Source organism: Esox lucius, chromosome 13, assembly GCF_011004845.1.
Source record: "Esox lucius isolate fEsoLuc1 chromosome 13, fEsoLuc1.pri, whole genome shotgun sequence".
Classification (NCBI taxonomy): domain Eukaryota; kingdom Metazoa; phylum Chordata; class Actinopteri; order Esociformes; family Esocidae; genus Esox; species Esox lucius.
Genome location: NC_047581.1, coordinates 29023516 through 29094572, shown reverse-complemented (window position 1 = coordinate 29094572; position 71057 = coordinate 29023516). Strand labels below are relative to the sequence as shown.

Here is a 71057-nt window from a genome sequence, read left to right as displayed (position 1 = left end):
GCGTGGTGGGCTGATATGTCCCGGACAGGCAGCCAGGATTCTCATCTCTACAGCGTGGTGGGCTGATATGTCCCAGACAGGCAGCCAGGCTTCTCATCTCTACAGCGTGGTAGGCTGATATGTCCCGGAAAGGCAGCCAGGCTTTTCATCTCTACAGCGTGGTGGGCTGATATGTCCCGGACAGGCAGCCAGGCTTCTCATCTCTACAGCGTGGTGGGCTGATATGTCCTGGACAGGCAGCCACCACCTTTCAATATGTCAGACAAATCACTGAATCCCTGGATTGCTTTTCATACCTTTTGTTCTTGAAAAAGTTACAGTTGCCTCCATCCCACCCTATTTTTTAAGTACGATGCTGTCTTATTTTTTGTCAGTTTCCAGACACTCATTCAGAAGTGACTTACATCAACAATTGGGATTAGGGGACTTGCTCAAGGGCACATTGACCGCTTTTTGACCTGGAAGGATCTGAGATTTGAACCAGCTACCTTTTGGTTAACTGGGTCTCTATGGACTAGACAGCACTAACAGGAAATCAGTTATAGGGGGAAGAATAAATATGCAAACACATTGTAAAGAGCGAGAACCTAAACTGAGCAGATTATTCCTGTTTAGTTTTTAACTGAATTAAAATGGGTTTGTGCATGCTTCCTTTCCGTTTAAAAATGGTATTTTGGTGCAGTAGCAATGAGGCAGTAAATGATTTGCCCTAACATATTTCAAAAATATATATATTTTTTTTAAAGATTAATGCTGTCTTTCAGTTTAGTCCCCGGAGGGAGGAAGGGATGGATGGATAGGGTAAGGAGGGAGGCATGGGAGGGAGGGTGGGAGGAGGGAGCGGGAGGGAGGGAGGGAGCGGGAGGGAGGGAGGGGGGAGGGAGCGGGAGGGAGGGAGGGAGCGGGAGGGAGGGAGCAGAAGCGATGTGCAGTATTGGCTGTGGGAGCTGTCAAGGAACATGAAAGTAAAAATGGAGACACAGCAAAGAGGATTCCTCTTAAGAGGGTTCAGATAGCAACACAAAAGCATTATTTTACACACACATCAATACACATCATTACACACACACACACACACACACACACACACACCATTACACGCACACACCAATACACATCAATACACATCATTACACACACACTAATACACACACACCATTACACGCACACACAACAATACATATCATTACACATTCACACACACATACACACCAATACACATCATTACACGCACACAAATATCAATACATGTCAATACACTCACACACACACAAACATTAAAAAAGAGGGCTGGTGTCGACAGAGACAAGTGATGCCACAACATTTGCCGTTTGCCTTTAAAATAACCAGGTAAAAGTTGTAACCACCAGAACCTAGTGATTGTCTTCTGAACTTCAAGGTTGTTTTCTAGGCCTGTCTCTTTTAAGATCACGGTAGAGGAACAGTTTGGCTGTGGATAGCTTGACTTCCCAGGGCAGGCTGAGAAGGTGATCATAGTATATTGGGGTAATAAATTATGGAAAGGCCTGTAATGATGTCTGGGCTGGGTGGAGAGAAGACCGGATGGAGTTCTGGGATGTATTGTACACCTAATAGGCAGAATGGTTGTCTATCACACCACACACACACACCACACACACACACACACCACACACACACACACATCATACACACACATGTTGAAATGAAGAGAAAGGCTGTATTTGAGGAGCAGGAAACCAGGTCTGTAAAGAAAACTGGTAACTTATATGTTGGTGGAGACAGTGGTTATATCAGTGTGTGTGTGTTTAGTTAATGCTGTTTCTTCCTGCTGTGTTCTGCCAGATGTACAGACACATGACTTCCAGTGACTTCCAGTGACTTCCATTAGACGTCTGGGTCCAGTGATTATGTTTTTAGTTATTGAGCTGTGCTGAAGGCTGTTCTGAGCTTCCAAGCACTGCATTGTGAAATGTACATATTGCATCAGAGTCTTGATTGCATCAGAGTCAGCCACAGAGGTTTTGGAAACACCTCAAATCCAGAACAATGGCATGATAGCTTGGCTAGGCTACATGCCACAGGCTAGGTATAGCCATGTAGAGATGGATAGAGGAGACATGTTTAAGCTTTAATGTATTTGTGTTTTTTTTCCACGTCTTTGCTGGGACAGCTCCCAGAGAGCTGTCCCTGAATAATTTACAGAAGTGCAATGGGAACACTCCTTTGGGCCAGTCCCGGCTGGACCAGTGGTAACACAAAAATCTACGAAAACCATTTAAAAGCTTTTAACAATAGCTTTATAATTGCTGGATCCCTTAAGCGGAGCCGGCCAAGAAGAGCGAAAGTCTCTTGGTGAGTGAGTGACCCTTGGTAAATAGCATAGTGGTTAGAGATGCGGGCCTGCAACCAATAGGTCCCGGGTGTGAATCTCATCACAGTCAAAGCTAATTATACATTAGGATTTGTTCCGGGATAGACAAAACTTTGCTGGCTACAACCTTTAGTTGCTGCGTTATAGTAAGCCTAAAATAAAACTGTTTATATTGCGACTATTTCTCGTGGATTTTCAAAGTATACACTTGTGCATGCTTTTTGGGCTAATATAGGCTAGATGAAAACCCCTTGCGCAGTAGGGGTTTCCACTATTCTCTTGTCTTTTCACCTGACAAAAAGTCAGTTATCACACTATTTTCTGCCATGAAATAGCTTTGGCTGTGTAAAGTTCATATTCAGTCTCGCTCGAAATTGCTAAATTCTGACTATTCCAAGTAGTAAGTTAAATACTAGTAAGCCTATTACTGGCTAATAAGCTGTTAAAACTGCCAGTGGCAAAAGCCATACAGATTCTATTTGTGGTGGAGGTAAACTTAATGAGAAATGTTAGTCATTTTAACACAATGCTCAATGGTGTCTAGTGGTGTAGTGGTTAAAGACACAATTAAAATGTATCACTTTTAATTGCTGGCCGGCTGAACTAGGCTTGCCTGGTTCCTTTTCTGGTTTATCTTGATTTCCATGACATATTTTGTGCATCATTTTGACATTGGCCAACTCATCTAACATGAGAGGCATTGTGAAAAATAAAATACTTAAATTATTCTACAGTTTTGTCTGATCAGCTGAGAACAATTGAACCTTTCCAAACGGAAAGACGTCTGCAGGACTATGCAACATGGTAGCTTACACGATGGCAGCAGTAACAGTGGTAACGTTGTTTAAACATTAAATAACTATCTTCTTGCCTCTAGTTGACGTCACGCAAACAGTACTCTGAAACCGGAAGAGAGGAAATCACACCGTTATCTCGGGATATTTACATTTCCGAAAGCGAAGATGAATCCTCCAGTTATCAACTCTAATAATTCAGTGACAACTTCTACCAAAAGTAAGTTTCTGAGACGAAGCTTTGTGTTTTGATTTTCATTTCATGGTTTCATTGATCCATAACACGCTGAAGGTATCGAGTTAGTTTCGTTAGTTAGCTAGCGAAAGTCATGATAGCTAACTTAGCAACTGTCTGTATAGCAGTAGTTACAAATACTGGCAGTGCTTCAATATAATTGCATTATTAAACCCGCACATGTTATCTAGCTTTGCCTGTTATGACATTAGATAGTATGCTATGTCGCAAACCAGCAAGCGGAAACTTATATTGGTCTCTCTTGGTTAGCAGCTAATTAGCTAGGCTAGCCAGCCACCGCCGGTACTAGTTAGGCTACTCTCAAAACAACACCAACAGTGTACACACTTCCCCACTTTTGCAATACACATTTGGGCGGAAGAGGCTGGCAACAAGATTAACAGTGAAGTTATAGTACGGTGCGGTATCCAAACATTCTGCTGGTCTTGTGACAATTTATTAGGAGACATTATAAACATGTAGGGTACTGTCGGCATGCTTTAGACTTGTTATGCAGCCTTGAATTAACGGACACCTTCTTTGAACTTGCTTCCTGTAATTCAGTTAAACGTTTGTAGTTGTCAGGGAAACGATACTGAACATTCTATTCTAGAGCAGAATTCTAACGTCTTAAAGGTACAGATGCATACCATGCCTTTATTTCCAAATTGTCTGAAAGGTTATTAATTGTTGCTATTGACAAACGCTACTGTTATGATGTTATATGTATTAAAAGGTTATTATTAAGTTGCACAATGTTTGAACATTGAACTGTAACAGAACTCCACTCTTCTGCAGAAAAACGAGAGGCTGAGCGCTCTGTCAACTGGACGGTTGAGGAGACCCAGGTGTTGCTGTGTGCCTGGAGTGACGAGCGTGTTCAGAAGAGCCTGGCTGAGAATGTCCGTAACCGACACGTCTTCAAACACCTGTCAGCCCGCATGTGCGACCTGGGCTTCTCACGCAGCCCCCACCAATGCCGGCTCAGAGTCAAGACTCTCAAGGCCAACTATGTCCGAGCCAAACTGCTGAAGAGCGTGGATGACTCCCAGCCCTGCAGTTTCAGGTACTACGCTGAGATGGATGCCGTGCTGGGTAGAAACCGTGCTGTGGAGGGGACAGGAGGAGGACATTTTGGATCTACTGAAGGCATAGGAGGTCTAGGAGGGTGCCATTTTGGATCTCATGAAGGCATCGGAGGATTAGGAGGGTGTCATTTTGGATCTCCTGAAGGCATAGGAGGATTAGGAGGACACCATTTTGGGTCAGAAGGGATAGTCGGAACAGGGCATCATTTTGGATCTGAGGGGGCGGGAGGACTTGGAGGGGGGCGTCATTTTGGATCCCCTGGAGAAACAGGAGGACGGCAATCACGGTATCTGGTTTCTGAAGTGAAGGTGGAGGAGGAGGACAGAGAGGCAGAGGACACGGATGAGTACGAGTTCAACGGAGTAGGAATCCCTCCTCGGTCACTGACGGGCCCTGGTGGAACTCGGCAGGACACTTTCGTAGAACGCAGTGACGACTACCATGAACCTGTTGGTATGTAGTCCACCATGTCACTTCCTGCTGTCACTACCATAAACCTGTTGGTATGTAGTCCACCATGTCACTTCCTGCTGTCACTACCATAAACCTGTTGGTATGTAGTCCACCATGGCACTTCCTGCTGTCACTACCATAAACCTGTTGGTATGTAGTCTACCATGGCACTTCCTGCTGTCACTACCATAAACCTGTTGGTATGTAGTCCACCATGTCTCTTCCTGCTGTCACTACCATAAACCTGTTGGTATGTAGTCCACCATGTCACTTCCTGCTGTCACTACCATAAACCTGTTGGTATGTAGTCCACCATGTCACTTCCTGCTGTCACTACCATAAACCTGTTGGTATGTAGTCCACCATGTCACTTCCTGCTGTCACTACCATAAACCTGTTGGTATGTAGTCCACCATGTCACTTCCTGCTGTCACTACCATAAACCTGTTGGTATGTAGTCTACCATGTCACTTCCTGCTGTCACTACCATAAACCTGTTGGTATGTAGTCCACCATGTCACTTCCTGCTGTCACTACCATAAACCTGTTGGTATGTAGTCCACCATGTCACTTCCTGCTGTCACTACCATAAACCTGTTGGTATGTAGTCCACCATGTCACTTCCTGCTGTCACTACCATAAACCTGTTGGTATGTAGTCCACCATGTCACTTCCTGCTGTCACTAAATGCCATTGATTATCATTGTCACTTTAAGGTAGACTCAGCAAGATGGTTTAGCAAGCACAATGTAAGCAAACAGAGGGTCATTTTCTGCGACAACTCCGTGTTGAACGGCTGGGTCATCTTCTCTGACCCAGTGACTGACACTCTATTGCATTTTCATGTAAGCGTTCATGCTGAAGAGCAGATTCTGTGTGACAGTGTGAGAGCACGGTCTTGCATCATCCGTACTCCGTTGTCTGTGTTCGGGTGGTGTCCTCTAGTTGAGTCACCCCTTGTAAATTATTATTTCTAACATCTTAAATGTGTTTCCATGGAGCTCAAAACTTGCCAGACCATTTTCTGTCCTGCACATAGCCAGGGGAGCACCATGCTAGCTACTCTCTTAACACAGTTAACCTGGTCTTTATGCTGCTTCAAATTAAATCGGTGGACCAGTAAAATGTTAATGTTTTTGCATTGCAGTGGATCTATTGGAGGACGACCTCAGCTCCAGGTCCCCCTCCCCACCTGCCCCACCACCTCCACACCAGCCTGGCTCCCCTGTCCCTCTGCCCGTTGGGTCTAGCCCCAACACGGGCAGTGGCACCACCCTGCCTTCCACCCACCCCCAGGCCAACCCCCAGTCCCTGGAGCCTGCCCTGAAGCACCTGGCCGACTGCTTCCAGAGAATGGTGTCCGAGTCCCAGGGTCTACTGGTGCAGCTGGAGAGCCAAAGACAGGAGCAGGTCAGTCAGGTTCACGGCCTTCAATAAACTGTCTACTGACTGTATTTAGATTTAAAGAATCCTGTCTCTAATGTTTAAGAGTGAATTTAAACAATAAAACAACTTGGTCCTTCTTCCCTTACCAAATATGACTGGTATAGTTCTAGCTCGTCCAAGGTGGTTTAGGATGGGAGGGTAGTACTGTAAGTGTCTAAAGTGAGTGTGAGGAGATTATAAATCAATGCAAACTGATGGACGGACCGGCGAGAATGGGGAATATCTCAGGCACAGGAATAAAAAAACTGTTGAAACATTAACTTAACATTAACTGCAGATGTCTTCTGGTCATTTATGCTTGTGTTTACACTACTGTTCAAGAATTTGGGGTCACTTAGAAATAAAACAAAAATGTGTCCATTAAAATAACATCAAATTGATCAGAAATACAGTGTAGAAATTGTTAATGCTGTAAATGACCACTGTAGTTGGAAACGGCAGATGTTTCTTTTTTTTAATGGAATGTCAACATAGTCATACAGGGGCCCATTATCCGCAACCACTATGTTGCAATGACACGTTGCGTTTGCTAATCCAAGTTTACCATTTTAAAAGGCTAATTGATCATTAGAAAACCATTTTGAAGTTATGTTAGCACAGCTGAAAAGAAGCAATAGAACTGGCCTTCTTTAGACAAGTTGAGTATCTGGAGCATCAGCAATTTTGGGTTTGACAAAAAATGGCCAGAAATACAAAGAACTTTCTTCTGAAACTCATCAGTCTATTATTGTTCTAAGAAATTGAGGCTATTCCATGCGAGAAAATGCCAAGAAACTGATGGTCTTGTACAACGCTGTATACTACTCCCTTCACAGAACAGCTCTAATCTGAGTAAAAAGAGTGGGAGACCTCAGTGCACAACTGAACAAGAAAACAAATACATTAGTGTCTAGTTTGAGAAATGGACGACTTGCGTCCTCAACTGGCAGCTTCATTAAATAGTACCTGCAAAACACTAATCTCAATGTCAACAACGAAGAGGCAATTCCAGGATGCTGGCATTCTAGGCAGAGTTGCAATGAAAAAGCCATAACTCAGATTGGCCAATAAAAAGAAAAGGTTAAGATTGGCAAAAAACATAGACACAGGACAGAGGAAGATAGGGAAAAAGTGTTATCGACAGACAAATCTAAGGTGTTCGACTCACAAAGAACAACATTCATCAGATGTGCTTGACGCCATCTGTCAAGAATAGTGGAGGCAATGTGATGGTCTGGGGGTCGGAGCTTGATTGGAGCCAATTTCCTCCTACAACAGGACAATGACCCAAACCACAACTCCAAACTGTGCAAGAGCTATTTAGGAAAGAAGCAGTCAGCTGGTATTCTGTTTATAATGGAGTGGCCAGCACAGTCACCGGATCTCAACCCTCTTGAGCTGTTGTTTGAGCAGCTTGACCATATGATAGGTAAGAAATGCCCATCAAGCTAATCCAACTTGTGGGAGGTGCTTCATGAAGCATGGGGTGAAATCTCATCAGATTACCTCAACAAATTGACAACTATAATGCCAAAGGTCAGCAAGGCTGTCATTGATGCAAATAGAGGATTCCTTGATGAAAGCAAAGTTTGAAGGATGCAATTATTATTACAAATAAAAATCATTATTTCTAACCCTGTCCGAGACTATTTCCTATTCATTTTGATAGATTTCTTATTCAAACTCATTTCATGTATGTTTTCATGGAAAACAAGGACATTTCTAAAAAAAAAAAATCGTACATATGGCCCCTTGAAACAAGAAGGCTGAAGTAGTGTGTAACTAAGAGCTGTTTTTAGGCACAAGTCATTGCTGAGTGTCTGTCTACACCAGTGTTCAGGCAATCAGGATTAAAACTACCTACTTGGTAAATATATATACTTGTGGAGAATTGCACCCTATCACTCTCATAGCAAGCAGTTTCATGCTTAACTGAGTCTTATTTTAGATGCACGCATGCAATCCTGACAACTTTTGCAGGCGTGTTATTTTATGAGTGTCCGGTCATTCGTGAAGTCATAGATTCAAATCCAGAACATGGCTGCCGTGTAATTGCGCAGTGCGGAATGAATGCGTCGCCAGGCTTGTGGTGGATACCTCACTGTGTTAACTCTCCGTCCGTCCGCCAGGCTCGCTGGCAGCAGGACCTGTTGTCCCGGTGGCTGGAGAAGGAGGACCGGCGCCAGAGGGAGGCGGCGGACCGGGAGGACCGCCGGGAGCGGGCTCGTATGGAGCACGAGATACGGGTGCTGACGCTCCTCAGCGACCTGGCCCAGAACCAGCAGAGACAGAACCAGACGCCGCGCCAAAGCTGCTGCCACCGCTGTAGTGGGATGGCGGCGGCGGCCGGTGTCTGCGGGGCTGCAGAGGGGGGTGCTGAGGTCAACCCTGGGATGGCTGCCAGGCTAGATGACGGCGCTAAGGACAAAGACAGGACCGAATCAGATGCCTTATAGAAGAATAACACAACGAGCGAGAAGCCGACCCGGGTCCAGCGCATCCGCCTGTTTTGATGTTGCAGGGGTGTTTTTTTTGGGTATCTCTGAGAGATCTAACAATTCTCCACCTCTAAATCCCGGGCACGTGCGGTGCGCCCGCAACCAGGACAAGAACCTGGGTCGTCATGACACATTTGCACTGCGTTTCAGGCTGTTGTGTTGACCTGGGTCTGTGTTGGGGGGGAGACCTTTTCAAGACCTTTTGCTCCCAGAAAGGTCTTTGATGTTGTCACACGGTATGTTTATGTCTGTGCCTGTGTTGGTTGTGCTGGAGTGTGTGGCGCATATGAAATTTACGCGCATTGTTCATTTTTTATTTACCATGAAGTGGTGTAATCCACTGATGTTGGATAGACCCACGAAATATTCTGCAATTGTTCTATTCACCTTTTTACAATCGACTTGATCGTCAATTTCACCAATAAAATGTATTGGTATGTATATAATTTCCTCACAAGTTTGTTCCTTTCAATGCCTAATACACACATCCCAAACCCTCAGGAGGAGGTGTGAATATGACGCCGTTAGGAAAGGCTTGCTGTCATCCAGGACAACTGTTGACTAGCTGAATGGGCTGTTTAATGTGTGAGAAATGAAGCGTTGGGTGTAGAGGTGTGAGGGAGGGTCGGGGACAGTTCACTATCAAACCAGTAACTCCAGGAAGTGAATTGAAATTACTTGTCAAAAGATTTGACAAGTGGCTGAGATTATTTTCAGGGTATTTCAATTTGTCCTGAATTGATATTCAGTTCCCTGGAGAGGAGGACACACCTACTTTACACCAAGCTCTAAACCATCTGAAATTTAAATTCTTCAGTGTTGTCTTTTTTATCAGTAAGAACTACTTTGAATATGGATGTTTCTTGAAATTCAATTCCGGAACATACTGATTTGATACTAAATCCCTGATGGTGACCAAGAAATAAAAAAAATTGTAAAACCCTAATGGTAGTTGAGAGGACCAGATAGCTTGATTTGGGGAGGCCAAATGTGTATACAGTGTTTTGGTTTTAAAGAAGGTGAGGCACAGTGATATGAAAGTTCTCTGAGAAAGTCTGTAGTTTAGCCTGTGGGAGAAATTATGTGCATAGTAATTTAAAGAGTGATAGAGTCAATAATGGTGGAAAAATGCTGTTTGTTCTTAATTTCAAGTTTGAGGTTAAAGGTGTCTCCAAAGTCGGGGTTCGGTTCAAAATTCTAGTCTATCACATTACGTTTTTATAATGAATATTTGACATTTTCAATGTTTTTGTTGTAATAGGCCTAGAATATTTATCTGCCTACCATGATATTGTACCAATTCAGTTATATAAACATGGTGGTATTTAAGCAGCCTGTCTTATCATTTGTTAAACCTGTAGGGTTAGGGCAATGGTTCCCAACCAGGGGGTCTAGGACCAATGGGGGTACTTGGCCTATCAACAGGGGGCACTTGAGAACACTCATGACCCCATCGGCTTACCAGTAAAATCCACATTAACTTCTGGGGTATTCCGAGCTGAACAGAATTCAGTTGGTGGTACGGTAAATGAAAAGGTTTGGGAACTACTGATTTAGGACACAAAATTGCTTTAAGTGTCTAATACGGTGTTATCCCCTTATCTGTGATGCAAATTGATTAGGACCTCTCCAACCCGCAAGGACTGATGAGAGAATACGTTCACTTCACGGGCTCGTTTTAAATAGGAACTGGAGAGTGGAAAGGCCGATATGAATTGTGTTAAAAGTGTTTTTCTTGTCGTCAAACAATTCTTCAACTAAAATGTATTATGGATTATTGCTACACTACAGTTAGCTGATTTGCTTAATAACATTGACAGTGGTCAGACTAAAGCTGTAGTACTCTTATTCACAAATTATCCTTGATGATGTTTAGGTTTTGATTGAAGTAACTGAACTGAAATCATGCACTAGCAAAATAGGAGCTTCTGATGAAGTCTGAGACCACCAGAATGCGGCGTGTGCAGTTTAAGCTCGTTCTCATCTCTGATTGGCTGCCTGAACTGCCGTAGAGTCAAGCCATTAACAGGCTTCCCCAGTTTCTTGAGCTCATACAACTGAATGCGCTCCTGGAAAACGTATCTCCGCGGCGTAGACGCGGGCTATAGATGCATACGCGTTTGAATATCTTACCAAAACTCTGTTTTGCCTGGTGAAACAAGGAATTTGCTACACGCTCCTTTTACTCGTGATTTGCACGTCAGTTGGCTGAATTGAAGGGCAAAGGAAACCTGCGGCTAAATATCAGTTGAAACTCACGGGTTTCAGAGGAGAAAGTGCCCGCTTTAATTTAGTGCTCTCTATATTCTAAGTGGGAAATAGCGTCGGCTACGGATTCTACGTGCCGTTTCTTATTCTGAGGTGAGATAGTTTGCTTACATTTTTCAGTCTTTGAATGTACAAAAAATCTTTCAGTTTGAGTTTTTTTTAAATCGTAATTACTATCCATATACATGCGCATTTACCCTTTTTAAGTTGCTCATCAAAGTACACATTTAACCCTTATAATAATATTTTTTACGGATATTATTGTAATTGACACTTTTATAGAGATGTTAATATAACTGGAGGAAGCTTGAGTTCACAGGGCAACACTGTTCGAATGAGTAGGGTGCCGTTTGCTGTATTTTGCATTCACTTTCTGCTTCTTAATTGCGTTGATACGTGCGCCATCTGATACTATGCGATGTGTCTTGAAGATTATGGATTGGGTATTTGTATAGTTGTCAAACCTATAGAATCGGGTAGGTGGTTGTTATGATGATGTGATTTCACACGACATTTTTTTCCGTGGCTGTACAGATCCAATTCGTTTAGTCGGGATTAAGGAATATTATCTCTTCACTGAAAACACCAAATAATGTAGGCTACTTCTTAAAAAAAAACGGGATTTTTACCACTGATCTCATGCGAACTATTTTTAGCCCATACTACCCTTAAGTTAATAGGATTCTACCTGACGACAGAACAACGGCGTTTATCTCATACTCTAGAAGTCATTAGCCCAACTAGGATCTCATGTCAACTGCTGACATTGCTTCAACATTCCTTTGTTTTACTATGGTGATTTGGCAGGACTTTGACCCAGTGTGGGTCTCAAAACTGTGTGTGGAGAGGCTCGGCGTTTCTCAGTGGGAGAGTGGGGCGCAGAGCTTTTCACCAGCAATGTGTGACAACCACCCACTAATTAGCTCTCCATACCATTATCTGGGCTCCGCTCAGAGCGCTGTCCGATAGTCGAGCGTCCATTCCTGTATGGTGTTTTTCCAGCTTGGTGGTAGAGTTGGGTCAGTAACCAAAGTTGAAATCCCTCAACCAAAAAGTCAGTCCTAGTGCCCTTGAGCAAGGAACCTAACCTAAACTGCGCCTGTAAATTGCACGAATAAACGAATAACTACACCGCCTATTCTACAGCAGGGGAGGAAGGGTGACGGTTATAGTTATTATTATTTGTTATAAAAAAAAAAAAAATGTTTTCACTCTTCTCTCTTTCCCTCATGGGGTGTCTCTCTTTCCCTCATGGGGTGTCTCTCTTTCCCTCATGCCTTCAGCTTGCCTGTGCGGTTCAGCCAAGCATCCTATATAGGGTAGATTTGATTGGTCCCCTAATACTGTATCCGCTGGTTAAGAAGTTGGAGACAGGAGCTATGAAGTACCAAACCTCCTAAATTTCTTTTTGTCATTCCTTTTCTTTATGTTAGGCATGAGTCTCCTACACCTTTTCTTTATGCTAGGTTGAGTCTCCTACACCGTTTCTTTATGCTAGGGATGAGTCTCTAACACCATTTCTTTATGCTAGGGATGAGTCTCTAACACCATTTCTTTATGCTATGGATGAGGGAAATTCCTTGTGCTCATTGATTGTTTAACTAATAGGGGTGGGGTGGGGAGGAGTGGTATTTATTTTGTGTCCTCCAAGTGTCACCCCCTCCTCCCTCTACCCCCCCACCATTCCTGAGGGGGTTTATTGGCATGGGAAACATCTGATTATGTTGCCAAAACAAGTGGAAAGTCTTTAAATAAAATCTCCAGCAAAATAAACAATCAGAAATTCTAGGTAAACACTACAGGTTACACAAGCATTCATTTTGTAATATCTGCAAATAGTTAAAGATACAAAATATTGGTGAGGTTTACAATGCTCTCACGACAACAGGTCACACATTTGTTGTGATTGCAGTATTTTGCGTAACATTTTGGACTTTGTCAATGTTTCATTTGTTCCCAAATTCTGTGTGATCTGTTGGAATTACATATCTATATTAACTCGGTCATATTTATTGTCAGAAGATTAGGATTCTTTCACTTCTCTCTCTCGCTCACTTTCTCTCTCTTCTCTTTCAATCTCTCTCTATCTTTCTATGAACTGTCCCTGTTGACTCCATTCAGGGGTGAGAATGGGCTTGTTTGTTGTTTTGTCTCAGCAGTAGTCAGTAACACCTCCAGGGATTTTGTGGGAAGAACATTTCCCTAAAATGCATCCCGCCCTTCTCACGTCCACACCAGGCCTGAGACAAATAACAGACGAGTGATAGCATGGAGTTCGTGTGGTCATAACTTTCCATCTGTGACCGGCTGTCTGTCACATGTTGCTAAAACCTTTTTACATTGCACAAGTGTCCACTATCTGTGGATAGAAAGTCCCCTAGTGCTCAAAGCAGCCTGTGTGTGTTTGTGTGTGGGTGTGTGTGGTCACTCAGGCAGTCATCAGGGCGGTGACTTGGCATGTGATGATTAGTTGGCAGAGTGTTGTGCCAACTATAGTGCCAAGGAATGACTGGGAACAGATTGGTGTTTGAGTAAACATAGGGTATGACACATTAGTTATTTTAAGACGTGGATATTCCTATTTATAACCAACCAGTTGTATTTTCACACAGGAATTGTTGTTTTGATGTCCCAGGTTAAAATTAACACGAAATAAAGCTTTAATTAGTGAATCACTTGTGGATCTCTCTGTTGACATGATTTATTACTCCGCGCCGGATTTTGGGTGGTCGTAGTGTTTCCAAACAGACGGCTGTGCGTCTCGTTAGGGCCCAATCAAAACCGGCCCTCCGCAATAATCCCAGATATCTGGTACTGGTGGCGATCTGATCTGTTTGTTCTTGTTGGGTTTTCTCTGCAGCATTGCCAGCGTTAGCTGTTGTTTCAGCTGAGAAGTTCACATAGGAGCTGTAAAGTCGCGTGTGTGCCCCAAAAAGCCCCGAGTTCCCAAGCTAGTGCCCTGCGTTTTGCTTGGGGCCCGTGTCCATAGTAGGGTGTAGTGAAGGAAACAGGGGGGCTGTTATTCGGACCTCACCTCATGACAGCTGGGGCCGAAATAAAAGTGAATATCAGACGTCCCTGTTTGTAATGGGCCGTTCTTTGTTTCCTCACTTTCATTGGGTTAAAGCAGGGTTTGTGCTGGGTGTTGCAGCTGGCCCCTGTTGGTGAGGAGCGGGGAGAGGAAGGGGTCTTGAGCGGCTTTGGTGGTGCAAGGGCCTCATTTGCATTGTGTTTGGCCCCGGGGCAGAGCAGGCTGCTGTACAACACCGTGTCCCCAGTCATGCTGAGGTGTGTGCTCTGTGGAAAGACGAATGGGCATGTATTGGGTGATCACACTCGTGTATTGTCACACACACACACACACAAGACGAGGTGTAGACACCAATGGTTCATTAGACGGGAAGGAAAAGCGTGACATTAAATGGACATTTGTTGTGTTACATGGACTTGGTATCTGCTGCCACTCCTGTGTGGTCTGGTGGTCTCTCTCCTGGTCAGACACATGGTAAAACAGATGCCCAATCTGTTGCTCTGACTCTTCACACCACCACCCCATTCTGATGGAAATCACAGGGGTGCTCTGAATGAAGAGGGGGGACGAGGCAGCCGGATGAGTGTGGAGGCGGCATAGAATGATAAATCCTGTCTCTGGATTTTGGCCCACTACCCACCCATCGCACGCCCCCTATCTGCACCCGGCACGCCCCCTATCTGTCCCCAGTACATTGTACAGAACCCTGTAGCCCAAGGGGTGGTCTCCGTCCTGGGATAGGAGACTCAGGGAGTGGGCCTGGCTGGCGTTCAGGATGGATCCCTGGTACAGAGACGAGGTGGAGCGTGAGTGCGTGTTGGCAGGCCTCTGTTGTGCACAGCCTGTTAGCAGTCAGGTGATGATCGGTCGGGCGGGCAGGGCAAAATTGGTGGAGCATTGATTCCCTCTGGGGACTTGTGTGAACGTTGCCTTTGATACGTGTCGGCTAAGTGACTGAAATGCGTGTGTTTATATGTGTGTGTGTGTGTGTGTGTGTCATGCAGGCACTTGGGGTTCAGGGGTGTGTGTGGTTGTGTGTGTGTGTGTGTGTGTGGCATGTGTAAACAGTATAGTGTCTCACAATGTGTAAACAGTATAGTGTCTCACAAACACGTCCATACACCCACATCCTCAACAAACAAACACTTAGGCAGGGGGTATATACTCGTAGGTGTGTGTGTGTGTGTGTGTGTGTGAGGGCTTGCGTGCGGTAAGGATAGATAGATAGTGTTTTGTCCACAGGGCAAGTCTGGCTTATAATAACCATACAGTCACAGTCACTCTCCTGAGTCTCACAGGCAGAGAGGGAGGGAGGGAGACAGAGGGAGGGGTGGGGGGGGAGGTTACTGGTAAACAGACAACATCGTGATCACATTTCGATGAGGACTGACTTCCAGTGTTGCCTGTTGGATGATGACCTACCCAAATACGCTGTTATTTTTGTTTTCAGCCCCCACTCCTGCAGCTTTATGAAAACATCTGAACAATACATTTTCTTCAGGCAAGACTATTTCGCTGATATGTCTCTATTTGTTTTTTCTCTCTTTGTCTGGCTGCCTGACCGCATCTCTGTCAATGGAAACAAGTCTGCCTTTTTGACTTAATCCTCGGTCCGCTGTCTTTTTCTGTGTCTTTGTTCATCCAGTCTTAACAGGTGTCTCTTCCTCCCCAGGACAATATGCCTCAGACGCCGCCACTGACGGGCATACTGGTGTCTGGTGGTTACAATAAGAACCTCTACCAGAGCCAAAGCCCTGCCGAGGGCCAGGGTTATGGCAGCGCCGGACTGTATTACCACGACAACATCCTGGTGTCTGGCTCGATGGAGGCCCTCATCCACCACCTTGTCCCCAGCCTGGACTACTACCCCGATGTGAGTCATCATCCCTTTACTTCATCCCTCTTGATCTCTTTTCTGTCATTGGATCTCTCTGTCTCTCTCTCTCTCTGTCTCTCTCTCTCTCTCTGCATGTCATAATTCAACTTTCCCTCTGGGGTAAAAAGAAGCATTTCCCTCCTATATCTCACCACAGAGGACGTACATCTTCACCTTCCTGCTCTCCTCTCGTCTGTTCATCCACCCGTACGCGCTCCTGTCCAAGGTGTGTCACCTGTGTGTGGAGCAACAGAGACTCAGTGATCCTCAGGCGGACAAGGTAGCAGCTCAGTGGGAATCCACAGTTTAGTTTGTATCCATTGCACTTATAATACTAAACCCAAAATGAATTATTCTCTAACTTATTTGCCATTGTATAAATATACAGGCTTGTTAGTTATAATTGTGGATTTATTTTTTAATGATAAAGTTGTTGTTTTTTCACCCGCCATAAGTGGACTGTTAGTATTTGTTGAGTGTTAATGTGGAGTTTATGAACGTTAGCAGAGGCTTTAATAAAAACACAAAATATTACATATCTTCAGATCAGGGTCAGACAGCTGGCACCCAAGGTCCTCCAGCTTCTCCAGGAGTGGACGGAGACTTTCCCCTACGACTTCAGAGACGAGAGGATGATGAGGAGCCTGAAGGAGCTGACCCATCGCCTGACCTCGGGAGACGAGGTCTGTCCGAGTTAAATTATTTACACCTTACTGTCATCGCCACATAGGGAGAACGTGAGACAACAGGAATGACAGACGGACGATTTGCACACATAACAAAGATGCAGACACAAAAGTTAGTCGCCTGATGTGTTAAGATGGTAAGAGGAGAATACGCTGAAGTGTTGATGGGACTATCTTTTGGGAACATGTTTACTTTGTTTACATTGCGTCAGCAGCTAGTGGGTTTGACATGACCCATGGAGTGACACAGGGCACAAGGTTTCGGCGGGGTGAGTGAGTGAGGTAGCGGGATGAGTTTGCTCTGGCCACTAGAGCTGTTATTTTTTTGGTCTGGCTGAATCAAAAGAAAAGAGCTGTTGTTCAGCAGCCTGGCTGACGGGCAACTCTTTGTCCACTCAATACTGCTGCCCTGCTCTTCTTTAGGCAGCTGTTGAATTGTTCCACTATCGCTGAGTTGAATGTCACAGGCTTAGTGTGCTTTGGGCTGTGTCCACATTGCCAGCCTATTCCCTACATAGCGCCCTACTTCTGACTAGTGGACCCGATTAGGCTACATAAGGCACAGCTGTGGATCACTAAACGAGGCTGTTTTCATTTTAGCATTGGATGGATGACTGTTAAATCTCCTCTTAAACCTCAACCTGCACATTTGGTACACGTGCTAATGCTAATGCCTTTGAGAAAAACAATATTATGTTGAAGAATGGCTGTTTACCAAAGAGTGTGGTGTGCCAACATTGGATGATGTTGCTGAATGTGCAATTCGTAGCCCTTCTTGGCTAATGTTAGCTACAGTGTCGCTGGCTGTGCAAATTCCTTGCCCTTGTTGGTTACCATTGGCTAAGATGTTCCTAGCATGGGTAATCCTAGCCCTTTTTTGGTAACATTAGCTATGATGTTGCTCGGTGGGAGCCTTCAATTTGGTTAGCATGTTTGGTTTATGACAGTGGGTCCTCATGGCTCTGTGCCTGGGGAATCTGTGTGGGGATTGGGATGTTAATGCAGGTGGCTTTTTTGGACCAGACAGACAGCGATGAAAGGAAACACATCCATCTGCTCTGCTGACATCTGTAACCAAGAGACTGAGAATTGCATCCCCTGGGACCTCAGTAAAGCATGACCATTGATCCGCCTTCAATCAATGGATGTCCTTCATCAAACGCACACACACGCACCCCTCAACATGATCCAACCCTCACCTTATATTAATTCCCTGTCCTCACCCCCCTACCTATTTTCTTATTGTTTTGATGGCAGAGGTCGATATTACCAACACATTACTGTGAACACACGCGCGCACACACACAGTATTTTATCTCTGTTAATATTTTCCATATAATATTCAATATATAAATTACATTGGATGCCCTTGGGGACAGGGAGCAGGATCAGGAAAGGTTTCTCAGCGTCTGGCCTTGTGGGAGACAACACTTCCCATTCATCACCTGAACAGCAGAACCCCGCTGTAGGTCAGCAGGATCTTGGGATACCTCTCCCAGCAGTCTCCAGTACTTAGAGGGCAACACTGTTGGACATCTCTCTCAAAGACAAACACTGTTTTCCCATAACTGTGTGTGTGACATACCATCGCTGAGCGGAATACACACATAGTACATTAAAGGCTAGTTTACCTGGGTCAGGGGTATTCACATCTTCCCCGACTAGATTTTCGTTGACCCTCCAATCATGATATTTTTCGTATCAATTCATTTTCCTCTTCCATTTAATGGTGTTCTCCAGTCAAAAGGTGATCTCATCTTGTCTAGAAGTGACCTCACCCCATCTGTAATGTACTGGATTATAATTGTTGTTTGATTATACTTGTAACCAATGGTGGCAAATATCCCCTTGTGCCAAATAGCCAGTAACACCGCTTGAAGTGCCACGCCCACACCTGGTGTGCCGGGTCCAAATCTGCCCCGATTAGAATTGACCAATTAAAAAAGGGAATTGAAGCAGCTTTGAGGTCCACATTTGGATTTAAGCGATCAAGGCTTTCCTAAGCCTCTGATAGGGTTTGCTGCTGTCTCTTGCTAGCCCAGAGTTTGGACCGCGGAGAGAAAAGAGACATTTTAGTCATTTAGAGGACACCCTCAGCCAGAGCGACTTACTAACTTCCTGCCATGGGCTGACTGTGTTTTGTGGACCACACCACACCACTGACACCGCTGACCCATCCCCCTGCCTTGATGTGCCACAGGGGCTGTCATTATGGATGTGGTCCGACCTATCAAGGCCTGAGCGTGGATGTACACAACTGGGTTGCCATCTGGATAGGGGAGTTACAGTTCAACAGAACCTGCAGCCGGGCTGGACTGTTTGGAAAGCAAACGTTATATATCTTGTATTTGACATCATTGACTTGTGTTCTGCAGCAGATATTCTCTGTTTTTTTCAGACAAGCGTGAGCTCTGGAGAAGTGCTATAAACACAGACGCTGCATTCATAAACACTCTGACAGCAACGTGAGTGATTGGCCTTCCAGGTTTAAGTGCAGAGCGCACTAGATTCCTGTCTCCCTTTCTCTACGCATGTCTTGGTCTCTTTCTCGGTTTCCATATACAACCACTTTTACCCCAAATAACATGATATCCAATTTGTGACTGGTTCGCCCCACATCTTGTTTTTGGACACAGTTATTGCCTTATCAATGCATTCATTATTATTGTTAATATTAGTTTACTAGTGTTTTAGCTGATCACTTTAGATCACACTAGTGATGAATGAACAATGTAACACAGTGGAAATAACCTGGAAGAGGTTCGTGTTCACCCAGGGTTCATCCCTACGCCAAGATCCTGTATTTTACACTGCACACAAAAGCTGGATTACAGTGAGATGGATTATTCTCTACAATCCAGATTAGTGTCTTGCTCCCCTTCTCCGACCACACTACTCTTTTTCAGAAACCCATTTCTCTGAATCTCTGTCTCCTGTTCATATTGCTTGTCGAGATGGCACAATCTCCAGGTTGACCTGTGATTGTCTAGAGTTGCTACAGTGTGGGTGTGAGACCACCCATAATACAACCACTTTGGGCTAGAGAAATGCATTATGACCATAAGTGCGTTTCAGAAAAGACACCCCCCTCCTCTCAGCCACTCAGCCCCATTACCCCTCCGCTCTCAATAAAAGGACCTCAGCAGCATGCAGCCTGTGGGGAGGGGAGGGGGGGGGAGTCTCCCAACGAGCAAAATCATTTGGTCATTTCAATGTCTTCTGGAAAATATATTACATCAACTTAAATAAGCATATTTTCACCCTCCTTTGCTCACTGGGCTGAATGCTGGTAAAACGCTCAGTCATCAATAATTTGAAGGAAAGTTTGTATCATTGTCTCCCTGCTGAACTTCAGCCTTGATAGAGCCTTGTTTCAGTGTAGTTTTTACAGCTGAACTGGAAAACAGGGCAGATGGAAGGTTTGTGGGCACAAAAAGCCAGGACCAACCCCTGGAAGTACTCTCTCCACACACACACACACACACACACAGTAGGTTATGCAATGCCTGTGGTGAAGTGTCTGGTATTAGTTTTTCAGTGATTAGACCTGAAGATGCTATATACCAGCTATCAGGAGCCCAGCGTTTGGTCCTTCTGAGGCACAAAACAGCTTGGTTGGGACCTTTGTGGGCGATGGCAGCCATGAGGCCCCTGGGGATGGTGGTTCTATAATGTTCTGCCGGACACTCACTGAGTAACCCGCCTGCTGTTACCGTAGCATAGCTTTGAGTTAGCACACCATAGGCTAATAATCCCCAACAACAGCTGAGCAGTGTAGAAGGATTGCATGCCTTCTTACCTCAAATTCACTGCATAACATACTTGACATAAACACTGAGCTAAATTAACGAACCTTCCCTCCCTCCCCTCCTCCTGTCAGCTCTACAGAAAGGCTGTCCACCAGATGACCCAGGTCCTAATCAGAAAGCTGACCAACCTGAGTCAATACGAAGAAGCCCTGGTCAAGATCAAGGCTACGGCCACAGACAGACTGACTGTGCTGAAGGCTAAACCTCAGGCCATCCAGAGAGACATGCTGTCCATCTGCAATGACCCCTTCACCGTCGCCCAGCAACTCACACACATAGAGCTGGTAAGACACCCAGAGACAGACAGAACGACAGACAGACAAAACACGGAACACAAAGACGCTCCGAACACAAAGACACATAGAACACAGAGAACCCACCAAGAGAACTCTGATACAAGAGCGAATAAAGTACACAGCACAGACACTTCATCAGACACACACAGACACTTCATCAGACACACACAGACACTTCATCAGACACACACAGACACTTCATCAGACACACACAGACACATCATCAGACACACACAGACACTTCATCAGACACACACAGACACATCAGACACACACAGACACATCATCAGACAGACACATCATCAGACAGACACAGACACATCATCAGACAGACACATCATCAGACAAACACAGACACATCATCAGACAGACACAGAATATAGTACACGGCACAGACACATCATCAGACAGACACATCATCAGACAGACACATATAGTCACAGACCTGCTTTATTCACCTCAATTTTTTCATTCAAGTTATAAATCTCCTTTAAAACTGGAGAACATTGTAATTTCTCAGCTGTGACCTACAGCACATCCAGAAAATTCAGATCAATAGTTACAAGGTGAAGTAAAATTGGTGAAAACATTTATTAAAGGGGAACATTCATGACATGCTCCATCTGAAATCTTCTTATGCTTGGCAAATCCCACCTTGCAAACAAATATTTGGTTTAGAAGACAAAATCTGATTTTAACTTACTAAAACCGAGAGGTCACTCAAGTTGAGGTCTCTTTTAGACGAGGTAAGATCACTTTTTGAGAAGCGTGGGGGAAGCTGTTTGAATGGGACGATCGCCTGACTGTTGTTCCCATTCAACGTCACCAACCTGACTGAACCCCTCAACTGAATGGTAGAATTCATTAAGTTGCCTTTTCTTTTCAGGAGAGATTGAGCTACATAGGACCAGAGGAATTCATCCAGGCCTTCGAGAAGAAAGACCCTCTGGACAACGAGAAGGTAATGTTCCTGCATGCTTCTCCATCGGGGACGAATTGTTGTGGGCAGCCTGGCATTCACTCTAAAATCAAGTGCAACAGACCGCATTTACACAGGCTACATAATATACCTACGAAAGCGTATTCATTAGGGGAAGCTGAAATAAGCCAACCTAATATATGTTAAGTAAAATCAATTCCTATTGATCAGCTGTTTACACAGGCTGTCAATTCCATTAGATTGATTTGTCTTTTGACCAATCTGATTGGCAATTTTGCCAACGACTGAGATTCGAAGATCAGAGTTAGGGGTCAGAGCGTGACATACACTTTCAATACATGCATGTACCCTAAATGTAAATCATGTGTGACATTCGTATAACAATGGCACATCACAAACATGAACGCAATGATTTACCTTCATTAACGCTGCTCGTCCACAACAGGTCTGCTCTATGTTAGCCAACTGTAGCATCTTGTTTATGTCACCCTGTTAAGCCACACAGCACAGTTCTCAAGCTGCCTGGTATTTCAGAAACATCTGAATCTTAGTAGACATCGATCTTCACAAGTAGGTTTGTAGTTGGATGTCACCATTATGTCCCGTAATACAAAGACAAATAACCGCTCTTCCTATCTAGTTGCACCAGTTATAGTTATAGTCAGTCGTTGATTGTGGACTCCAGTGAAGCTGTGCTCATGGTGGGTCAATGTGAGGGCATCATTTTGTGTCAGTAGGGTAGAACTGTGAGCCTTGGTTATGCTGTTTCTCTTAATCTTTTTACACATCCCGTCTGTCTGGAGGGGATAGAATGCTAGGGCTGTATTGCTTAGCAACCACTCAGCCACAAAAGGGTAACCACGGGCAGGGTAGGGGGGGGTTGGTGTGGTTGCTTAGTGCGTGTGGGCTCGCCAGAGTTCGGCTGCTAGGCAACAGGAGCTTTTGGGGAGGATATTTTGGCGCCCTTTCATTTGTGCCTCGGGCCACCTCTCTACATCCACTTTCAAAAGGTTGGGAGGGGTCCTCTCTGTGTGTTTGTGGTGACCACTCTGGCTATTGTGTGACGGGAGAGTGAGCTGCATAAGGCCAAAGGAATGCAAGGTATTAGAATAAGAGAGAAATCCTCAGGTCTTAGGCGACTAATCACAGCTCTGCTGCATAATTTCTCTAGCTAGCTAGCTAACAATGATGGTGTGATTTGGAGCATACTGCCAATTTCACAATAATGGTGTTATTGAAAAGATTGTCAAAGTCTGTAAACCCATTAAAGGTTTAAGATTTCTGATTTGATTCTACTAGTGGTAAAGACTGCAAATAAAATGGAATGCTATTTCAATAACTTATATTTGTCATATGAACAGGCAATGCAAAAAAATTATGAAATGGGGCAGTTGTAATAACTTCACTCACCACATCCATTGGAGTACTGGCCACCCCTTATAGAGTCTGGCTCCTCTCTATGTTCTATCTAGTTTTCTGCAGTCCAATGACTCACAAATAGAAGCCATCACGGAGCCTGTTGGTTTGGGATCTCATGCAACGAGACGTCGGTCTGTCAGCAATTGGGCGTTGTGCTGCTTGGGTGCGGGGATACCCATGCAGGCCATTGGTGCTTGTGTCAAGTTCCACTGTTCATGGTTTGCTGATGAAATGTCTGTCTCCATCGCTACAGAGCTACTTTAGTGACCACAAGAAGGCCAGCAACCTGGAGGCCTATGTGGAGTGGTTCAACAGACTCAGCTTCATGGTTGCCACGGAGATCTGCATGGTGAGTAGAAGGACAGCTACTTAGAATGTTATCAAATCATGAACGCATATTTGAACAGTGGCTAAAATAGTATGTTAACAGTTCTCTACGATAAGCAGTGGTCCAACCCCATGATCCATGTTTCAGATATCATTGGAGTTTTTAGAACCAGGCCTGAGAAAATAAGTGGTCAACTGTGTGAAAGAACCTAATGTTGGAATAGATCATTAAAACTGTTTTTAATGTAATTTTATCTAGCCCGTGGTTCCTAATCAATAATAAGAGCTTAGATAACATTACTGATGCAGCTACGCTAATTTATGTGGCTAGGCATTACATGTTTATGACTTGATGTTGTTGTTTTTGACTCTACAGCCAGTAAAGAAGAAGCAAAGAGCACGAGTCATCGAGTTTTTCATTGATGTGGCGCGGGAATGCTTTAACATCGGCAACTTCAACTCCCTCATGGCCATAATCTGTGAGTGTTTATCGTTGTTGTGTTTTGAAAGGCGTTGTTGCCTATTGGAAAGGCTTGGGGTGGTGTTCCTGTACAACTTGACCCCAATAGAAAGGGGAGCGTTACTAAAACCCGACCTGTTTCAGCCCTTTTGGACCCAGATTAGGCAGCTCTGCCCAGTGTCTACCATTATGGTTGCCTCCAGCTTGTAACATTCCCTAGGGTTCACACACAGTGCGGTCTGGGTGAGTTAGGGGCCAGTCCTTCCCTCGAGGGGTTCGAGCCATCCGATGGGTTCCAGGGGATTCTAAGTGGCCAAGTGGCCAGGGAAGAGGGCATCTGGTCAGGCCTTGAGGAACGAGGGGAGGGGGTGAGATGAGCGGGACCGTCCAGCATCTGGGAAGGCCTACGCAGTCGCCCGTGGAGACAGATGGTCAGCACTGACCAGGGAGGGAGAGGGAGGAGGGATATGTGGGAGGGAGAGGGAAAGGCACATCCAGGGTGGACGGGAAGGCATAAGGTGAGGGAGGATAGGGGCTCTTGGAGAGCCAGCTGTCCCAGCTGTAGCCCCTCTCCCCTGGGGAGTGAGCCACAAGCCGAGCCCCTCAGCCTCCAGGGACCCAGAGGAGAGAAATTAGCCTCAGAGGGTCAGAGTGAAAAGACGGAACAAACAGGACCCTGGGAAAGTAACTGGGCTCAGTCTCTGCCCTGTTGGCAGGTTATCATCAGTGTTTTTACATGTTTATTATGTTTAGTGTGTGTGTGTGTGTTAACCCTGAAAGAGATTAGATGAAACCCCATAACATACTGATAGACAGAAACAGGAGGTGCCTGGCTCCCCCAGGACTGCCCCTGCCTCCCCCCCAGGCCTGCCCCTGCCTCCCCCCAGGACTGCCCCCTCCACCTGTCAACACAATGAGCAGAGCTGTTCATCACGCTGGGCTTGTTGACAGACCAGCAGGCCAACATGGTCTCACAGCATTTATAAAGCCTCATTGGACCCTTTGAGATTCAGAACCTGATTTGGACCTGGATGCACAGACTCCAGGTGTTGGATAGCTGGGATCAGTCGGGTCTTTTAGATCATAATGACAGTACACTGACACGATCCTTAATGAGAACTCCTGAGTATACTGTATGTACACACACACACACACACACACACACACAGACAGACCCACACACACAGAGACACACAGAGACACAATCGTACAGACACGCTCATGTGAACCTGATCTACCATATGGAAGGGAAGTGAGGCGTGTGTGAACACTATTGTTCCACTGGCCTCAGTCTCACCGCTTCTGTCGCCAGAACTGGGGGAGGGGGGTGGGTGGTGGAAAATGGAGAGAGAACAAAGCAGGATGCAGGGATGGTCGAAATGGGGTGTGGGGAGAGGCCACCACTTAGTGTCAGTCTCAATTGGAAGTGTGTGTGTGTGTGTGTGTGCGTTCGTTCAGTGCACATTCACCTCTCACCAATCTCTCTTGATCACTGCAGCTGGGATGAACATGAGTCCTGTTTCCCGGCTGAGGAAGACCTGGAGCAAAGTCAAGACGGCCAAGTTTGACATCTTGGAGGTGAGGACCCCCGTGTGCCCCCCCCATACACACACACCCCTGCAGCACTGTGCGTTATATAGTTTAGCTACAAACCCCGAAGCCAGCCAGTGTTTAGCCACGGTCTCCCTGTTACCCTGTAATCCTGCCGGATAGCCTCTGGGTTTCTGATGAGGTGTTGAAGATTTCCCCCCATGGGGATGGAGGAGGATGAGGGAATACCCAGGGAAACGGTAGCCCTAGAGGGAGCTCTTCCTGGGGCTAAGATCACAAAGACCTTCCGGGGCCCTGAAGAGGAGCCAGGTATGAAGGTCAGAATATGTGAAGTAGCAGAGATTAAAGGATGAACCAGGCTGAGCCCCAGTGGAAGACAGAACCCATCAAAGGATCTCTTTATATGTCACTCTGGCTCACTACCTCTTACCTCTCCACAACGCCATTGTTTCTGTGTCTCTCTGGGTCTCTCCGTGTCTGTCGGTCTCTCACCGTGTCTGTCGGTCTCTCACCGTGTCTGTCGGTCTCTCACCGTGTCTGTCGGTCTCTCACCGTGTCTGTCGGTCTCTCACCGTGTCTGTCGGTCTCTCACCGTGTCTGTCGGTCTCTCACCGTGTCTGTCGGTCTCTCACCGTGTCTGTCGGTCTCTCTCTGTGTCTGTCGGTCTCTCTCTGTGTCTGTCGGTCTCGCTCCGTGTCTGTCGGTCTCGCTCCGTGTCTGTCGGTCTCGCTCCGTGTCTGTCGGTCTCCCCCCCGCCAAGTCTGTTTGTCTTTCTGTCTTTTTCTGTCTCTGTTCCTGTCTTCCTTTGCCACTCTTTGCGGTGTTGAGAGCTGTGGTGTAAAGCTCTCACCCCCTGTCGATGATGTGTTGACAGGAGTCCGGGTCCTGGTTTGAGGATCCTGTCTGTCCTGCGGTTTGTGTGTGCCTTCAGCTGCTTTGACAGAGATGTTTTATGGGGCGCTGGGTGATTGATGGAGTCATTGAAATGGTTTTGTTCCACAAGTAAGCAGCATTTTAAGGGTGAAGGTGGATTAGAGTGGGGATTCTGGTTTTCGTGGTTCATATGAAGGTTAGATTCACCCCAACCCCAGCCAATGACTAACCATATGTGATTATATTAAATAGTGGGTGGCTATTCCCATTACGATATAATAGCATTAAGCATCATGGAGATGTAAACGACTGAAGACAACCTGAAGCGTGTAATGCCCTCACGCTCTCTGAGGATGTGGCTAGAAAAACAATCTGCGTCTAAACAAACACTTCAACAACTGACTTTCTGCTGAATTGGCACTAATCCTCTCTGTCCCCCCCAGCACCAGATGGATCCTTCCAGTAACTTCTACAACTACCGAACAGCGCTGAGAGGAGCAACACAGAGGTCGCGAACAGCCAACAGCAACAGAGAGAAGGTGAGTGTCGATGCCGTTCTGCTTTGTATAAAGGATGTGTGCTGGTTTATGCCTCTGCCAGTTTTCAGGATACATCTGAAACCGACCTCTTCAAAGAGTAGCTAAAATAACAACAACCTTCTTTCTGTTGCCTTGGAGACAAAACCCTCATGTTTATTATTTGTATTGTCTTCTTCGTAGAAGAGGGGGCCCTTATGGTAAAGCAGCAACAGATCTGAATGGTAAAACCAGAAAAAGAACCAGGCAAGCCTAGTTCAGCCGGACCGCAAGCATAGATGTTGTGGCCCTCACTGGATTCAAACCTTGGTCTCCCACATGAGTGGCTGTGTCTTTAACCACTACACCACAGTGCTAAACCATTGCCCAGTGTTGGCATAGCATCGTGATATTAGATAATTTTGTCACACATTAATATCACACCAAGCTTGAATATCTTGCTTGACACCATTAAGCATTGCGTTAAACTGACTAAAGTTTCTTATTAAGTTTACCCCCACCACAAATAGCATCTATGAAATGTATGGCTTTTGCCACTGGCTGCTTAAACAGCTCATTAGCCAGTAATAGGCTTACTAGTATCTAACTTACTACTTAAACTTAACACAGCCAAAGCTATTTCATTGCACAAACATATTTGTTTTTCTTGCATTCTTGAATCACACCAGAAATAGTCGCAACATAACTGTGAACAGTTATATTTTAGGATTACTATAACACAGCTACTTAAGGTTGTAGCCAGTGAATTTTTTATCTGTCTGTATCAAAGCCTAACGCATAATTTACTTTGAATGTGACAAGATGCAAACACGGAACCTATTGGTTGCAGGCCCGCGTCTCTAACCACTATGCTATTTAACAAGGGTCGATCGGTCGGTCGGTCGGTCGGTCGGTAAGAGACATTCACTCTTCTTGGCCGGCTCCGATTACACGGTCCGGCAATAAAATTGATCAGAAATGGTTTGCTGGTGCTCCTTGTGAAAAATTATTTTAAAAAGTACTGCTCTTCAATGTAACCCATGGCCTAATTTCTAGGGCCTAAGCCAATGAGGTGGAAATGGGAGTTTCTGAATAGTTCTACTGGAACCCGACATGCCCAACGAAGAAAATAACTAGATGTTTTGCATATCCCATGAGCTCGTTCCGAATGCTTTGTATCTCAAGAAACACGATTAAAACAGTTGCCCAATATAGTTAATATATTTGACAAGCCATACCATAGTTATTAGATGTTGTAGGCGGATTAGATGTTGTAGGCGGATTTCTCGTAACCGTGCCAGGGCTTAGCCCCTGCTGGCTGCGTGGCCCTCGTTTATAAACGGTGGACAATCTCGTCCAAAGCGACTAACAGGACCAACAGCAAGTGCTATGCTCAAGACCGCAATGGTATTCGAACTGTGCTCAATACCACTATGCTATCAGCCACTGTCCCTCAAGGTATCAGTAGGCCTAAAGGGTCTCGAATCCACAGAAAGACTTGAGGTTTCCTACTACCGCAGTTCTGATTACATTTTTCCCAATCAGCCCTGCCATGAGTCTACCACGCGCTCCCCCATTTCCACCTCCATTTCAGAGGAGACAGTTTAGTGACTCATGCAGATTGTTCTTAAGTGGTGGGAAAGTTTTCTGTCCTCGCTGGCTGTCTGAATTCCATTTTTGTAATCCAATAACTGTTTTACCCACATCCATTTTGTGACATGAATATAAATTAAATGAACGGGTTGCTTTGAAGTGTTTGACGCATGCTTCGCTCCGCCTAGTCCCGGACCAACAGACGCGCCGTCGCTCACTACAGATAAGGAGCAATTGTGACGTAAAATCGAGATTGTGTCACGCGATCTTCGCTTTCATGTAACCAGAATACGTCAAGTGAATGAGACGCATTCCAGTACAGTGCGCCAGGAGAGCAGCCTTTCTTGCAACGGTTGCTTTGCGTCTGATGATCGTTTATCTTCTCTGCTCAGCGTTTTCATGTTATTTACCCTAAACCCAACACACTCGTTGATCTTTGGTTTGGTTGGGAGACTGTTACACAACAAAAGTTCTGAAGAGAACAAGTCAAAAGGGGAAGACGAACGGGTCAGCTGAGGGCCAAGGGCCGGGTATGGACGTCAAAGAGAACTCGAGGGCCTCATTTCCTACATCAAAATATGTTCTGTTCTATTTCTGTAAAGGAGAAAAAACATGGCCGACTGCCAGCTCACACAATGTTCTCTCTCACTGCTTGTTGCTTTCTCTCCAACCCATCCTAACCCGGATGGTTTGTGAACTGGCCAGCCTGTTCCAGTCCAGCTGTGGGTTAGATCTAGCATTAGCTGTTTAGCCTAGTGTGCAGCCTACTCTGGAATCAAGGGTAAACTTAAACAAGCTTGCTTGTTGATGTACTGGGTGTAGAAAATGTATTATGTTAGCTGAAGATGAGTCGTTTCAACACCGTGGGTCTGCTAAGAGCTTCTGTTAGGGAAGGTATGGTGGAAGCTGTGCGTGCAGGGATGTTTGTTATTTAAAGCGCCTAGTTGGCTGCTGGTCAGGCTGACCAGACGGCAAGGGGTCACCAGATGGAATGTTCCAAAGTGCCCAGACAGATACTGGACAGATACTTCAAAGAGGGGAGTTGTTTAAAAGAGTATATTTCCACACATGACACCAAACATCACATACTCTGTTGACTTTTTTTGGGGGGGGCATGCAGCCTAGTGGTTAGGTTGTTTATGCAACATGTTCCCAGACCTCTTCACCAAGTTTCCCTGCTTCCTCGATTAAAATCTGTTCTGGGCTTGGTAAGTGTCACTGAGGGGATGTGAAGACTAGAAATAATTCTGAACATGCTGTGCTGTTTGTTCATTGGATGGGATTCAATTGTTGTTCCAGTTGAGGAGGCGTGGGTCACTGATACATGACATCTCACAGCGCTTTTAGACTGACGCTGAACATCACTGTAACATGCACAAACTGCTGCACAAAGAGTAAGACAGCTGATTTAGTGTCAATACACAATGGGATATACAGTACAAGTCAAACGTTTGATAACGACTGGTCAAACGTTTTGATAATATAAAATAACACGCCCTGATAAAAATGTCGGAGCAAAAACTCAAAGCAGGACTGTACAGAGGTCCTATGTTCTCCACTATCATGTTGTCCTGTCCAGTTTATATTGAAGATGAGGACTGTGGGGATGTTGACCGTAATTATGAAGGCATATATAATTATGAAGGTGTATATATAATTATTTAGGTATATGTACATCACTACCAGAGCACCTGTCTGGAGTAAGTCCCTCAACGCTAATCCCTCTATCCTTCCCTTTTCTCTCCATTACCACCAGTTAGGACATTCCATTCCCACTATCTGTCCTCCCTCCCTCCATTACCACCAGTAAGGACATTCCCTCTATCCGTCCTCCCTCCCTCCATTACCACCAGTAAGGACATCCCATTCCATCCTTCATTACGATCTCTCTCCCTCTTCAGCTCTCATCTCCTGAGGCCAGGCAGGCTGCCGGTTTGATGCCCCCCCCAGTCCCCCTCTCTCTGAGCCGGGATAACCTTTGAGGTGTGGCAGCCTCTCTCTGGAGCTTCTCTCTGCTAGTCTGCTCCCTCCCTTATAACAGGGCACATCCTCTAAGTTCTCTTGGTCTCTGTACTGAGATATGTTCTTTGTATAATATTGTTTGCGATGTTCTCTGTTCCCAATACTTAGCCCCTTAGTGATTAATCACACACCTGGGCTGGGTTCTCCATTGCCAATAGTAGCAGAACCAATGAAAACCTACTGAAATAAAGAGCTTTTCTTATTTGTCAAGTCCCGTAAGGCCTTGTGTGTTTCCGTCTGCATTTTGACATTTGCCTAATAGACTAGCGCCGGCTTTCTGTGTTTTCTCGGTCCCCTCTGATGAGGCCCTGGCCAAACCGCACCCTCTGATGAGGCCCTGGCCAAACCGCACCCAGTGACCTAGATCTCTGTGGTGATGTGGCTCTGAATTATTTAGGAGACTGTGTTCTGGAAACCACAATGTCAGCATCTTCTTTTTGGGTGAAGTTGGAGTTTGTTGACTGTGTCTTTGTGGTGACTAACATAGAAATCTGTCACCCACTGGAAAACCCCATGTACTATAAGTGAAATCTCTTTTTCTTTTTGTCCCTGTCTCTCTGTTAAGATTGTAATCCCATTCTTCAGCCTGCTCATTAAAGACATCTACTTCCTGAATGAGGGGTGTTCCAACAAGATGCAGAATGGACATGTTAACTTTGAGGTCAGTTTGGGCAAATGGTTTGTTGTTTGAAGAATTTCCCCATAAAGCCTTGTCAATGGCCTGACAGGCCAAACCCACTATTGTCAAAGGACATGTCCCTACAATTATGCAACACAACATTTGGTTTGGCCAGCCTGAATCTTCCAGAATGACTGTATGTTTGTATGAATGAATGTTTCTGCTCTTTTTATGTCCACAACTGGCCTACAAAGCTGAAACATTTGGTAGAGCATCAATGTAACAAAGTTGGGGACTTAACCCAGATCCACCAGTCCTACCTTAATGCCACTTTTAACATTGTCACTGACATTGGTTTTCAGAAATTTTGGGAGATGGCAAAACAAGTCGGTGAGTTCATGGTTTGGAAGAAGGTGGAGTGTCCATTTGAAAAGGACCGTAAGATCCTTCAGTATCTGCTCACCGCGCCGGTCTTCAGCGAGGACGGTATGTACTGAAGCGCCAGTGTGTCAATGTCGCCGCGCCATTTGCCTGAGTTTGGCGAACACCTGTCAGTCTAGTGACCTGCAGATCAGATGAACTGACGCTTTTGTGTCTCCTCTTCCCTCAGCTCTGTACCTGGCCTCCTACGAAAGCGAAGGCCCTGAGAACCACACTGAGAAGGACAGATGGAAGTCTCTTAGGTGTGTACCCGAGTCACAAGGGTGGTGGGGGGGGGGGGTTCCTCTGCTTCATTCATCATAGTTGTCACCCACTTCCCCTAGGGGATTTAGGTCGCATCACTGACCCGTCGACTAGCCAATCGGAGACATGCATTCAACTTTCACACACATCCCACTGACACGCCATCCCACACTGCTTCAGTCGTGTTTTATGACGGTGCACCTCCGACATGATGGATGAACAATCATTGTGCCTTTGTTCAGTTGTCTGGGTGTGGCTGGAGGTTGTCCTCTGAGCCCCGGGGTTGCTGACAATGACGTTTCTGAGCGGCTGTCAGACTGTCGCAAGTCCAGCTTTCAGAATCCAAGCCAAGGGGAAAATTCACTCCTCTCAGCTTGCTGAAGCGACTCAAATAGTTTTTCAGTACCCAGTATCTATTATGTTTTGGCCCCGTTATCATAATAAGATGTTCATTAAGATTCCACGAAAAAGCATGCTGGCTTTCCCCCACCCCCAAAGGATGCAAGCTGTTAACTTACTAAAGCGGACATTTCTTTGTTATAAAACCTTCAAATGTGTTTAGTTCTACCTTTTCCCCTCAAGTGTTTAGCAGTTGGTTTCTCTCCCATTTTCTTGATGTCCACTGAGGCGCGTTGGGACCTCTGACAGTATATCTGACTAAACCCAGACCTGTGTGGATGTGTGGCAATCATCTGTTCCCCTGCGTAGAGAGTCTATGGCTGGTTCCGGGGGCCTGTTCCGAGTCCCGTTGCTGGTTCTGGGTTCCGAGGGCTGGTTCCGGGGGCCTGTTCCGGGTCCCGGTGCTGGTTCTGGTTTCCGAGGGCTGGTTCCGGGGCTGGTTCTGGGTTTGGGGTCTGGTTCTGGGTCCCGGGGATGGCTGTCATGTTTAATGGAATACAGCCAGCCAGGCCATTGTTGTTTCTGTCCCTTCCCACTGCGACAGAACCTGTCACATCACTTCAGACTGGCCATGTCAGCATTACGTGTCTCTAGCCTGCCTGTATCCCAGGGCGTGTGCACACACAAATGTGCTTAATCAATGTTTGAGGACAGAGGTAGGAGTGGTATTAACCCATAGCTGGACAGGGACATCTGACTAGAGAGGATGCCAATGTCTGTGTTATTCCGTTTTAATGAATGTCTTCCTAATGGAGGCTCTGTTCTCTCCACAGATCCACTCTGCTAAGTAGAGTCTAGAGATGCTGAACCAACTCGTCTGACAACCAAGCTGCCCCAGTGGATTTGTCCAAATAACAGTATCCCTGTTTGGAGGGGAAATGACAATCTGACCACTTTTATTTGGCTGACCGGACCTTTTCTGTCCCTCAGCTATGGATTTCTAACTAGGAAGGAAGCCACACAGTTTTTGCTCTGTTTGGTGCTGTGTATTTCCAAGACGGCTTTTGTACTCTTTGTATGAATTTCTTCTTTTGTATTATTATTTCAAGACCATCACAACGAGGTGAAAACTTTTGAAGCACAGTGTATTCAAACTCAGTGAACCTGTTTGTTGAGACCTTGAAATGTTTAGGATGTATTTACCTTTCTACATTAACTAGGTGTTGGCTGCTGGTTGGCCAATGGACTAAGTCCTAATGTGAGTCTCTCTATATCTATTTGTCTCTCTGACAACATTTTGTTTATTGAGAGTCAGTATACTTTGTAATGGTGTCAAACCCAACGTACAGTGTGGTGTAGTTTTTCTTGTCAATATGTACCTGAAGGGCCCGTAAAACTTCTTCGGCCAAGTACATTGAAAATGCACTGAGTGCATTGGATTAAAAACACGATGTCATTTTGTATGCGTCCATACGACGTTAGCGTTACCCTTTATCGATAAGACACTCAGCCACGGGCAACAAGCGACGGTTACATAAATAAGCTGTGTGGACAGATTGTGTGTGTGTGTTCCAAATCAAACCCTTTTCCATATAACGCCTAGTGCACTTCTCATCAGAGCCCTGTATAGAGAATAGTGTGTCAGTTAGGAAGCTGACGGTGTCTCCCTTCGTTCCTGATGATTAGTGTTGAGGTGGGCTCTGCCACCAGCTGAGCCACTCTGATGGAGTGTACATAGCCACGGAGGACTGCACAGCATGCTGGAATCCTCTGGCGCGACTGTCGTATCTACCTGCTACCTCCAATAAACTTAGCGTGGTAGAGTAGAAATGCAGTGAGGTTGCGCTGCCCTCTGGTGGTTCCGGTCAATATTTGCAGTGAAGGAGCAGCATTTAGAGTGGACTATTTTACGTGGTAGTGTAGTGTAGTATAGTGAGTGTGTGTGAGCGAGCGAGAGCTGAGGATTGTATTTTTCTCCTCAACAGATGCTGGATCAAAGTTGTGTTCTGTTGTGTATTTTTCATGTAATAATTAATTATTTCTATCATTTGTTTTATTTATATTATGATCCTGTCCGTGTAGTAATTTCATATGGATATTTACTGTGGTTTTATTGTATTTGTTCTTATTTAATTTTGTACTAGGTACATAACATACTACAGTAGCTGTCAGAAATGGCCTAACAATTATTTTTTTATAAAGGTTTTATGAAAACACTTAATTTTTAGGGTACAAGGACTATGAAGTTATACCATGGGCGTGTTCCGGTCCCACAACCTTGCAGGAGATTGTTAGCTGATATGTAACTGGGCTTTATTGGATCTGGCATTATCAATGCAGTTGGACTGTAAGGTGATCTATGACTGACGTCTGGCTTCCCTTGTCTTTGTGTTACTCCACTTTACACGATATTGTGGTTGAGTGTGTAAATAATTATTATTTTCCTACCTGTGTTTGCATTTGGACTGTTGAGATGGAATAGAGGTTTATCACTGCGTTAGTTGTGTTAAAAGAGAAAGTGACAAAGTTAATAAAATAATGATTACAGTAATAAAGGCATATTAGTTTATTATTCAAAATGTGTTTAACATGGAAAATCCCTTGAGTCAAACTTGCATGTGAAACCTGGCCTCTTTCAAGCTCACTAAGGCCTACTGAAGAGATGCATTGTATGATGAATTCCTCCATTACACCTGAACTCACATGGAGGTGGACTACTGGTAAGTAATGTACTGATGCTGGACCACCTTTAAATCAACCAGTCTTGTCTAACGTTAGAAATGTGGAACACATCTATAATAATTCACATAACATTCAGTGCCCTCCACTAATACTGAAACCCTCTGTAAATATGAGCAAAATATGCTGTTAGAAAACTCTCTTCGCTGTTCATCCTCTGGATCATTAATTCAAGATATTCACAAAAATATAACCTTCAATTGATGTAGAATTATTGAAAAATAATAAATGTGAAATAATATATCTTTTTTCAATCGTGTGCCACAATTATTGGCAACCCTAGAAATTCTTAACTGAAGTATATTCCCATTAATATTAAACTTTTTATAGTGTTCATCTGAGTATTTATGAACACTTAAGTGGTATTGCCATGACTTCCTGTTTCACTGGCAAAATTCCCATAATCATCCATTACTATGATCAGTGGCAGCCCGGAATTCACAGCCGCCTCCCTGCAAGGTAGAAGCTCTAGGCCCCTTCTCCAAACCCCCTCAAAATATAACTCCATCTATTAGCTTAAACCACTGCCTCCTACATCAGTAGACTGATGGCTGTCTACCTTTAACTATACATATTCAGTAATGGAACAGAGAAAAAGTCAGTTGCAGCATCTTGCATGACCCGCACATTTGAGATCTCCCCAGAGTGGCTTGATGATATTAAGGTCAGGAGATTGTGATGGCAACTGCAGAACCTTCACCTTTGTCTGCTGTAACCACTGGAGGGTCAACTTGGCCTTGTGCTTAGGGTCATTGTTTTGCTGGAAAGGGGATGGTATTCTGTTCACTATAGGCCTTGCTGACCCCTCTCCAAACACAGCGCTTATGGTTGTCACTCCAAATGAAATTCACCTATATTTGTCATTTTCACCTATGTGTCATTTTGGGTGTGTGTAACAAGGCCAAACATTCAAGGGTATGTAAACTTTTGATCAGGGCCATTTGGTTGATTTCTGTTCTCGTTATGATTTAAAAAGGAGACAAACAATTATGTGATAATAAATGGATTTATGTGATAACTATCCTTAAATTAAAGATTTGATCAGTAATTTCTTTCAAAGTCAATGCCAAAATGTCACAATTTCTGCCAGAGTATGCAAACTTGATCACAACTGTATTACCAATTTTCCAATGGTATGCAAACTTTTGAGCATAAGTGTATATTGGGATGATACGCTTTCAGAAGTCTTGATGACATCTGACAGCGCATCACAGGCAAAAAAAACCACTGAGAATCTCCCTTTACAAAATCCTCCTATCCAACTATCATAGTTGTATTTGATTATTGTCACAAAGATAATTTTGTCTAGTCTAATTTTTGTCAATCCAAATGAAAAATGTTTTAGTTTTATCTGTTTCTATTTTGTCAGTTATCGTCTTGTCAACTGCCATTGAAAAATAGTTGTGAAATTAATTAATATTTTTGGCACTATTTTTGTTGACAAATTTAACATTGATGTCATGTTGGGAAGGCTGGTTACTGGTGAAGACGTGCTGCTGCTTACTACCGGTGGTAGTTAATCTCTAGCTTGTTTAAATAAGGACGTACTCTTTGGGGGTTTTAGGTGAGCTTGTTCACACAACAATATTGCTACGCTTTTGAGCACCGCTTGCATATTTCTTACTCATGTCTAAACGTAATGATTAGCAATTTTGATGGCATGATGCTAAGATACCCAAGAAGGCCATTGTTGCCAGATTCAGGGATTTTGAGACAATTTTGCCAAATTTTTGACTGGAAGGGGGAGGGAAGATCTGTTATGTAGCCTAAAAAAGGTAACACTGGATGCATCTACAGCTCTGGAAAGAATTAAGAGATTGCTGCAAAATTATCAGTTTTTACTATTCATAGGTATGTCTTTTAGTAAAATGAACAGTATTGTTTTATTCTATAAACTACTAACAAAATTATTCCAAATATAAATATTGTCATTTAGAGTTTATTTGTAGAAAATAACAACTGATAGAAAATAACCAAAAGGAGATGCTTTGATTTCAGACCACAAATAATGCAAAAAGAACGAATTCATATACATTTTTCAACAACAAAATACTAATGTTTTCATTTAGGAAGAGTTCAGAAATGAATATTTGGTGGAATAACCCAGATTCTTAATCTTGGCATGCTCTCCACCAGTCTGTCACATTGCTGTTGGATGACTTTATTCCACTCCTGGCACAGAAATTCAAGTAGCTCGGCTTTGTTTGATGGCTTGTGACCATCCATCTTCTTCTTGATCAAATTCCAGAGGTTTTCAAAGGGGTTCAGATCTGGAGAATGAGCAGGCCATGACAGGGTCTTGATCTGGTGGTCCTCCATCCACACCTTGATTGACCTGGCTGTCTGAGCATTGTCCTGCTGGATAAAAAACAATTCTCAGAGTTGGGGAACACTGTCAGAACCGAAGGAAGCAGGTGTTCTTCCAGGATAACCTTTTACTTGGCTTGATTAATGCGTCCTTAACAAAGACAAATCTGCCCGATTCCAGCCTTGCTGGAGCTGTGGCTTGTACGCCTCTCCAAGTTTCTGTCTAACCATTAGACGACCAGGTGTTGGGCAAATCTGAAAATTTGACTCGTCAGAGAAGATGACCTTACCCCATTCCTCTACGGTCCAATCCTTATGGTGTTTTGCGGCCCGGCTCTTCTTTGTTTCTCATTGATGAAGGGCTTTCTTCTAGCTTTGCACGACTTCAGCCCTGCCCCTAGGAGCCTGTTTTGAACCGTCCTCGCCGTGCACTTCACCAGCTGCTGTTTGCCATTCTTTTTGTAGGTCACTTGAATGCTAGAATGTTAACCAGGACCAAGAGAACAGAGCACATCACTCCGGTTCTTAAATCTTTGCACTGGCATATACCGTACCGCATATTCCGTTTATTACAAAAGCTTTTGGAGACAAGGGTTGCCGCACAATGTCTAAGGATCAACAGTCAAAACATAATTTTTATACTTCCACTACGCCCAAAAGATAGAGGCATTAAGTTACAAAGCAAGTGTGCTATTGGTCCAGTTCCAGTTCTATTCCTTATAAGGATAAATGCAAACATCTTCTTGTCCCCTTCTGGTTTCTGTCTTGCCTGTCAGACTATGTGTGTGTGTCTCTAACCTGTGTCCTGTTTCTCAAAAGACAGACATACTAAATCTTTCTCTCCCCGGCAACCGCTTGAACAGGGTTTCCTATTCTCCTACTTGCTCCTTCAGTTTCAGCTCATATTGCAAACAATTAATATTTTGCTTCATTGGTTACAACAGCTTATAACAGTTCACTAACTTATACAATCAATACGTCTACATTGGTTACAACAGCTTACAACAGTTCACTAACTTATACAATCAATACATCTACATATCCTATCAATATAGGCCAACATTTCTAAAGAATACTTTCAGCACCTTGTAGAATCAATGCCACATAGAATTAAGGCAGTTCTGAAGGCGAAAGGGGGTCAAACACAGTATTAGTATGGTGTTCCTAATAATCCTTTAGGGGAGTGTATATTGCATATTGTAATGGGGGAGACACAGGAATAGAAACCCAACAGGTGTTTAGGGCCCTCCATTTTATTAAACAAATGAGAGGTGGAGGAGAGATAACAATCAACACCAAACCCACCTCTGTGGGCTATTGGCAGATTCCCACTGGTTGTTTGGGAGGAATAATGGCCATTACACATGGCCAAAGAGGCCTATTTCTAGGAAATGCATTTCTGGCAAAACGAAACTCGGCCCTATAATTACTAAGTAATAAGATCCGTCCATTCTGCTGATCTTTATCATTTATACTAATGGCATTGCATTATGGCTTCAGTTGCCATGATACAGTTTCACTTTCACCGGCTATAAATGCAAGCATCTTCAAGAGAAACGTGGAGCTCCATCTTGACTGTAAAAAGGACCGGTTCTGTTTTTGGGCAAAGAAAGGATATTTGACATTGCTATGTAGTCATACATGATCAGAAAACATTGCCGATAGTCTAGTTTTGTTCCTAAGAACCTAACGATTCATTTGATACCTAATATGAAGCTTTTGCTCAACCACAGACCAAATCGAAGCTTACCTTGTGAGAGGTATGGTATTTGTTGAAAACTGATTTTCCAATGAAGATGTTGACTCTCAGAGGTCTGGATCGATAATAGTAGCCCCCAGGCAGCCATATAAGATGTTATTCTGCTCGATGGAGTGTCTGGCTTCGATGTAAATCATTACTTTGACTAGTTTCATAAAAATTTGACGCTGAGACTAGGTAGCAGCCATCTTGTGTTGGTGTCGTGGGGGGGGGGGGGGGGGGGGTCATACATTTCTGCATGCCCATAAAAGGTAGTAGGACCTAGGACAGAGGTATTATACACGACCGGAAAGAGGAGATTCACCGCTTTCAGACAACATCTAGCTTTAGCGGATTGGTTGAACCGTTTTGAAACTACAGCCCATCTTCTAGTTTAGTACCCCAGATCTGGGGTACTTACATTCAAGTTAACAAATGATTAACGGGTCCCTGACCCAACACTTTTGGGACTTGAACCCAGTTCTCTTATAAAAAACTCGGGGAGTTCCAAACTCCCTGGGCCTCTAACCCAGCTGAACGTGAACCTTTACACACAATAAGTATTTCGAGGTGCCCCTAAGTCCTCGGGCCTCTAACCCGACTGGATGCCAAGACTCTAACTCGCAACTCTCCACCGTCCCCGTCGGGAAGTGGCGTAGGGTAGTCAACCCCAGAACCAATACCAATTGCCTCGCCCTCCTGAATTTAAATCAGTCCCACTATGTTTTCCACAGGTTCACAATTTACTTCATGGCCAATATGCAGATTTAGATATAACAGGCTCTGCTTACCTTTTTTATGATGCACCAGTGCTGGAACCTGTGAGTCCCGTATAGGTCAACTGGACCGAGTCGAATTCCTTCTCCCTTTTTCCAATCCCGGACGAGCCCCCAAAATTGTTGAAGTCTAACACTTCCCCGAGTTGGTTTGTTGGAAAGGAGAATAAAACACCAGGAGTCAGGTCAATTATCATACCGCATATTCCGTTTATTACAAAAGCTTTTGGAGACAAGGGTCGCCGCACAATGTCTAAGGATCAACAGTCAAAACATAATTTTTATACTTCCACTACGCCCAAAAGATAGAGGCATTAAGTTACAAAGCAAGTGTGCTATTGGTCCAGTTCCAGTTCTATTCCTTATAAGGATAAATGCAAACATCTTCTTGTCTCCTTCTGGTTTCTGTCTTGCATGTCAGACTATGTGTGTGTGTCTCTAACCTGTGTCCTGTTTCTCAAAAGACAGACATACTAAATCTGTCTCTCCCCGGCAACCGCTTGAACAAGGTTTCCTATTCTCCTACTTGCTCCTTCAGTTTCAGCTCATATTACAAACAATTAATATTTTGCTTCATTGGTTACAACAGCTTATAACAGTTCACTAACTTATACAATCAATATGTCTACATTGGTTACAACAGTTCACTAACTTATACAATCAATACATCTACATATCCTATCAATATGGGCCAACATTTCTAAAGAATGCTTTCAGCACCTTGTAGAATCAATGCCACATAGAATTAAGGCAGTTCTGAAGGGGAAAGGGGGTCAAACACAGTATTAGTATGGTGTTCCTAATAATCCTTTAGGGGAGTGTATATTGCATATTGTAATGGGGGAGACACAGGAATAGACAGCCGACAGGTGTTTAGGGCCCTCCATTTTATTAAAGAAATGAGAGGTGAAGGAGAGAGAATAATCAACACCAAACCCACCTCTGTGGGCTATTGGCAAATTCCCACTGGTTGTTTGGGAGGAATGGCCATTAGACATGGCCAAAGAGGCCCATTTCTAGGAAATGCATTTCTGGGAAAACGAAACTCAGCCCTATAATTACTAAGTTATAAGATCCGTCCATTCTGCTGATCTTTATCATTTATACTAATGGCATCGCATTATGGCTTCAGTTGCCATGATACAGTTTCACTTTCACCGGCTATAAATGCAAGCATCTTCAAGAGAAATGTGGAGCTCCATCTTGACTGTGAAAAGGACCGGTTCTGTTTTTGGGCAGAAATCCAAACAAGGTATGTTTTTTTATTGCATTTTTTTTATCAACTCAGATTTATGCAATTCTTGTTTATTTTGCAATTTTACAATGCAATTGGCAAACTTTAAGCAGTTGGCAAACTGCAGTTGGCAAACTGTAAGAACTATGCACATGCCACTGTCTTCTCTTGAAGCACATTTGCTATCTTGACATTTGTGCTTGTTATTGAATGTGAATCATGCTATGGTATGGTAGGCTGGTAGCTACCTAACTAGCTCCATCTGAGTGGAATATAAGTTTGAATTGCCAAATCAGTTGCAGAGATGAAAACGAATTATGGCTTGAAGACTACTCCATTGGATTCTACAAATGCCATCCCACTTTCTTTCAATGCTTAGCCCATGTTCCACAATATCACAGTGAGTGCACGCTAGCTAGACCTGTGTAGTGGTTCTCAAACTGTGTGGCTTCGAAACATTGGTGTGCCTTGGGAGCTGGCCAGTGCCTTTGAAATAGTTTTATTTATGATGATTTACATAGCTATAATCATATGTAAAGGGGTGCCTTGCAAATATTTCATTTCAGAAATGGTGTGCCTTGTGACAAAACCGTTTCAGAACCACTGAGCTAGACTAGCTAGTTGTAAAAAGCCCTCTTCACCAATCAGAGCTTGTAACTTAGATGAGGCAGTGGCACTCTCACGCCCTGACTCATTTGCTATATCTATGGGTGAACTCGTCCTCCATCTTCTGTAGCCTCGCCTGCTCCTTGCCTTCATGATCCCTTTTCTTTTTGAAAGCCACCCTTCAATTAAAGTCTTGCCTCAGTGAATTTGCTACTACCAAATGCCAACATTGACACCCTGTAAACAGTGCGCTCTCTCTAGCCCCTCACACAAAATGTGGCACTATTTAATAGTGTGAAGTAGATCCGCGGCTTGAATGACACAGAGGATCCAAAAGCAATATCATATTATTTTCGAGGACTTTAATGCAGGACTGTAATGACGTGATGTCACTTTGACAGCCCAATACATTTAATCAAAAAGTACAGCGTAAGTATCCCCAAGAAACCTCAAGGTAATATTTAAATGTTTTTATTTTTTTCACCATTAATCAAATTCCATAATCTAGCTAATTGTAACCTTCAGAAGAACTAGTGCTGCTGGACGGTATGCAATAATATATGAATCCATTCAATAGCATGTGATATCTCCATTAACAGTGATAACTTGGAGTAAATGTCTCCTATAGCCATAAATCAGCCTTTGGCATATTTTTTTAGGAAGTTTTGCTCACTCCACCAAACAGAACTCTGCCATTTGGGTGAGGTGTGAGGTGTGTCTGGCATGTCGTGCCACAGCAGCAGTCTGTCAACAAACTAACAATTTATTTTGTACATCTGACAGCCACCAGGATGTTCCAAGACCAACTCAAGGAGAAGGTCCGTCCCTTAATTGACTTAATAGATGAAATGAGATACCTTGGGATAGAGAAGCAGCTGAACCTGCCAGCCATTGTAGTGGTGGGAGACCAGAGTTCAGGGAAGAGCTCTGTGCTTGAGGCACTTTCAGGAGTGGCACTGCCCAGAGGAACTGGTGAGATTTTGAATTCATCCTTACAAATAAACTACTGAAGTCAATATTAGAGTTTTACAGACACCCACCAAATCCGTCCATTTTGAGATAATTCCTTTAATAAACAGATTCCACCTTCAGTTACTTAAATTTATGAATTTGGGGGTGGGGGGAACTGAAATACACTGACTGACCAATTTCAGTAAAGACAATTCTACTTTACTGATTCACCCCATTTCTGTTATGTCAACAACCTAGCTGGCTATTAATGGATAATCATGATTCTGTCATATAATCCTTCCCTTTTCTACATCCTCCCCATTTACAATTGTGCTATGTCCCTAGAAGAGTTGTCATATCACACAAAATCTGAATATTTTTTTTGTATGGAGACTAGTTACAAGTTCACTTTGACAAATTATCCAGTGTTTATGACAATTTACTGTTTAAACGGGAGTTGCGAAAAAATTAAAATGTGTGCACTTCAATTCTGTACAGTTTTGAAAATGTGTGCACATGGACAGAAAATAATTACCATCAGATAAGCAAAACACAACCAGCATCAACCTGCAGCTAGTTTCAGATACAATTTTATTCTGCTGATGGAAATGTTTTATAATGCAACTGTAGACAGCGACTTTGTTAAAATAAATAGGTCCTTTGTGTAACGACTCGTCGTGGTGTAGTGTTGGAGGAACCAGGCGCAGGCATATATCTCGATCGTGGGTTTTATTAAAACAACCGGCGGAAGAGGGGGCGGAACAGCCGAGACTAACCAGGGTGGCGGAGCCGTCGGGACAGGCCGGGGAGGCAGAACCGGCGGAAGATCAGGAGTCGGCGGAGGGTCAGGAGCCGGGAGAGCCGACGGAGGGTCGGTAGCCGGCGGAGGGTCAGAGGCCGGGAGAGCCGACGGAGTGTCGGTAGCCGGCGGAGGGTCAGAGGCCGGGAGAGCCGACGGAGGGTCGGTAGCCGGAAGAGCCGACGGTGGGTCGGTAGCAGGAAGAGCCGACGGTGGGTCGGTAGCGCAGAACCCCCATCGGCACAAACCCGCCGAGGGGGCGGAACAGCCGAGACTAACCAGGATGGCGGAGCCGTCGGGACAGGCCGGGGAGGCAGAACCGGCGGAAGATCAGGAGTTGGCGGAGGGTCAGGAGCCGGGAGAGCCGACGGAGGGTCGGTAGCCAGCGGAGGGTCAGAGGCTGGGAGAGCCGACGGAGTGTCGGTAGCCGGCGGAGGTTCAGAGGCCGGGAGAGCCGACGGAGTGTCGGTAGCCGGCAGAGGGTCAGAGGCCGGGAGAGCCGACGGTGGGTCGGTAGCCGGAAGAGCCGACGGTGGGTCGGTAACCGGAAGAGCCGACGGTGGGTCGGTAGCCGGCGGAGGGTCAGAGGCCGGGAGAGCCGACGGTGGGTCGGTAGCCGGAAGAGCCGACGGTGGGTCGGTAGCCGGAAGAGCCGACGGTGGGTCGGTAGCCGGAAGAGCCGACGGAGGGTCGGTAGCCGGAAGAGCCGAAGGAGGGTCGGTAGCCGGAAGAGCCGACGGTGGGTCGGTAGCCGGAAGAGCCGACGGTGGGTCGGTAGCCGGAAGAGCCGAAGGAGGGGCCGGGACAGGAGAGGGCGCCGGGGCGGCCGGGACAGGGCGGCAGAGGCCACTCCTCCTCGGCCTCCGGCGGCAGAGGCCACTCCTCCTCGGCCTCCGGCGGCAGAGGCCACTCCTCCCCAAACTTGGGAGGCACGGGATGCCGCTCCTGGCATGTAGGGGGCCCTGGCTGCTGCTCCAATGCAGCAGGGGGCACTGGCTGCCGCTGCTGGCAGGTAGGAGGCGCTGGCTGCTGCTCCAATGCAGCAGGGGGCGCTGGCTGCCGCTGCTGGCAGGTAGGAGGCGCTGGCTGCTGCTCCAATGCAGCAGGGGGCGCTCAGCGCCGTGGCGCAGGGACCGGGGCGGCGGAAGGCAGCGGAGCAGGAAGCCTACAGCCTGGCCAGCCTGCATAGGGTCGAGGAGGCACCGGACATAGAGGGGGCACCGTCGGGGCTTCCCTCGGGCACCCACTCAGCCCCCCCCTAAAATGTTCCTGGGGGGACCTCGGACCGAGCGTTGGGCACCTCGCCCTCTTCTTCCTCCGGCCTCGCCTGCGTCCTGTCCTTCCTGCCTCCTGCAAGTCCTGCAGGAGACCCTTCACCAGCTCCCCTTGTTCTTTGGTGAGGGGCTTGACCACTCCGTACTGGTCCATACCCCACAGCGGCACCCCAAACCCGTCTTGGGGCAACCCCCAGCCTTGCTCCTCAAGGGGATCCTCATCCACTCTCTTGTAGACAGCGTCGTCGTCATCCGAGGAGAGGGAGTCAGACCCCCAATCGCCCCTCCAGGGATACACCCTCTCTGGAGGGACTGCCTGCTGGTTCCAGTTGCGGTGGATCATTCTGTAACGACTCGTCGTGGTGTAGTGTTGGAGGAACCAGGCGCAGGCATATATCTCAATCGTGGGTTTTATTAAAACAACAAACAAACCAAACACGAACGGAAAAACAATACTAACTACTGACTGAATGAAATAAAAGTGCGCAACATGCGTCTTAATAATCAACATTCAACAGTACGTTAAACAACACTCACCGATTAACAACCAAACAGCAACAATGACAGCGACAGCAACAATGATCCACAATGTGGGGAGCAGAGGGGAAACATATATACACATACAAACGATACAAATTGGGACCTAGTGTGGAAGATTGGAAACGTGACAGTCCGGGATGTGTTTGTGAGGTATGGGAACTGAGAAACTATGGCACGGTGGCGCTGCTGCTCACCGCACCATGACAGTACCCCCCCCCAATGGCCCGGCCACTGGACGGGCCAAGACGAACCCCAGCCCAAGGGAGGGGGGCGGGGCAGCGCAGAACCCCCATCGGCACAAACCCGCCGAGGGGGCGGAACAGCCGAGACTAACCAGGGTGGCGTAGCCGTCGGGACAGGCCGGGGAGGCAGAACCGGCGGAAGATCAGGAGTCGGCGGAGGGTCAGGAGCCGGGAGAGCCGACGGAGGGTCGGTAACCGGCGGAGGGTCAGAGGCCGGGAGAGCCGACGGAGGGTCGGTAGCCGGAAGAGCCGAAGGAGGGTCGGTAGCCGGAAGAGCCGAAGGAGGGTCGGTAGCCGGAAGAGCCGAAGGAGGGTCGGTAGCCGGAAGAGCCGAAGGAGGGTCGGTAGCCGGAAGAGCCGACGGTGGGTCGGTAGCTGGAAGAGCCGAAGGAGGGGCCGGGACAGGAGAAGGCGCCGGGGCGGCCGGGACAGTAGAGGTATCCGGGGCGGCCGGGACAGGAGAGGGATCCGGGGCGGCCGAGGCCACTCCTCTTCGGCCTCCGGCGGCAGAGGCCACTCCTCCTCGGCCTCCGGCGGCAGAGGCCACTCCTCCCCAAACTCGGGAGGCACGGGATGCCACTCCTGGCATGTAGGGGGCGCTGGCTGCTGCTCCAATGCAGCAGGGGTTGCTGGCTGCCGCTGCTGGCAGGTAGGAGGCGCTGGCTGCTGCTCCAATGCAGCAGGGGGCGCTGGCTGGCGCTGCTGGCAGGTAGGAGGCGCTGGCTGCTGCTCCAATGCAGCAGGGGGCGCTGGCTGGCGCTGCTGGCAGGTAGGAGGCGCTGGCTGCTGCTCCAATGCAGCAGGGGGCGCTCGGCGCTGTGGCGCAGGGACCGGGGCGGCGGAAGGCCGCGGAGCAGGAAGCGGTGCGCGCCTAATGGCCAGCCTACAGCCTGGCCAGCCTGCACAGGGTCGAGGAGGCACCGGACATAGAGGGGGCATCGTCGGGGCTTCCCTCGGGCACCCACTCAGCGCCCCCCTAAAATGTTCCTGGGGGGACCTCGGACCGAGCGTTGGGCACCTCGCCCTCTTCTTCCTCCGGCCTCGCCTGCGTCCTGTCCTTCCTGCCTCCTGCAAGTCCTGCAGGAGACCCTTCACCAGCTCCCCTTGTTCTTTGGTGAGGGGCTTGACCACTCCGTACTGGTCCATACCCCACAGCGGCACCCCAAACCCGTCTTGGGGCAACCCCCAGCCTGTCTCCTCAAGGGGATCCTCATCCACTCTCTTGTAGACAGCTTCGTCGTCATCCGAGGAGAGGGAGTCAGACCCCCAATCGCCCCTCCAGGGATACACCCTCTCTGGAGGGACTGCCTGCTGGTTCCAGTTGCGGTGGATCATTCTGTAACGACTCGTCGTGGTGTAGTATTGGAGGAACCAGGCGCAGGCATATATCTCGATTGTGGGTTTTATTAAAACAGCAAACAAACCAAACACGAATGGAAAAACTATACTAACTACTGACTGAATTAAATAAAAATGCGCAACATGCGTCTTAATAATCAACATTCAACAGTACTCACCGATTAACAACCAAACAGCAACAATGACAGCGACAGCAACAATGATCCACAATGTGGGGAGCAGAGGGGAAACATATATACACATTTATATTTCACTACTTATAGAAAATGCAGAATCCATCCTGAAATCATGTAAATCATGACAATTTTTACAGAAAAATATAAATTCACTTAGTGTGAGTTTAAGAATGTGAACGTGAACTAGTTCAGCGAATTAACAAGGGGATTTCCCAATTATAATTTTAAGTTCTGTATTTCAAATATTTAATTTAAAAAAAAAGTCCCTTGAAAAAATGGAGTCGACAAGCGGGAAAATGACATTTTAGTGCATGAAACAATGACACAACAAAATGTGAAAATTAACTCAATGTGGTGTACACTTTCTACAGGAGCTGTATCTGGGAATACTTTAGCCTCAACATCATTTAGAAAATTGTGTCTGTCTATTATGGAGAACTGTTGAGACAGAGCAGACCACAGATTTGTGGTAGAATGGACATTGTCATTATTGACTGTACTGTCATAATGTATTGATTGTTTTTCCATATCATGATCTGTTCATAGTAGTTTTCTTGTTTCCAGGTATTGTCACTAGATGCCCACTGTTACTCCAGCTTTGTTATGAGAAACACAATGTTTGGAAGGCGGAGATCTCATATCGTGAACAAATATATGAATTTACTGAACCCTCAAAGGTCGTGAACTATGTTGAAGAAGGTTGGACATTTTCTGTAACACCTATTTCATACCAACTATATATTTAAACAATAAGGCATGTTTGTATGTGTTAAATAGCTAATATGCACCCCAATATGTATTCTTGCTAATATAAACCGGTTACCAATGCAATTGGAACATTAACATGTTATGTGATGCCTCTGGTATATACTCTCATAAACCAGATGGTGAGTGTATACCACAGCTTTTAACAATCAGCATTAGGATTGAAAATATTTTTATATGAAGACTTTGACAGACAAACACACACAACTTAATTGTAATAAATATTTTCACTTTGGACTGAAGCCCAGAATGACTTGGCTGGAAAAGGAGATGGGATATGCGAAGAACTGATCACTCTGAAGATAAAATCCAAAACAGTATGTGACCTCACTCTGATTGACTTACCTGGGATTGCCAGAGTAGCTGTGAAAGGACAACCGGAGGACATTGGAGAAAAAGTAAGTATAATGTACAGATGACAAATGTTGGCTTGGTCTAGTAGATTGCTTGATTATCTCATCACTGCAAATTGGTCAATTGTTTTAGCCAGAAGTACTACATGTATTGATAGGTAGGTAATTAAGACAATCATGGTTTGTGAAAGGTTCTTTGAATGATTTGCTTTAGAACAACTTGCAGGTTGCTGCATCACTGCGAGGTTGCTGCATTGCTGCATCACCAGCTCATCTATTAGCTCAGAGGTTCTAATGAGGGGGGTAACCTTTGCCAGTTAAGATAAAAGACTAGTGATTGCGATCTCTCTGGTGCATAATGATTACGGTGTCTTCCTGGTTGAGCGAGCAGTGTGAACCAGAACCCAGTCGGGTTTGCTTTGCTTGTCCCAACTCTGCTGGGCGTTGCAGCGATATTGGGGGTGACAAATAATCACAATATTGGGGATTAAAATCCCAATATAAAACTGCCATCTAGAAAAAAACAAAGTAGCTAAAATAATGTTTCTTTCCTTTTTAATAGATCAAAGGTCTTATTCTTAACTACATAAAGAGAAAGGAAACCATCATTTTGGTGGTGGTACCATGTAATGTTGACATAGCAACAACAGAGGCCCTGCAAATGGCACAACAAGTGGATGTTGAAGGCACAAGAACTTTGGGTAAAGAAATGACATACAATAGATTAACTTATTTGATAGAGCTTTCTTTTATTTGCACAATAGCTTTAATTAGATGTGTGGTTTGTCTGCTCCTGTCATAATTCTTTTTATTTGTCTCCTAGCCATTCTAACAAAGCCAGACCTGATAGACCCTGGAGCCGAGAGGATCATTTTGGACATTGTCCAAAATAGAACGATTCCTCTGAATTTGGGCTATGTCATTGTGAAGTGTCGTGGTCAGAAGCAAATTGATGAAAATATGTCCATAATTGATGCAATTGAAGATGAGAAGGAATTCTTCAAAAGACATTTGCACTTCAGGTAGAATTTGTTCTGGGCATTGTGTTAATGTTTTTTTCTCTACATGCGATAGGTTTAGGCTGTTATGAAAAGTCAATAGATTTTCCACATTACGCGTTTGGGACCCTTGTTTCATATACTGTTCGGTGAGGCTATAATACCCTGACAGTTTGCACATTAACCCAAATAAACGTTGTTAAAAAGTTTTCACAATAAATAGCTACCTAGGCTTGTTGAATGCCTTTCAAAAAGGAAGAAAAACTATTACAGACGTTGGTAAATCGATTAAGTCATCGTTGGACGGTCTCTCTATGCACACAACTCTCTCACTCAGGGAGAGCAGGGGTTAAGGGCAGCATTATTTTTTTTCTAATATGCTTGGAAGACTTGATCTTATTTCTCTCCTTTATAATGTACAGCTCTCTTGAGGAAAAGACAACCATCATTAACCTATCCAAGAAGCTCACCGTCACCCTTGTTGAACACATTAAGGTTAGCAGTGTCATATGAGTCTGATGTCACTTTTGGATGTGCAGTAGGCTGTACCATATGAGGTCTGTTAACTTGCTGTGTTTTTTTCTCTTTTTCAGAAATCTCTCCCTGAGATGTCAGAGAAGATTAAAAAATTGCTTGGGGATGTGAGGAATAAATTGAATAAATTAAAGCATGAACCTGCCCTGGACCCTTCAGAGAAGAGGAAGCACCTCATTAAGGTATCTGCATCTTCACTTTATATTTATTATCCTAATTTTACACATTAGTCATTTAGCAGATGCAAAAGTTGACAATATATAAACATTTGACTTGATGTGAGGATTGGTTTAATCCCAGCAAATTGTAACAATGTAACTATGGCCAAATGGACTGAGATGAAAACAGAAGGGCATTGTTTCTCGCTCTTGACAGTCTTTATTTTGGCCACTGTACGTTATACATACACATTCAGTGTCCTCAATTAACTCTCATGTACAGTGGATAGAAAAAGTGTACACAACCCTGTTAAAATGCTAGGTTATTGTGATGTAAAAGAATGAGACAAAGATAAATCATGTCAGAACTTTTTCCAATGTGACCTATAACGTGAAAAATTTAATTGAAAAACAAATTGAAATCTTTGAGGGGGAAGAATTAAAAATTAAAAACTCACAATAACCTGGTTGCATAAGTTGATTGCATCTTGACGTGTCAAATTTTTGCCCACTCTTCTTTGCAAAAGCGCTCTAAATCTGTCAGATTGCGAGGACATCTCCTGTGCACAGCCCTCTTCAAGATCACCCCACAGATGTTCAATTGGATTCAGGTCTTGGATCTGGCTGGGCCATTCCAAAACGTTAATCTTCCTCATGGATGCGCCAAGGTTCTACTGTAAAACAGCACTCACCATCAGATTTCTACCTGCTGCTCTGCACTTGATTGCTACATCTGACTGTTAGTCCCGCCCCCTCATTAGCTGAAGGACAAGGAAAAACAGAAATAAATACACGCAGAAAAAAAAGAACATAAGTAAATAATAAGCAAACACAAAATAAAAGAATATGGAAATGAATAAATACAGAACTAAAATAATATTTAAATAAATAAATATAGAAATAAATATATACAAAATATATGATAATGGAAATGAATGAAAACAGAAATGAATGATCAAGGAATTAAATAAATCAGAAAATAATATTTGATTAATACATTTATAATAATATTTTTTTGCAGAAATATATTTATTGATACATTTATTTATTTATTCATTTATTTCTAATTTTCCAATGGGTATTGAGAAAAGTTAAACTGGAATGTGATTGGATTAAACTTCAACTCAACTAATCAAACCAACAAGGCACATGACGTATTACCAATGCGCCAAAATTCACAACAACAAACCACAGGTTTTCTGGCAAAGTGATGCAGAATGTGGGGTTGCAATTAACCCTCGACCCCATAAGAAGGTAAAGTTAAATCGATAAGCTTTAATTTGTTGTGTTTTATTATATTATTTCCATATTCAGGTCATAACAGAGTTCATTGAAAAGATAAACCAGCTGTCCAATGGGGATATTATTACAGAGGAAAACCTGTTTGTCCTCATGCGAAAGGATTATAAACAGTGGATGGGAATTCTGACGAACTCTATAGAAAATTGTAAGTACAATTCTGATTAAATACGTTTTTAAAATCTTAATGTGAACTGATTCAACATTTGAAGTATAGAATACTTAATGATAAGAATAATTTGAAAGTAATAGTTGATACAATGATATATAATATTCTAACGGTAATATCACTAACATTATAATTACAAAAAATATTAACATTTATCCAAATCTCTCCGGTAATGTTTTTTATTTTATTTTATTTAGACCAAAAGCATGTGCAAGAAGTGGCAGCTGAATATGATAAGACACATAGGGGAAGTGAGCTGCCAGGTTTCAGTAACTACAATGTTTTTCGACAAGTTGCTCAGAAACTACTGGGTGAACTTGTGAATCCTGCAATGATGACAGTACACACAGTCAGAGGTAACTGAATGCACGGGGCTCTATGGTATTTTAAAAAAAAGCGGCTTAATTAAGTTACCTATAGGTTATTTCAACATGAAGTGCAAGAAAATTCTTCTTTTTATATTGAGTTTGGACTATTTGTTAAAAATGTGCTTTTTGTTTGTTTTTTCAGAAATGGTCCAGAAACAATTTGATATATTATCTAAAGATTGCTTTGAGGGTTATCCTTTTCTTCAGCAGTTCTCTAAGGTAAGAAAAAGGGCAGCTGAACTTTCTGATATATTTTTACTTGAAAAAAATTAAGATATGCTTGCAGCCATAAATTAATTACACTGAGTACAATGTAACACACAGGTAGGTTTGGCAGAGTAGCCTAGTGGTTTAAACATCTGACCAGTAACCTAATGTTTTATAGGGTTAATCGTTAAGCCAGCAAGCTGAAAAATCTGTAGTTCTGTCTCAGGGCAAAGTGATCAACCCTAACTGCTCCAAGGTTGTTGCTGATAATGGTACTTCTGGGTATCAAGGTTTATTTGTCAAATGCACCGAACAACACAGCGTCATCCTGCACAGTAAAATTATTGTGTCATGGCACCCGACAAACTACGTAATGAGTATTAAGAAGAACATATAAGCAAAAATATAGCTAGACATAAAATAATAAAATAAAGCAACAATATACATAACACTGTACACTTGCAGCAATTTAAAAAAGGAGTACAGTAAACTAGCAGCAATCTGAGTAGTATTATTGGTAGCAGAAATCTGAGTAGTATTATTCAACATTTATATATGGCAAGTATGGCAGTAATATACATAAGTGTGACCTAGCAGCAATTGGTAGAGTTATTGAATATTATAGATACATATGAGTGCAATAAGCTTGTGAATGGTGGCATTGCACACTACAACTACGTAGTGGGAATTAAGAAGAAAAATGTACACACAGCAAAAAATATATATCAAGAAGATAAAGCAATAATATATCTAACACTGTACATAGCAGCAGTTTACAAAGAGTACTGTAAATTAGCAGCAGTATTGGTAGTAGTACTGAATATTGTACAAATGGCAAGTATGTCAGTAAAATACATGTATTTGAAATATTCAAATGCCCATTAAAGTACCTGAAAGGACATCAGAGAATCTGGAATGTTCGTGTGTGATCAGTATGATCATGGATCTGGTGTTGCTGGTTGAGGAACCATATGGCCTGAGGGGAAAAAAACGTTTTTGAGTCTGGAAGTGCATGCTCCGATGCTCCAGTAGCATCTACCAGACGGAAGCAGTATGAACAGGCCATAGCCTGGATGGCTGTGAACTTTGATGATGTTCCGTGCTTTCCTCAGGCATCATCACCTACACTGTCAAAGGGAAACAAATGTGTAGCTAGCTGTGGCAAACATGCAAATTTAAATGCCTGAGACTGCGGCATTGACATTAATGTGAAAAGGGGGATGTAGACTTTTTACATATTATGCACATTTCTTGAGCTTAACCTAACAAAATCCAGCTTCAACCAGTATGGGAAAACATTGCAATGCGTCACTGTATCCAAGGTTCCTTACGTCACCATGATGACTTCCTCTCTATTTGAACTCTTAGAGAAACATTGAAAGCATCCAGGATCAGCAGTCACAAATGGCCATGGGAAGGATCAAGGAGCAGTTTGAGATGGAGATGTTAGTGTACACACAGGATGAAATCTTCAACATACAGAATAAATTGGATAGCGAAACCACAGACTACACGGAACAAGACAAAAGGACCAATTACCCTGAACTGCTCAAGGCTTACTATGAGGTATTATCAGTTTCACAATATTTTGTGATGGTTTTTTTTCCAACATTTTGCAGTCACTCCAACATTTTGAAGTTCATACATTCTAATCAGAAATATACACTGTTAATATCACATCAATGACCAGGAACTGGAATATCGATGAGGAACAATGAGGAACAATGAGGAAGTGCGGTGAGTTAGGGTTGTTAATAGTACCTCATCGTTCAGACGGTAAAAATGTAAAAAAAACATTTTAGCAAGTGAATCTGAACCTCACCCCCCACGGCAAATCCATGCTATTAGGGCTGCACAATTAATCTAATTATAATCGAAATTGCGATGTTGACATGTGGAATTTCCAAATTGCCATTTACCCATAACAAAAAAAGGTCAATGAAATGCACTTCACACAAGGCCATAATATTTTTTTCTGGCTGGTGCTAAAGGTATTTTTGTAGATTACTTAAATACCTGGACTATTTTTGCTTAAGTACTTGATGTTTTTTCAATGTTAGTTTGAGTTCTAACTGCAAAGTCTGGCAAAGACGTCTGCTTCAAGCTAGCGAGTTGATTTAGAATCTAGAGTAGCTAACTGACAGTTTAAACAACTAAAGTAAATAGCTTTATATCAATCATAGCAAGTAAAAAAAGCTTACCTTCACCAGCAATGTTTTTACAGTTCAGCAGGGTAACAATACAGAATGTGTTGTAATTCAATATAATAATTCAAAAAAATTCCCTAATTATCTTATTTGGGATTTATTTATTTTGGGGTGTTTGGTAATTGTATTGCGTAATTGTAAATTATGAGGTCTGCCCATCTCTAAAGTAACCTTTGCTAAACCTTGATTGTAATCTAGCAGTCTCATTTCAACACCTCATCCTCTTTCCCAGATCGTGGTGCAGAGAATGGGGGACCAGGTGCCAATGTTGATCTATTATTTCATCCTGAAGGAGGGAGCCAAAAACGTGTGTAGCGAGATGCTGTCTCTGCTCTACGAAGATGACATTGATAAAATCCTACAGGAGGACTCATACATTGAAATTAATCGTGTAAAGTTGAAGGCCCAACTCGAATGCCTCTTACATGCCAATGAAAAGCTCAACAACCTTTGAAAGGTACTCCACATTGTCTTCTACAGGACAAGCTGTTGTACTACATCTACACTGTCATGGGGAGACAGAAATCAACAAAGGGCACTTCATTTAAAAATATTAGAGCCTGCATTTCACTTATATTTAACAGAGATGGGGACAAGTCACACATGGTCAAGTCCAAGCAAGTCTCAAGTCTTAACCATCAAATCTCGAGTCAAGTCTCAAGTCACAGTTCAGATAAATCAAGCAAGTCAAGTCAAGGGTTCACCCTAAGCAAGTCAAGTCAAGTCACAGTACTAAAGAGATGAACACACACACACACTGTCCTCTGTTTCTGACGTGCGTTTGGTGCGAAGCTCGATTTCAAAATCAAATATTGTTCTCCTCCGCCGTACAATTTTTTGGGGGGACGAAGCGGAGGGATCTTGAATCAGCCTGAAGGGGTTGTATTCGCTATAACAACCGCCTCGCTATACCTTATCCCGCTTATTACATGGCTACCTACCAAATAAATCTATAATTTGACACGAAATATTGATTTCAAAAGGAATTTATTGATTTAAAAACGATTGTATTGCTTCTTCTAAAGAAAATAGTCCGTTCCGTCTCTGGTTAGAATCCTGCTGCGTCCATAGCAACGCGCTGTTTTTCATGGCAACGGTCTGTTATCAATAAATAACACGCATTCTGCACTGGAATTCAGCCAATCCATGTAATAAGGGCTAATAATAACAACCTTATAATCTAATTATTGTGACTGAAAAACGGCCTAATATGTAATTACGCTGTAATTATTCTTGTCTGTATGAGTAAAAAAGAATAACCTCTTCGAAATGTTTAGGTGCTAGTAATCACATCAGCGCCTCCATGTTAGCCTTTCATGCAGTAAAGTTAACTGTTATGGTGTAAGCACAATTCTTTTTAGTTTCCACACGCAGTCCACAAACACTTGAAAATGCCCACATTTAATACAGACATTATAGCCTACGTGTAATCATATACATGCCCGCTCATTTTAAGATGCCCATCAACATTAAAATTCAGGGTATGCCACAGTAATAGTCAAATTCCCTTACATCTATTTACCAGACGTATTCAGTAATGATAATGGTGACATTTCTAACAAGAAAAAAACAAACATAATATGCAACCAAGGCCAAATTATGACAAACAAAAGATGAATTCTTACATTAGTAACTTAATCGTTATAGATCTTAGTGAAACTGAATATAAAGAGATTACTTTCTTACCTTTCCTTGTGGTTCTTAAAATAACGAATGAAATTTGACGTTGTTGCATATTTTGCATCTGGCAAATCTTTTTTTATTCACACGGTCCAGTTCAAAGTCCTTGTATCCAAACGATACTATGTGGAGCTCGACTAACGTTACTGTCTGCCATGTTTGGCGCGGTTTGAATTGTGCAGCGTTCAAGTGCAGCGTTCAAGGCACATACGCTGATTAGTGGTGCTGATGTCACAACATATAAAATAATTTTATTGCGGTTTGTTTATTATAAGTTCAAGTCATTGTCGAGTCTTCCACTTCAAGTCAAGTCTCAAGTAACTTGTTCTCAAGTCAAAGTCAAGTCAAGTCATTTTCATACTTTAATCAACAAGTCCTGAAAATTGTGACTCGAGTCAGACTCGAGTCAAGTCATGTGACTCGAGTCCCCCACCTCTGATATTTAATAAAAAGCATGTCTTAGAATCTTCTCAATACAATTCCTCACATTCCTACTAAGGATGTTACAAAAATGTATACTTCGATTCCAATGCGGTACAATTTGGTATACAGATTATTCTGATCTTAATTTAACACGTGTGGTGGTATCGATTGTACCGAACAATAATTGCACTCTTTTCTAGAACAGAAAGCCACCATCGTCATGGCGATTGCAACACCTCAACTATCGTATCTCAGTAACCCACGCTAGTCAACCAATAACAGTAGGAGTGCACTGTCGGATATTTATTACGTAGTCAACTTCTAATCTCATTATGAATTCTGTTTGGTCAAAGACTTGAGCACTAGGAAAACAGTTAAGACAGAAAACGCCACAACTTTGTTTAATCCTTATTATTGAAACTATACACACACAATGTATTGTCATTAGGTTCTGTTTCTTTAGAGAAACTCACCGCCGTCACATTATGGTGCATACAATACTATCTGTTACTATTTGTACTCTGTTGGTCTCTGTATTTGTACTCTGTTGGTCTCTGTATTTGTACTCTGTTGGCCTCTGCATTTGTACTCTGTTGGTCTCTGTATTTGTACTCTGTTGGTCTCTGTATTTGTACTCTGTTGGCCTCTGCATTTGTACTCTGTTGGTCTCTGTATTTGTACTCTGTTGGTCTCTGTATTTGTACTCTGACTCTGACACCCTGACTCCTAGTGTTTTATTCTCCTTTCCAACAAACCAACTCGGGGAAGTGTTAGTCTTCAACAAATTGTACTCTGTTGGCCTCTGTACTTGTACTCTGTTGGCCTCTGTACTTTAAACATAACTTGCCCATCTGAAGCAAGCTCCCGTCACGCGCCCAACAAATGTAGCATCGACAAGTGTTTGGCATTTTCGCGTGCCTTCAATTGTTTTGCTGTTTGCTGGGGACTTGTGGATGTGTGTAATGAACCTCAGGGAGGAGTGGATTCAAGTGCGGAGCACATATTTGAATGAAGTCAGTGGTACAGAAGCAGAATCCAAGTGACGTAGTCAGAATACAGGCTGAAGACAAAATCAGGGTGACCATGAATCAGGCAAAGGCACAAGAGGAATAGGCTAGTGAACGTAGTCATGGGGAGTCAAGTTTATAACCGTTAGATGACCAAATGCTTGGGATAAAGAATCGAAATAAGGGCTCTGTGGAGCAGCAACAACTAACAATACCTAACAACGAAACAATGAAAACAAAGTGCTATATACACACAAGTGAACATTACAAGTGCAGTTGACAACAGGCGTAGGAGAAATTCCGGTGATGGAGGGTGTGGTCTGGTTGGCCGGTGAGGGATCGAGCTGGCAGTGGGCCTCACAGCCTGTATGTTTGTTCTGAAAAAGTTTCTGGAAGCAACATTAACTAGCTTATGTAGCTAGCAGTATTATGACGTCAATTCACTTTTTGCCAGACTGCAGAAATCGAATGTTTCTTACTGAGTGCCTGATTGACTACCCATTGTTAAATAGCGTAGTGGTTTGAGATGTGGACTTCCATGTAGTCGTCCGGGGTTCGATCCTCGGACAACACAAAATAGGCATGAGCATTTCTTCAGGATATACTAAAACTTTGTGGCTACAAGCTGCAGCTGCTACATTATAGTAAGCCTAAAGTAAAACTGTTTAGTGTTATATTGCGATGGACGAACTGCACCGACAGTGAATATATTACTCTTGAATTTATAGCGTAGTTCACATAGCATAGTGGGTTAGCTTTTCTTAAGAATGAACAGCTAACCCTTACCCTATCCCATGGAGTGATTGGAGTCACTTTTTTCATGATAGCTGCTAGCTAGCCATGTACAGTAATCTAATAATTGAACGCGTTGAATGTACTGTAGCAATGCTGTTATATCGGTTGTTGGTTTGGATGTCAGCTAATGCAAGGGACTAGTTTTAGGTTTCGTGGAGTTTCAGCAAATGTTTCGCCAGAATAAAGACCCCTCAATGGGAATCTATTGTCTTCCGTGAGTCAACGTCATTACCAAAGAAACATGAACAAACTTGCAGGTGTCCTGCTGTGCTTTGTTGTCTGATTTCTGCTTTGGTTTTGCAATTCAGGCTTGTAAACCCAGCGTGACTTATATATACCATATAGATCGGTTGCAAATAAAAGTTATTCCAAGCCATACAATTTGCAATGTTCATTCAACGCTGCACGCCAGGTGTACCTTTCGTAGTTGCTCGATTGATACCACATCTCTACACACATATCACATACAATGCTGCCCATTGTTTAAATAGCGTAGTAGTTAACCCTTTGGCGCGTACGATCACACCAGTGTGATCAATCTAGAGTGGTCCCTGGAGCGTACGATCACACTGGTGTGATTAGAACGTCATGTTTAGAACGCACCATTAGCATACCTAGCTACAAGTAACGTAACAATGGCTGGTAAAACCGCGCTATTATTTACTCACATTTAGCTCAAACAGTGTTTATAACTATATTTCCTGATTGTAATTGTTTCAAGACCATACTATGATATTAACCAGGTAGAAAGCATTCAAATCGGGACAAGAAGTGTTAGTTACGTACCAACAGACAGCCAACACTAATGCACAAAAACGAATTATATTAGCGACTACTACCGATCAAAACCATTGCAAAAACTTTCTAGAAGTTACGTTCCCCGTTGTATGCATTTTATATAGTTTATTCATTTTCACTGCATTGAATAACTGGTCACGATTTGTTAGCTAGCAGGCAGCTGACGTTTGCTAGCGGTTAGCTGACGTTTTCTAGCTAGCTACAGTAATAAATCAACCAACTTTTGTAGCTCTTAGAATTCGAGTCAACGAGAGAAGCTTGCAATGCAATGCATGTAGTGTTCCTTACCTAGCAAGGTGACTGTTCAAAGGCTGGCGTGAGTTCAAATGCTGCAGAGTACCGAAGTCACGTGCAAAAAAACTCACGCTGGGGGGTCGGTAAGGAATATTTGAAACTCACGCGTGAAAAGGTTAAAGACACAATAGAAAATCGCGGAACGAATCCACTCAGGAACACCAAAATGTATCCCTTCTAATCGTGGGCCGGCATAACTCGGCTTGTCTGGTTCCTTTTCTGGTTTGAGCACAGGTGAGGATGAGGGATAATTAGGTTAATAAAAACGCTGTTTACAGTAGAGGTGGGCAGCTGTTGACCTCAACTGAGGATGTCGTCGGGCGGTGAAAGGAATACTTCGAGGATCTCCTCAATCCCGCTGTCACTTCTTCCATTGAGGATGAGGGCTCAGAGGTGGACTCGTCCATCACCCGGGCTGAAGTCACTGAGGTGGTCAAGAAACTCCTCGGTGGCAAGGCACCGGGGGTGGATGAGTACCTCAAGTCTCTGGATGTTGTGGGGCTGTCTTGGTTGACACGCCTGTGCAACATCGCGTGGCGGTCGGGGACAGTGCCTCTGGGATGGCAGACCGGGGTGGTGGTCCCTCTTTTTAAGAAGGGGGACCGGAGGGTGTGTTCCAACTATAGGGGGATCACACTTCTCAGCCTCCCCGGGAAAGTCTATGCCAGGGTACTGGAGAGGAGAATACGGCCGATAGTAGAACCTCGGATTCAGGAGGAACAGTGTGGTTTTCGTCCGGGCCGTGGAACACTGGACCAGCTCTATACCCTCTACGGGGTGTTGGAGGGTTCATGGGAGTTTGCCCAACCAATCCACATGTGTTTTGTGGATTTGGAGAAGGCATTCGACTGTGTCCCTCGCGGCATCTTGTGGAGGGTGCTTGGGGAATATGGGGTCCTGGGTCCTTTGCTAAGGGCTGTCAGGTCCCTGTACAACCGAAGCAGGAGCTTGGTCCGCATTGCCGGCAGTAAGTCAGACTTGTTCCCAGTGCATGTTGGACTCCGGCAGGGCTGCCCTTTGTCACCGGTTCTGTTCGTAATTTTTATGGACAGAATTTCTAGGCGCAGCCAGGGGCCGGAGGGTGTCAGGTTTGGGGACCACACAATTTCGTCTCTGCTCTTTGCAGATGATGTTGTCGTGTTGGCCCCTTCTAACCAGGACCTTCAGCATGCGCTGGGACGGTTTGCAGCCGAGTGTGAAGCGGTGGGGATGAAAATCAGTGCCTCCAAATCCGAGGCCATGGTCCTCAGTCGGAAAAGGGTGGCTTGCCCACTTCAGGTTGGTGGAGAGTGCCTGCCTCAAGTGGAGGAGTTTAAGTATCTAGGGGTCTTGTTCACGAGTGAGGGAAGGATGGAACGGGAGATTGACAGACGGATCGGTGCAGCTTCTGCAGTAATGCAGTCGATGTATCGGTCTGTCGTGGTGAAGAAAGAGCTGAGCCGCAAGGCGAAGCTCTCGATTTACCAGTCAATCTACGTTCCTACTCTCACCTATGGTCATGAGCTTTGGGTCATGACCGAAAGGACAAGATCCCGGATACAGGCGGCCGAAATGAGCTTTCTCCGCAGGGTGGCCCTTAGAGATGGGGTGAGAAGCTCGGTCACCCGGGAGGAGCTCAGAGTAGAGCCGCTGCTCCTCCACATCGAGAGGGGTCAGCTGAGGTGGCTTGGGCATCTTTTTCGGATGCCTCCGGAACGCCTTCCTGGGAAGGTGTTCCGGTCCCGTCCCACCGGGAGGAGACCCCGGGGAAGACCTAGGACACGCTGGAGGGACTATGTCTCCCGGCTGGCCTGGGAACGCCTCGGTGTCCCCCCGGAAGAGCTAGAGGAAGTGTCTGGGGAGAGGGAAGTCTGGGCATCCCTGCTTAGACTGCTGCCCCCGCGACCCGGCCCCGGATAAGCGGAAGAAGATGGATGGATGGATGGAGGTTGTCTAAGTAGTAGACAACATACACATTTTCATGTCTTCAGATAATACCATAAAATTGTAATTGAATATTAAACAAAAAAATACCAAAAGTTACGAAGGTTTTGCTGCTAATATTATCATGTTTTTCTACTTGAACTACAAACATGTTTTTTTAAGAAATACATTAAATATCTATGAAATTGCAATATTGACACGTCCCCCAGTTTTTTTCAACTCTGTCTCAGCCCTTCCACTTACCCGCTATTAAAATAATGGATTAGAAAGGGAAGTCTCAATATATTTTCTTACCTATATTTCATTGTTTTCATGGTCTGAGATGTTTAGGCTCAACATTTCAACTCTGTTATATTCAACAGTAGTTGCAAAATATTAAAATGTTATGATGTCCTAAATGCCACGTGGTGCTACTGTCCTATCCAAATATGAAGCTATGGCTACTTTTAGTCAAAAACTTCAACCCTGTCACATTTTTATATTACAACAGAGTTGAATCATTGTGACAGGGTTGAATGTTTGACACCTCTTAGTAGATGAATTAATTGTACACTTTGATTTGAACTGTCGGAAATAATACTTGCTATTTTATGTTATTTTATGTTCAATATTTTCAGACATCACAATGGCAAAAACATCAACAGCAGAAGCAAAGAGAGTACAGGGCAAGAAGGAATGCAGACCCAGAGAAACGAGAAATATATCTCAGAAGTGAGTGTGAGAGGTGGAAAAGGGACACTGGGGCAGGGAAAAAGAAAAACATCAGGGATCTGAGTGATAGAGCTAAATGACATAAGCGAAATAGTTGGAGGAATGCTAAACCACAGCGTTGGTCATTTGCCCTCAACACACGCCTAATAACATAAAGGAAAAAATATATATACTAATACAGGCGCAGTGCAGAACACAAAATGGCGAATGCCGTGAAAACATAGCATGTAAGCTAGCTCACTAAAACACTCAGAGCTAAATAATAAACAAAAATACACAGAAGAGAATGAAGCAGTCCAACTGCTAAAAATCTATACAACAATCAGCCTGTTTAATCACTTAAACACACATTAAACATCGTATTTTATACGTCTGTCTCGCGCTACACAAAGTACCTACCGCTCTCGGCCAGATCCAACATCGTCTGACGAAAGCCGGGTAAAAAACAGTACCTCCACAAAACGACCAGCAGGGGGCGCATTATCCATGCAAAATACATAACCAATCCCTTAATTGAATAAGGAGCAAATAAACAAAAATGAATGCACAGTAAAATGAGGGATATTTGGTGGAATACAAACACTTTTCCATACCTGCTACATTCACCCCCCCTGAATTACACCAATATCCTGATCGCACACGAATAACAGGATAAAACATTTACAATAGAGACAACTAACATTCTGTTAATACTGAAACGGGTTCACGTAAAGAATACAATCTTTATATTCAGCTGTAAAAGCTACCTGCTAACCAGGTTAAGAGAAATTAAAAGGGTGATCAAGCCTCAAATCTCTCATTGAACAGTATGGTGCCTTGTACACTAAACCACCCGACCTACTTAGTCCCAAATTGTACATATAAGCATTTAACACACAATTATCAGTATCACAGGCTTAAAAAATTAAGTAAAATAAAAAATAATTTAAAAAACCATCTAAAACAGGGTCAAAAGTGACTGTGATCTCTTATTGATGGAATTAGCCAATCCCCTGAAGTTGAATGGCGTCTGAACCATTGTCTCGACCAGACGGTTGACTCTCTTAACAACTCTACCAGTATGCGTCTTGACTACACCATGTGTGTCTGATTGTCTGTGTGCTCGGTTGTCTTGGGTCTGAGTTATGTCAACTGTCGGTACTACAACTGGACTTTCCCCATCTGAGGCACCGTGTACATCAGTCTGAAGCTTGAGAGAGTCCTGAGTTTAACTGACATTGTCACTTGCCCCTCCACTCTCGACTTCAACATCTTCCTGGCACATCTGGGTGTCTTCTGTTTCATCACCTACCCAAGATCTGTGACTGACGGCATCTCCTATTCCACTCAGTACCCAAGCACTTGTCCTATCCTCCAAATCCTCCTCCTCAAGATCCACTGAGTTAGACTTCTCTTCTGAATACCAAAAGAGCTCTGAGCTTCAGTTATGCCTCCGTCAACAGACTCAATGGGCAGGAAACTGATATCGAGGATAAGATAGCGATGTACTACTCTTGTGTTCCCCCAGTCATCTTCCAACGTATATATGTGTGTCTGTGGGTTTCTATCTATGACAGTATACACCGTTGCCGCCCATTTGTCTGCAAGCTGTTTTTCCTCTCTCACCTTTGTTGGCGAGGAGTACTCTGTCTCCTTTGTTCAGGTAAGTTCCTTTGATTCTTCGATTGTAACCTCTGGCCGGTTTTTGCTGCTCTTTGATGGCATGTTCCTGTGCAATAGCTGCTGCCTCTTGGAGGTGGGCCATGAGTGTATTCACATAGCTGCTATAGGCAACAACCACAGGGTCCTGCAACACCTGTTTGAACAAGACATCGACAGGGAGCCTCGGTACACGGCCGAACATAAGATGGAAAGGGGCATATCCAGTTGTCTCATGCACAGTTGCCTTATATGCAAAAGTTAGAGTTTGCATTTGTTGGGGCCATTTGGCCTTCTCTCTCAAAGGCAATGAACGATGCATACTACCCAGAGTCCTATTGAACCTCTCAGTTCCTCCATTTCCCATTGGATGGTATGCTGTGGTGTGCGACTTAGAGACTCCTGACAGCCTCAGCAGTTCGGCAATGAGTTCACTCTCAAAATTAGCCCCTTGATCTGTGTGGATGCGCTCTGGAAATCCATACACACAAAAGACGTTATCCCATATCCTTTTAGCAACCTGCTTTGCCGTTTAATGTGTGCATGGAAATGCATGGGCCAACTTTGTGAAGTGATTTGTTAGAACGAGAACATCAACTGAACGCTGTTTGCAGTCTTCTGCACTCCAAAAATCCAAACACACCAACTCCATAGGAACGAAGGTCCTGATACTTTCGAGGGAAGCTCTGGCGGAAGGATCAGGTGTCTTGGCCAGGATACACCTCTGACAGCATTTGACATTGTCTTTGATATGATGCTCCATCTTGGGCCAAAAAAACCGTTGTCTTATCAGTTGAGTTGTTCTTGCCTGCCCCTGATGTCCAGCTAAATCATGGACACCCTGCAGGGCTTTTTCTACCAGACTTCTTGGTAATACAAACTGGGGTCTCTTTTGTGTTCTTAAGGGATCTTTGGTTACCCGGTAAAGCACTCCATCCAGAACCTTCAACCTCTGTCACTGCTTGATAAGCACCAAGGCCCCTGTGTCCAAACCCATCTTCTCTCTCCTTGAGGGCCTCCTCTTCTGGCTGAGAAATGGCATGATCTTGTCCTGGTGGTACAAGGTGCTGAGCCGATTGGACTAGCTGAGCTGACAATCTGTGGCAGTATCCCATCAGTTATGATCATCAAGGAGGGCCTCCACAAATCGTTTACATGAGAATGGGAGAGGATGAGATTTATTGGCAGGCTTTTGTGATGATCTCTCTGCCTGGAGACACTGTACTTTCAGACGAAAGAGATCTTGCACTCCATCTTGCTCAAGTTCCTCTGATTCAGTGAGTAGATTGTCATCACTCTGTGATAAGCCTCTGACCAACTGTCCTAGCGAACAGGTCCTGGCTGAGAGCGTCTGCCACTATGTTCTTGGTTCCTGCAATATGCTTCAAATTGAAGGTGTATGGAGCGAGCTTGGCGACCCAGCACTGTTCGCAGGAATCAAGCTTGGGCTTGGTCATTATATATGTGAGTGGATTGTTGTCTGTCCACACTGTGAACGAGTTGCCCTTCAACCAATGACTGAACTTTTCACACACACTCCACTTTAACACAAGAACTCAAGCCTGTGTGCTGGATACCTCTTTTGTGAACTGCTCAAGGTCTTACTTGCAAAAGCAATGGGTCGTGCCTTACCCTCACCAACTGGTATCTGTGATAAGACTGTTTCAACCCATCCAAGGAAGCATCAATTGACAGGATCAGTGGACGTAAAAAAAAGTTCTTTGTCACATTCTCTTCTGTCTGGCAGTGAGAGCAAAGAGTGGTTTAGCGATGGAAGAGCAGTTGGGGATAAAGTGCTGATAGTAGAAGATCATCCCCAAAAAGGATTTGATCTTCTGCACCGAGGGCGTACATCCGTTATTTTCCATGAGATTAGTTTTGGACATTTTGGATATGACGTCGATGATATGGCCATCAAATGGCACTTCTTAGGACTTAACTTGAGATTGTGGTCTCGCAGTCATTGGAAAACAATCTCCAGGATCTGTAAGGCCTCCTCTTCAGTTGGTACGAAAACGAGCAGGTCATCCAAGTAGCATAACAAGCTTGCTGAAGTTAAGATCACCAAATATACTCAACATAATTTTTTGTTTTATTTTTTTTGGACAAAAACAAAACACTCAATACAAGTGATGTCACTTCAATGAAATGTTCTTTTAACTGTGACAAAATCACTTCAGTGCAATCTCAAACAAAAAAAGAAAACCTTGCGATGGCATTCAGCAACCGCTGGTGATCAAGCTGGTGTTGATCCACGATGGATCCGGGTCACGGCACCAATGTAACCGGCCTGGCCTCAGTACCGTTTACCTGCATTGTGTCTAACGTGTGAAGCAGACGACTGGAGACTCGGGCTTTGGCACAGGACATTTATTGCTGCTGCAATCTGTTCAGTGTTTTAGAGAAGATAGAACCACAGCGTTTGTCATATGCCCTCAACACACGCCCCTCTCAGCCAGATCCAACATCGTCTCAGAAATAATTTCATTTCTCAATAAAATAAAATCCCAACATATGAAACAATAAATGCAAAAATACAACATAAGAATATAAAAATACTTTTGTAATATTTAGCCTATACAAAACTGCTCTCAGATGTCTCACAGCATTACAAAATACGCATTTTAAATCATAATAAGTCCTGTGCAAATAACATGCCTGTTCAGTGTTTTAGAGAAGAGGAAACCACAGCGTTGGTCATATGCCCTCAACACACACCTTATAACATAAAAGAAAAAAAGATATATACTTATACGGGCGCACATTCAACACTTCGCACACATTGTGGCACACAGGTTTTGGTGTCCCCGGCTGCGGTACGCCTATGTCCCGGCTGCGGTAAACCTAAGTCCAAGGGAGGCACATTACATTTTATAATCGATTACATTTCAGTGGCCTATCCTTTGTGGCGTTGCAAAATTAAGGAAGGAACACAATCGTGATTTAAGTTCTCTACTTAAGAATTGTGACTTTACTTATTAACTCCACCTAGTTGATCAGAGGGCCTCATTGAAATCCCTGTAGGATATTCTCTTGTCTGTTCTTAAGCTCTTGAAAAACTGGACTGTAAAGGGTTCCTGAGTCAACGGAAAAAGAAATGGAGATGCAACATACAACTTTGTCTGAGTCAGATACCCTGTGTGTTAGGTTGTGTGTGTTTCTGGAACACACAGTTCACAGACCACATCCTCCATGTCAAGTATAAATAGAGAACCCTCAGAAGCATCACAACTTATCTGACTCTGAGGTACTTAGGTAAAAATAAATTATATCTGAGATAAATTACCATGATTCTCTTCACAGCGGCTATTTTACTTCTATGTCTGCACTCAGGTAAGTGGTGTGTGTGTTTATCATTGAAATAGATTTGATAATTTATAATTTCTGGGACTGTATTCACAAAACATTTTATCTTACCACAAGACTCCCAAATAGCAGTAAAAGTTCCTAGCCAAGAGCTTCCTTTCAAAGCCTATTCACAAAGCTGCTAAGACCAACTTTTACTAAGAAATGGGAAGAAATCAAAGAAATTACTAAGAAAAAGGGCGGGGTTGACCCTGTTGCTACGGATGATGTTGTGTTCCATGAGCCAGCTTACTCTCTATGCCCACAGTGATTGGCTGATATGGGAGGGGTCTCTGTCAGTGAATTCATCATTGCAATCCTGTAGAAGGATGTGTCATGTTGCCATATTGAAATAGAGATATTCAAAAGACATACTGACTAGTCAAGATATGTTCAGCTAATTGTCAGCGTCATCCATGTCTGGCCGCTCGTCAAGAAATGCGCTTTCACAGTGCCAGCCCTAGCCTTTTGGGGGCCATAAGCAAAATTTAATTTGGGTGCCCCCTATCCCCTAGTGGTCTGGGGCTCACTAGCGGTCTGGGGCCCCCTGGCAGTGGCCACTTATGTTGCTTATGCCTAGGGCCGGCCCTGCCCGTTCATCTTTTGATGGTCCGATAATTTGCGCAATTATGTGTCCCATCTACAGCACCAAGTACACAGGGTGGTCCAGCTATGGTCATGAAGTCTGCTTTGTTTCTTTGTAGTTGCCGAACGTCATGAAGAAACTGAATGTTTTGTCGCATGATATGGGGTCTGGGGCGGGCATTTATTGTTTGATGTGATATTCTACTGACAAATTAATGAGATACACACATTTTGTCTGTGCTGCATAGTTGCATTTTCCCTGTGGCCAAGAAGCATAGAGTTGTCACTCAAAACCTTAAACTCTGGTGTTTTGAGTTGTTTCTGTTTGTTGGTAAAGTGACTGTATCCCTAACTAGCTCTTCTACCCTTGCGATTATGGTGACACCTTTTCAAAGCTTAGTACCATTTAAGGATTGTTTGTAATTTGGTCTGAGTGCCTTAGGAGTCCTCTTGACTACTCTTAACTTTTCAGAGTTAGGAGCTGGTTTTAGCGCTAAAATACTATTAGACCAAAGATTTAGCAGTCCTAAAGCTAGGACTGACATGGCCATTGTTTGAGTGTTTCTCCTAAATCAGAAAGTTAGGAGCTACTTTTAGCCTTAAGATGTTTTGTGAATATGGCCCCTGTTTGTTTAAGGTTGGTGTAATTTTTCTACTGCTCATAGGTGACTGTACAGAGATCATTGGTGGAGTGGATGTGACACCTCACTCCCTCCCCTACATGGCTCTGCTGGAGGGCAATGATGGACAAACACAAAAACGTTGTGGAGGGATCCTCATTCATCAGCAATGGGTCCTGACTTCTGCTCACTGTCCTCAGTAGGTCCCCTATCACTGTTCTCAGTAGGTCCACTATCACTGTCCTCAGTAGGTCCAATATTACTGTCCTCAGTAGGTCCAATATTACTGTCCTCAGTAGGTCCAATATCACTGTCCTCAGTAGGTCCAATATCACTGCTGTTTTTTTTTAGATGCTGTCACTAACAGTGTAGCAATTCAATTCAAAATGCTGTATTGTTGCATTGTGCTTCAGATGCTGTGTCATTACTGGTCTAAGAGGAGGTGTTTCTGTCTAAAGAATGTGTCATTACTGGTCTAAGTGGTGTTTCTGTATGAAGCATGAAGGTGTTGCTGGGTGTCCACGCCATTGACAAGGAGGAGAATGATACCAGGCAGTTCCGAAAAGTCAAAAGTAATGTGCCTCATCCCTGTTATGACAACATTTCCACTGTTAATGACATCATGCTGCTGAAGGTTAGTTACTACAGGAATCAGAGGGACAGTTGACAGAGAAAGGGGGAAATGTAACACTGAAGCTGGTTTCTTTAGTCTTCTCTTCTGCTCTTCATCCTCCAGCTCGATAAGAAAATAAAAATTAGTAAGGCAGTGAATGTCCTGCCTTTACCCGACTCAGTGGACGACGTCCCAGCAGGAACCGTCTGTTCAGTGTCAGGATGGGGCTCCATCAAGAACAACGCCAAAGCCATGTCCAACGTCCTAAAATCAGCCAATGTCACAGTGATCGACAGATGGAAGTGTAACTCTCCAGAGTACTACAACATGGACCCCATCATCACCTATAAGATGCTGTGTGCCGGCTCTGTAGGCAAGACCAGGGAAGACTCATGCCAAGTATGTGGGCGTTTATATATATGTGTGTATGCATGTGCATTACCAGTATCTATCACACTGCTGGCATTGATGTCTATGTGTTGTTTGTCAATGATTAATATCCTGTTATGACTGTGGTTCCTGGGTGTGTTCCAGGGAGACTCTGGGGGTCCTTTGGTGTGCGGCGGTAAGCTACGAGGAGTCGTGTCTAATGGTTCAAAATGTGGCATCAAGACCAAGCCTGGAGTTTATACAATGGTGTCTAAATACCTTGACTGGATCAAGAAAACAATACGGAAATAACTGCCTGACAGGGATTCATTCATCAATTCTCTGCATTTTCTCAGTAAAACAGCTGTATATATTTTTTTCTGGTTCCTTCTGGTTTTCATCCTGTCCTAATCTGGGTTTAATTAGGCCCTGTGTTGATTATGTGTTGGAAAAGTATGTTTCATCTACTTGTAGCAAAGTGTAAAACTACTGAAATTGAAAAGCTATCAGAAAATGCAAAATGCCTTGCAATCTCTTAAACAAAATAAACTCGCCAACATTCAGGTGGCCACACACCTTCCCGTTTGCCTTCCTGGTGGTCAGATTTTATTTTTATCTACAGTTTTTCTTGTTGTTTGGGAATGATTGTGAAGTCGTCCAGTTCCCCATTCATTCATTGGTGGCACCTGTAGCGGGTTTTGCCAAAATCGTTTCAAAATGAGCCCATCCCCTCATCAAATTGACATGAGTATTCAGAAATGTTCCTATGAAACTTGAAATTGAGTTCAGGTGCATCCTGTTCCCATTGATCATCATTGGGATTGTTTCGATTTTTCTTGGAAAGACCCACACCCGGTGTATTTAAGGTCCCACAGCAATGTCAGAGCAAAAATCAAACCACGATGTCAATAGAATTGTCTGTAGAGCTTCAAGACAGGATTGTGTTGAGGCACAGATCATGGGAAGGCTACCAAGAAATATCTATAGCATTGAAGGTCCCCAAGAACACAGCTGCCTCTATCATTCATAAATGGAAGAAGTTTGGAATCAACATCACCTTACCAGACCCGGCAGAACATAACCAGGAACGACAGCTTAGTGCCTAGATGGCATTAGGTAACTCCATAGCATTCAACAAAACACGTATCTCAAAAATCCAAACAAAATTGTTTTTACATGATGGGACAGCACCCTTAAATAATTACCTATGGCAATATTCAAGGTGTTCCGTTGCCAACTTAACCTGTGTGGATTTAGGAGCAGTTACAAACTCTGACACGTGTGTAGACACAGTGAAGTGTTTTCTTTAAACACATGAAACTATCACCGTGAGAAATGCCCTTTTCATCTCAGAAGCCACACTCTTCCTGTTTAACCAAAGCAACTCAAGTTCACTGTGAAACAACGACATCAGAAACTCAAGATGAGGGGGGTATTTAGTGGAAAACCAAACGCTCTCAGTCATTGTGAAACTGAAGACCACCGCCCCCCCGCCACAATAAACCAGTGAATCAGCAAAAACGACCCACCAGCCCCCATAGTCCACCAGCTGACAGTAAGCTAACCCACAGACCAAGACTTATGGTTGATGAAATGATAAAAACATGTTCTGTTTCTCATGCTAGTATTCACACATTCTGCAATCAATTATGTCATCAATAGTTTGGTTTATCACACTGAAGTGATGAATTCATGTTCAATAGTTTGGTTCATGACACTGAAATTATGAATTTATGTTAAAAGGTCACTACATATTTGCATTATTAAGTTGTTTAATATTAATTAGGTCATTTTACTTGTTTCAAATTAGCGAATTTATCAGACATCAAAGGCTTATGATTGGCTCTTGCATCTCTGACTGAATTAGTTTGCAGTGTATTCTTCAGGGTTGGGAGCTTAGGTGCAGTGAGTTTTAGGACAGCCAATTCTGAGAAATTACTCTTATGCCTGGTGGCTTTGAAGATGTCCCACTGACAAAACCTCCTGACATTCAGAAAGACCACAGGGTTGATGTTGACAAATCAGACTTTTTGCAGGGGTGATGTTGTAATTCCATTGTATTCCACTAGGTGGTGTGACTGCACTTTCCTGACGATTTTGCTCTGGTGTCATTGTGTTGGCCTATTCTGAGTCTGCTTTAGTATTAGCCTTGTAATTAGAGGTGCCACTTTGGTTACAGTCTGTGTACTCAACTATATAACAGAGAAAAGGGTCCCCAAATTTTGGTTAAATCAGAAAGGTTGGCTACCAAAAGGTCTGTGTGAGATCTGGGAGACAAGGAAAGAGAGAAATTCCTGAGAGA

At 44.0% G+C, this 71057-nt stretch overlaps 4 protein-coding genes across 5 annotated transcripts; all 4 read left to right on the top strand.

Moving 5' to 3' along the window:
- The first annotated feature begins 3232 nt into the window (after positions 1-3232).
- LOC105014565 lies at positions 3233-9288 on the top strand. Its single transcript, XM_010876993.5, has 4 exons — positions 3233-3367; positions 4181-4924; positions 6072-6334; positions 8479-9288. The coding sequence occupies exons 1-4, from the start codon at positions 3316-3318 to the stop codon at positions 8803-8805; spliced, it is 1386 nt and encodes a 461-aa protein (XP_010875295.1). The 5' UTR covers positions 3233-3315; the 3' UTR covers positions 8806-9288.
- A 1600-nt stretch (positions 9289-10888) lies between these two features.
- On the top strand, positions 10889-34703 carry rasgef1ba (RasGEF domain family, member 1Ba). Its single transcript, XM_010876994.4, has 14 exons — positions 10889-11208; positions 15819-16019; positions 16180-16302; positions 16568-16705; positions 20589-20801; positions 21700-21774; positions 23426-23521; positions 23876-23978; positions 25458-25537; positions 26827-26922; positions 31079-31174; positions 31495-31618; positions 31743-31815; positions 32989-34703. Exons 2-14 carry the CDS (start codon positions 15825-15827, stop codon positions 33011-33013), a joined length of 1437 nt encoding a protein of 478 aa, XP_010875296.1. The 5' UTR covers positions 10889-11208; positions 15819-15824; the 3' UTR covers positions 33014-34703.
- A 6214-nt stretch (positions 34704-40917) lies between these two features.
- Positions 40918-54607, top strand: LOC109616480 (interferon-induced GTP-binding protein Mx2). The gene is made up of 13 exons (XM_020052324.2): positions 40918-40967; positions 42339-42527; positions 47461-47595; positions 47905-48059; positions 48577-48715; positions 48838-49036; positions 49435-49507; positions 49606-49728; positions 51019-51151; positions 51370-51528; positions 51683-51759; positions 53116-53313; positions 54187-54607. The coding sequence occupies exons 2-13, from the start codon at positions 42347-42349 to the stop codon at positions 54406-54408; spliced, it is 1794 nt and encodes a 597-aa protein (XP_019907883.2). The 5' UTR covers positions 40918-40967; positions 42339-42346; the 3' UTR covers positions 54409-54607.
- A 10615-nt stretch (positions 54608-65222) lies between these two features.
- On the top strand, positions 65223-69321 carry LOC105009266 (granzyme A-like). 2 transcript variants are annotated; one of them, XM_020052958.3, is made up of 5 exons: positions 65223-66556; positions 67819-67972; positions 68272-68407; positions 68510-68785; positions 68921-69321. In XM_020052958.3, the coding sequence occupies exons 1-5, from the start codon at positions 66511-66513 to the stop codon at positions 69065-69067; spliced, it is 759 nt and encodes a 252-aa protein (XP_019908517.1). In that variant the 5' UTR covers positions 65223-66510; the 3' UTR covers positions 69068-69321. The 2 variants fall into 2 exon arrangements, with proteins under 2 accessions (XP_019908517.1, XP_019908516.1); XM_020052957.1 differs by lacking the exon at positions 65223-66556 and having other exon boundaries at positions 67432-67972.
- The last annotated feature ends 1736 nt before the right edge of the window (positions 69322-71057 follow it).

Excerpts from the sequence above, each read along its gene's own strand:
- LOC105014565 (XM_010876993.5), top strand. The coding sequence starts at position 3,316 with ATGAATCCTCCAGTTATCAACTCTAATAATTCAGTGACAACTTCTACC. Across the intron at positions 4,925-6,071 it reads CGACTACCATGAACCTGTTG|TGGATCTATTGGAGGACGAC; the intron begins GTATGTAGTCCA and ends TTTGCATTGCAG. Across the intron at positions 6,335-8,478 it reads AGAGCCAAAGACAGGAGCAG|GCTCGCTGGCAGCAGGACCT; the intron begins GTCAGTCAGGTT and ends TCCGTCCGCCAG.
- LOC109616480 (XM_020052324.2), top strand. The coding sequence starts at position 42,347 with ATGTTCCAAGACCAACTCAAGGAGAAGGTCCGTCCCTTAATTGACTTA. Across the intron at positions 48,060-48,576 it reads CGGAGGACATTGGAGAAAAA|ATCAAAGGTCTTATTCTTAA; the intron begins GTAAGTATAATG and ends CCTTTTTAATAG. Across the intron at positions 51,529-51,682 it reads GACAGTACACACAGTCAGAG|AAATGGTCCAGAAACAATTT; the intron begins GTAACTGAATGC and ends TTGTTTTTTCAG.
- LOC105009266 (XM_020052957.1), top strand. The coding sequence starts at position 67,758 with ATGTTTTGTGAATATGGCCCCTGTTTGTTTAAGGTTGGTGTAATTTTT. Across the intron at positions 67,973-68,271 it reads ACTTCTGCTCACTGTCCTCA|CATGAAGGTGTTGCTGGGTG; the intron begins GTAGGTCCCCTA and ends TTCTGTATGAAG. Across the intron at positions 68,408-68,509 it reads ATGACATCATGCTGCTGAAG|CTCGATAAGAAAATAAAAAT; the intron begins GTTAGTTACTAC and ends TTCATCCTCCAG.
- rasgef1ba (XM_010876994.4), top strand. The coding sequence starts at position 15,825 with ATGCCTCAGACGCCGCCACTGACGGGCATACTGGTGTCTGGTGGTTAC. Across the intron at positions 16,303-16,567 it reads GTGATCCTCAGGCGGACAAG|ATCAGGGTCAGACAGCTGGC; the intron begins GTAGCAGCTCAG and ends ACATATCTTCAG. Across the intron at positions 31,619-31,742 it reads GCCGGTCTTCAGCGAGGACG|CTCTGTACCTGGCCTCCTAC; the intron begins GTATGTACTGAA and ends CTCTTCCCTCAG.